The sequence below is a fragment of the Camarhynchus parvulus genome, chromosome 25 (assembly GCF_901933205.1).
Source record: "Camarhynchus parvulus chromosome 25, STF_HiC, whole genome shotgun sequence".
NCBI classification, from domain to species: Eukaryota; Metazoa; Chordata; class Aves; order Passeriformes; family Thraupidae; genus Camarhynchus; species Camarhynchus parvulus.
Genome location: NC_044595.1, coordinates 489,470 through 549,577, shown reverse-complemented (window position 1 = coordinate 549,577; position 60,108 = coordinate 489,470). Strand labels below are relative to the sequence as shown.

The 60,108-nt window shown below is 50.0% G+C and overlaps 6 protein-coding genes across 6 annotated transcripts; 1 reads left to right on the top strand and 5 right to left on the bottom strand.

The window, feature by feature from the left end:
* Nucleotides 1-11,614: 11,614 nt before the first annotated feature.
* Nucleotides 11,615-14,496, bottom strand: LOC115913184 (keratinocyte proline-rich protein-like). Its single transcript, XM_030965111.1, has 2 exons — nucleotides 14,468-14,496; nucleotides 11,615-12,515 (listed from the first exon to the last, which is right to left on the bottom strand). The coding sequence occupies exon 2, from the start codon at nucleotides 12,494-12,496 to the stop codon at nucleotides 11,615-11,617; it is 882 nt and encodes a 293-aa protein (XP_030820971.1). The 5' UTR covers nucleotides 12,497-12,515; nucleotides 14,468-14,496.
* Nucleotides 14,497-18,424: 3,928 nt separating this feature from the next.
* Nucleotides 18,425-34,144, bottom strand: LOC115913417. The gene is made up of 4 exons (XM_030965438.1): nucleotides 33,879-34,144; nucleotides 22,771-22,921; nucleotides 22,216-22,358; nucleotides 18,425-20,648 (listed from the first exon to the last, which is right to left on the bottom strand). The coding sequence occupies exon 4, from the start codon at nucleotides 20,629-20,631 to the stop codon at nucleotides 18,667-18,669; it is 1,965 nt and encodes a 654-aa protein (XP_030821298.1). The 5' UTR covers nucleotides 20,632-20,648; nucleotides 22,216-22,358; nucleotides 22,771-22,921; nucleotides 33,879-34,144; the 3' UTR covers nucleotides 18,425-18,666.
* LOC115913418 (protein TsetseEP-like) lies at nucleotides 32,789-36,390 on the top strand. The gene is made up of 2 exons (XM_030965439.1): nucleotides 32,789-32,904; nucleotides 34,486-36,390. Exon 2 carries the CDS (start codon nucleotides 34,508-34,510, stop codon nucleotides 35,498-35,500), a length of 993 nt encoding a protein of 330 aa, XP_030821299.1. The 5' UTR covers nucleotides 32,789-32,904; nucleotides 34,486-34,507; the 3' UTR covers nucleotides 35,501-36,390.
* A 4,304-nt stretch (nucleotides 36,391-40,694) lies between these two features.
* Nucleotides 40,695-41,264, bottom strand: LOC115913419 (proline-rich protein 9-like). Its single transcript, XM_030965440.1, has one exon. It carries the CDS (start codon nucleotides 41,262-41,264, stop codon nucleotides 40,695-40,697), a length of 570 nt encoding a protein of 189 aa, XP_030821300.1.
* Nucleotides 41,265-47,058: 5,794 nt separating this feature from the next.
* Nucleotides 47,059-51,908, bottom strand: LOC115913416 (zonadhesin-like). The gene has a single exon (XM_030965437.1). The coding sequence runs from the start codon at nucleotides 50,361-50,363 to the stop codon at nucleotides 47,157-47,159; it is 3,207 nt and encodes a 1,068-aa protein (XP_030821297.1). The 5' UTR covers nucleotides 50,364-51,908; the 3' UTR covers nucleotides 47,059-47,156.
* A 289-nt stretch (nucleotides 51,909-52,197) lies between these two features.
* Nucleotides 52,198-55,019, bottom strand: LOC115913369. The gene is made up of 2 exons (XM_030965362.1): nucleotides 54,308-55,019; nucleotides 52,198-52,538 (listed from the first exon to the last, which is right to left on the bottom strand). The coding sequence occupies exons 1-2, from the start codon at nucleotides 54,872-54,874 to the stop codon at nucleotides 52,269-52,271; spliced, it is 837 nt and encodes a 278-aa protein (XP_030821222.1). The 5' UTR covers nucleotides 54,875-55,019; the 3' UTR covers nucleotides 52,198-52,268.
* Between the last annotated feature and the right edge of the window lie 5,089 nt (nucleotides 55,020-60,108).

The window sequence follows — 60,108 nt, the reverse complement described above, 5'->3', positions numbered from 1 at the left end:
GAAGCTGCTGCAGCTGCTTTGCTCTTCCCTATAATTTTCCAAATTGGGCTCCGAGGCCGCTTGGCAGAGAGGAAATCATCGGTGTCATCATCCCAGATGGGGGCAGAGCACCGTGCTCAACCCTCATTTTCCCCCAGATTTTATCGGAAGGGAAGGGAGCAGCCAACAACACCCAGCAGGAAAACAAACAGGCTGAAATTTGGGAATTACTGGGTGAAGCTGCATCCTGGAATCTCAGTTTTGGAGCAGTTTCTGGGCTCCCACCTGGAATGCAACTTCCAATTAAAAGGATGATGTTTGGGGGTGTTTTTTTCATGGGATAACTGTGAGATTGAAGGGGAAATATGGGATTAAATGAAATCACCACTGACTGCTAATTAATTATTTGTTTTATTGCTCAGACCAGAGCAGGATCTCAGTTCTGTTAATTTCTGTCCATTTCTGGTAATTTCTGGTAATTTCTGTCCATTTCTGTCCATTTCTGTCCATTTCTGTCCATTTCTGGTAATTTCTGTCCATTTTTGTTAATTTCTGTTAATTTCTGTCCATTTATATACATTTCTGATAATTTATGTCCATTTATGTTAATTTCTGTCCATTTATGCACATTTCTGGTAATTTCTGTTAATTTATGTCCATTTCTGTTAATTTCTGTCCATTTATGTACATTTCTGATAATTTATGTCCATTTCTGTCCATTTATGTCTAATTTCTGTCCATTTCTGTTAATTTCTGTCCATTTATGTATATTTCTGATAATTTCTGTCCATTTCTGTCCATTTATGTCAAATTTCTGTCCATTTCTGCCAATTTCTGATGTGATTCCCCCCAATGTGATTATTGATCCTATTAAAAAATCAATTTTTTGGCAGCCTCCCACTTCCTTCTGGACATCTCAGCCTCATCCCTAAGATTTAAAGGACAAAACACATTTCCACTTGGATTTCCTCTCTCGTGGAGAGGTCTGGGGACATTTTTTACCTCCAGCACCACCGAAGGTGGTGATTAAAGAATTAAACACACAAATAACCCCGGAACTGCGGAATTCTTCCCCACCACCCAACGAGATTTTGCTGGGAGCTCAGGAACAATGACGGCACCCCAATTTCCCGGGAATCTTTCATCTTGGGAACAAAACCTAGCTGAATGCTCTGTAATTCCCCGGATAAAACTCGAGGCAAGGTGGATTTGCAGCCCCGGGGGGGAAGCCTGGAGCGCTTGGGTGTGATTTGGGTCTGTCTAAAAGCTGGGCCAGGTGTCCCTCTGGGGCCACCACCCAAACACCTTCTCCAAGTCAGGGTCACCTCCAGCACATCCCAGGATCTTGGAATATCCTGAGGTGGAAGGGAACCCCAAGGATCAGGCACAGAACCATCCCCAAGAGTCCCCAGAGTCTCACCTGGGGTTTTTTTTTGAGGTCCTGGAGCCCCCAGGATTGGGTGAAGGAGCTCTGATATGGCTCAGCTCAACTCCAAACCCCAGAAGACTGAGGAGAAGGAGATTTTGACCTTCCCTGAGGAGCTGGAGCGTGGCCAGGGATGGGAATGGGGCTGGAAGAGCTGGAGAAGGGAATGGAAAATCCTGAGGGAGCTGGGGCAGCTCAGCCTGGAGAAAAGGGGGATCCAGGGGGGAATTTGGGATCTGCCGGGGGGGGGATTTGGGATCTGATCCCAGAGAAAAGGGGGATCCAGGGGGAATTTGGGATCTGCCAGGGGGGATTTGGGATCTGATCCCAGGGAACGGGGGCAGGACAAGAGGGAACGGCCTCCAGCTCTGCCAGGGGAGGCTCAGGCTGGGAAATTTGGGAAAATCCCTCCTGGAAAATGGAAAAGGGCTTGGAAGGGGCTGCCCAGGGAGGTTTGGAGTTCTGGAGGTGTCCAAGGAATTTCTGGACACTGGTCTGGGATCAGGCACAGCTTGGACACAACTTTGGAGATCTTTTCCAACCTCAACAGCTCTGGGATGTTCCTTTAAGGGAAAAAAAAAAAACCAACCAAAAAACTAAAAAAGGAATGGAAATTCTGAGTGTCCAGGTGGGATCAGACACAGCTTGGACTCAACTACCTTGGAGTTCTTTCCCGGCCTCTGGGATCCTGGGATTCTAAAGAGCTGCAGGATCTGCTCCTCAGGAGGGTGGCTGCTCATGGGAGAAGTTTGGGGTTATTTGGGGCATCTTAGAAGTCCCCCCCTTGCAAATAATTAATTTTACTATTTCATTAGCGCCTGTGGAATGAGCCAACGCCACGGAGCGAATTCCCATTCCTGTATCGCCCCATGGCTCACCCAGGCGTGGCGCTAAGATCCAGTTTAATCATCCATTAATGAGAAAGATATTAATTAAATCTTCATTTGCCTTCATTGCCTCATTAAAGCTGCTCGTCTCAGCAAGAAAATCTGGCAGCTTCCTCCGAGTTCCTTCAAGGATTAAACCCGGAGCTGGCGGCACAAAATGTTGTAAAATGAATTTATAGTTGGATTTGAGGAAGGAAAAGGAAATTTTCCCGGGGAAAAAAGTGCAGAGTTTTGTTATCCAGAGGAAACACTGGAATTTTTTCCAGCTGCATTTATTTGCACAGCGCCAATTAGTCCAGCTAAACAAGGCCGAATGTTCAGCTTGAATAAAAATCTGTCAGGAATTCCAGGGCTCTCCTTGCTCCTGGAATTCACCAGGAATTGTGGTTATGGGAAAAGGGGGGGTGGGTTCAAGCTGAAAAAGGGGAAATTTAGGTTGGGTTTGGGGAAGAAATGGTTCCCTGTGAGGGTGGGGAGGCCCTGGAATGGATTTCCCAGAGGAGGTTGGAGCATCCTGGGAAAATGGAAAGGAATTAGAATAAAATGATGTTTAATTCATTCCCAAACCAAACCATTCCATGGTTTTATATTCTTGGGCCTGAAAAGGGATTTAAGGAGGAAAAGCAGCCCCAAGGACCTTCCCAACCCAAAGCATTCCAGGTTTTTACAATTCTTGGGCCTGAAAAGTAATTTAAAGGGGAAAAGCATCCCTAAGGACTTTCCCAACCCAAACCACTCCAGGTTTTTACAATTCTTGGGCCTGAAAAGGGATTTAAGGAGGAAAAGCATCCCTAAGGACTTTCTTAACCCAAACCATTCCATGGTTTTACAATTCTTGGGCCTGAAAAGGGATTTAAGGAGGAAAAGCATCCCTGTCCCTTCCCCTGGGCCAAGCCTTGCTCTCCCTGACCTCATCCCAGATTTTGCTGCCGTGCAATATTGGGAATATAATGACAGGTTATCAGGAATAACCCCATTAATAGCGGGGTGTGCCCCAGCCTCAGATCCACCCTCGGCACGGAGAATCCTTGGGCAGGTTGGGTCACATTTGGGCATCAGATTGCCCCCAATAAATGAGTGTTTCACTGGGCCAGGAGAGGGGAAAGGGAAAGGCCTGAGAGGAGGAGTTGTGGGATGGGATATCGGAAAGGGAATGAGGGATCTGGATCGTCCCGAAAGTCCTTTCCATCCCCAGACCATCCCGGGATTCTGTGAAGGTCAGAAGAGGAGGGACAGCCGAGCTCCCCGTGCAAGGCCATGAAAAATATGGGAGCGCTGGGGGAGAAACAGGTGGGATGGGTTTGTGGGAGGTGGAAAAAGGCGGGGAAAAAGCCAAATTGGCAGAAAAATCCACGGTTTCCTGATGCTGATGCACCCTTGGTTTCCTGGGCTGCAAATCAATAATAATAATAATAATAATAATAATAATAATAATAATAATAATAATAATAATAATAATAATAATAATAGTGGAAAATGCTGAAGGCTTTTGAAATACTGATGGGGAAAAAAACCAACATGGAATGGACTCAAACAAAAAATTCAGATCAATTGGATCCAAAATGGATCAGATTGATCCAAAGGGGATGATATTGACCCAAAAAGGATCAGATTGATCCAAAGGGGATCAGCTTGATCCAAATGGGATCAGATTGATACAAAGAGGATCCAGCTTGATCCCAAAGGGATCCAGCTCTGAGTTCTCGGTGGAAAAGCTGGTGGTTTTCCCCCAAAATTCCTCAGTCAGGAGACTCCAGGAGGGAATTTTGGGCTCTTCCAGGGGGAATTTGGGATCTTTTCCCAGGGAACAGGGACAGGACAAGAGGGAACGGCCTCGAGCTGTGCCAGGGGAGGCTCAGGCTGGGAAATTTGGGAAAATCCCTCCTGGAAAAGGGAAAAGGCCTTGGAAGGACCTGCCCAGGGAGGTTTGGAGTGGCCACCCCTGGAGGTGTCCAAGGAATTCCTGGACACTGGTCTGGGATCGGCCACAGCTCGGACTCAACCTTGGAGATCTTTTCCAACCTCAACAACTCTGGGATGCTCCTTTAAGGAAAAAAAAACCAACCCAAAAACGTATAAAAGGAATAATTCCCATTCCTCTTCTTCCCGAGCCCCGCGTGGAACTGGAGATTGTCCAACCCCTGGAGCTGGATGGGGTGGAGCCGCTGGGGTGGATGAGTCAACGCCGAGGTCTTGGGGTCCGCCACGCCCGTGACCTCATTGCCGGAGTTTTCCCAACCTTTTCCCCAAGAGCCAAACAAGAAATGTGGGATCTGTGGGCTGCCCATGGCTCACGGGCTGATCCTCCCAGATATCGGGATGGTTACATCAGCGTTGGGATCGGGAACGGGAGCGGGACGGGGAAAGTGGGGCACACACAAATGGGGTAAACACGGGGATTTATGGGAGCTCCCGAAGTGGGAATTCCTATAAATAAAGGGAAAATAAAGGGAAAAATTCATATTTTAAATGTGGATGGGCGGGGAATATTCAAGGGGATTGTTTCAGCAGGAATAGGTTTGTGGGGATTTGGGAGCATGGAAAAAAATCCTGTTTCCCACGTGGATGCCCAGGTGAGAAGGGTGGGCACAGAAATCCAGAAAAACACGGAAAAAGCCTCCTCAGGGGTTGGGATTCTTCCTTCTGCCTGTTTAGCTGTTTAAATGAACCTGACAAATTTTCCACAATCCCTTTTTCCCTCTGAAGGGAACTCCCCCAGAAGGAGGAGCCCACCCTGAGGCTGGTGAGGAATTCCAAAATTCCAATCATTCAAGAACAGCTCTCAAACCACCCCAGTCTCCAAAAAACCTCAGGGATTTGGAATTTATCCAAATTTCCCAATTAGGAGAATTTCCCTGGAAAAGAAAACCAGGAAACAACTGTGATAGTGCAGAATAATTTTAATGGTAAGGGAACAAACAAGAATAAAATAAAAAATAAAATAAAATAAAATAAATAAAATAACATAAAACAAATGGGGTAAAGGTACAGGTCCAGGTGAGGATTCTTTACTTTTATCATGGAATTTTGGAATGGTTTGGGTGGGACCATCTAGATCCATAGGCAAGGGAAACTCCCACTATCCCAGGTTATTCCAAGCCCATCCAACCTGGCTTTGGACACTTCCAAGGTGGAAAATCCACATTTTTGTGGCCAAACATTCCCACTGGGTCAATTTTTATATTAAAAAATTAATTTCCACAAATATTTTTTCCTTTTTATTAAAATTAAATATAAGGAGATTGGTTTATTCCCTTTCCTGACTTTCCTGTGGTGAAAGTGAAAGCCGGGAAGTGGTCACGGGATCGTGCTCGTATTTATCCCAATTAAAGGGAATTTCCTGGTGAGTAATTCCCATGAAAGCTAAGCCAGGCTCAATTAGGCCTGGCAGGCAAAGGCTTTGTCAGATCTGACCACATTTGGGGTGTTCCCCAATCTTGATTTCTCTGGAAAACCACAGAAGAGCAACGAATCGCTCCCCCAAACCAGATTCCGAGTGTCGGGTTATCCCAAAATTTGAAATTGTTATTTAATGGCTTTATTCCACTGCTTGGGAAAGTCTGAAGGGAAAAAAAATCCAATTAAAAAAAAAAAAAAACAACCTTAGAAACAAAACCCCAACTTAAGCTGAACTCAAATTCCCAAATCTGCTTCGGAGGAGCCTCCAGAGCCTTTGGATCGGGGTCGGATCCGCGTCACACTTCCAAGACCTCTTCCTCCTCCTTTGCTGCCTCCTCGCTTTCCGTTCCCGGCTTTTCCGGATCTGGAATTTGCTCCTGGCTCCCATTCCCGGCCGGCTGCTGGCTCCCGCTGGAGCTGCTCCTGCGGCAGGGATGGATCCAACGTGAAGTGAAAATGTAGGAGCAGCGTGACCCTCGCCGGGAGCCCAACTTCGGGACGAAACCCCCGGAACGCGGGATTCCCGCTCCGTGGGACCTCAGGGAGTTTCGGGATGTCCCTGCTCCCCCCTCCAGCACTCCCGAGGATCCCAGCAGGGTCTCATCCATGCCAAGGATGGGCCTGGAGGTGAATTTTGGGATGAAAGCCCTGGAACGCGGGGCTGGCGCTCCGTGGGAGCTCAGGGAGGTTCCCGAGGATCCCAGCGCCGTTCCCGATGACCCCAACGCCGTTCCCGATGACCCTAACGCCATTCCCAATGATCCCTCTGGGATTCCCGAGGATCCCAGCACGGTCTCCTGCGGGCAGGTGCTGAGGATGGGCCCCGGGAATGTCACGAGCACGGGAGGAGGGAAGATGATGACGCGGGAAGCGCCGCAGGAAACCACGCAGGGCTGGCTGGAGCCCGAGGCCGCGGGGCCCGGACACGGCCCCTGGAATTCCGAGCACATCTGGGAGGAAGCAGGGAGAACCTGCAGCCAGAACAGCGAAAATATCCAGGAATTAGAACATTTATTCCTCTTTATTTGAAAATCCCGGTGGGAAAAACCCTTGCCCTACTTAATGTTCATTTTAATTTTATTTTACTTGATTTAATCCGATTTTTGATTGTATTTTTAATTAAATATTAATTTTTTTATTTCATTCTTTAATTTTATTTTTCAAATTCTATTTAATTTCCACTGCATTTTAAAAATTTATTTCCTAATCTTCTTTAATGATATTTAATTTTCATCGTTATTTTTAACTTTCATTCAGTTTGTTTAATCTCAGTTTTTAAAACCCTTTTAAATTTTCGCCGTATTTTAAAAATTCAGGTTTTTTTTAATTGTAGTTTAAAAAAAAAAATCATGGAGCTTTTCAAATGTTGCTTTGAAAACTGAACTCCCGGCTCCGTTTCCCTTTTTCCACACCCACCTCAACCTCCCCCAAAATCCCCACCCTGGCTTTTTCCAGGCCCTGATTCCAGGATTTTCCATTCTTCCCGGGTGATTTGTTTATCTCAGCCTGCCCAGCCCTCCCTGGGATAATTACCCAGAGCAGATTCCAGAGCCTGGGATCGCTCCCAGATCCGCGTCCGGAGCGCTGACGCCTCCAAAACCCCTGGAATTCCGGATAAATCCTTCCTCCACACGAATTCCAGAGGGCCCTGAACTCCGCAGGGAATTTTGGTGCCCAAATTTATTTTTTTTTTCCCTCCCCCCAGACGCTGAATCCACATTCTCGTGGAATTAATTCCAGAATTTCTCCTGGGATTTACCTGGCAGGGTTCAAAGCTGTGGGATGCAGATGATTCCCAAAAAAAAAAAAAAAATCCCTGGAATTTTTGTCCCTGGAGGAATCCGGGCTCTTCCAGAGGCTCCTTCAGAGGTAGGTGTTGGTTTTAACTCCTCAAATTCATCAAATTCCTGTTTTTTTCTCCAAAGATTCTTCTGGAAAAGTCCAGAGGATTCCCATAATTTATCTGATGGGGATTTCCATGGAGATCAAATGGTTTTTTTCAGAAAATTCCCAAAGTTTTTGGATGGATTTGGAGTTTCTTCTTCCCAAAAGTGCTACAAAAATGGGGGTTTTGCTCCAAAGAAATTCCTTGGCTGGTTGGAAATCATTTGGAAACAACTTTTTAGGGAAAATGGGCTTGGCTTGGATCATTCTGGCAGGAAAATAAGGAGGAAAAAAGATTTTCCTCCCTTTCTATAAAATTGATTTGTGAATAATAAAATTTTGGGGGAAAAAAAAGAGAAAATCCCAGGTTCTCTCTGATTTTTAATGGAAGAATACGGATAAAATATTGCTGAGCATCCTGAGCTTTAAAATCCCTTCTATCCCAAAATATTCCACAATTTTATGACAAATCCCACCAGAATTAAAATTAAAGTGACTTTCATTGTTATTGACAGTTAAGTGATAATAACAACATCCCAGCAGATTTTTTTTTTTTAATTTAACAAGAATTTTTAATCCTTGACTCACCCCAAACACCCAACAAAATCATTCCCACCATGGAATCTCCCTTTGGAGTTTTTGGAACCACAGAATCCCCCGTGAAACCCCTATCATTTATTCCGTTTTCCCATTATTTACTTAATTTTCCCAAATATTTATTTTGATTTCCCCATTTTCCCCAAATTGTGGGATGGAAGAGAGAGGGACCTACCAATATTCCAGGAGAGAACCACCAGGAATGTCCGGGGGAGCCCCAAATCCTTGGAGTTTTATAAGAACTCCGGAACTTCCAGGAAGCTGAGGCAGCCTTTGGGCGCGAGGCTTTAATTGCCCTCCCCTCATGTGTAATAATCTTAATTACTGGTAATTATTTCGGGGTTGTTTACCCGCATGATTCCCTTTTCCATGGGAATTTTTGGAGTGGAACGGGAATGGGATTTTTTTGTTGCATCCCCCATATTCCCGTTGGGTTTTTTTTTTTTGCAGGAAAAGTGAATTTTGGAGGGGATTTTAACATTTCTGCCTGGATTTCCAGCCCTGGGATGGTTTGGGTGGGAAGGGGATTAAATCTCATCCCATTCCAGCATTTTTCCAGGGACAGGGATGCTTCCTCACTCAAAGCCCCATCCCAATTTTTCCTTGGGCTAAAAATGCCTCAAGGCATTAAATATGAAACATTTTAAGAACTTTTTTTTTAATTTAAAAAAAATTAAGTTTAAAAATTAATTTTAAAAAATTTAAAAGTTTCATTTAAAAGTTTAAAAACTTTATGGTAAATAAAAAAGTTCAGTTAAAAACAAATTGAACATTAAAAACTTAAATATGAGGGAAAAATTGATCCTGTGGAAGCTGGAAAAAACTTGATGAATTTCGTGGAGTTTTGTTGATTTTCTGAGGATCTGGGTGGATCCTTGGAGCCGAGAGAATCCTAGAATTCCAGAATTGGCGTTTTATCCCCCAGTTGGAACTAATTGGGGATTTTATGGAATTCATTGGGTAATTTGGGGATTTTTCAGGCGGGAAGGGATTTTCAGGAATATCCCCACTGAGGGAGATCCCAACACCCCCCGGACAATTCATTCCAGTGGAAATTCCCAGGAATCCATTCCTGCCCTTGGAAATTCCCCCAGGCTGGGCTGGAGTCAATTTTGGGGTGATTTTCGAGGAGAAATCGATCGTTTTGCTTCATGAATATGCAAAACACCCGGAGTTAGGCGGGAGAACAGCATCCTGTTTGTTTGTGGGGTTTATTCCATGCAGGGGGGAATATCCCAGAGCTGCTCCGAGCCCCGAGGGGTTTTCCTGGGATCATTTGTTATTTATATCACAAGGAGAAAACACTTTGCATGCATAAATCACTCGCGAACTTCCCGAGGTGTTTTGTTGTGTGGGAACCTCGTTGTCGGGATCATTTCCCTCATCCCGTCCCAAAAGACAGCCCCAGCTTCTCACAGAGTTTTTAAAAAAAATAAAAAATTCAGGGTTTGAATCCCTCCTCCCAAATCGAGGCTGATCCCATCGAGGTTTGTTATCAGGATTATGATTTCAGATTGGGATAGGATTATTTGTTATTATAATTTGCAGATCATTGGGAATATATGATTCCAGTTTGCCTCCTGCAAACTGAGATCAGGAACCTGGGGTGGGAGCTTTGGTTCCCTTTGATTTCTGGAAGTAGGAACTCCTCTGGGAATCGGGAATGGGATTTTTTTGGAATTAAGGAATGGGGTTTTTTGGGATGAGGATGGGATTTTTTGGGATTTGGGAATGGGATTTTTTAGGATTCAGGAATAGGATTTTTTGGGATTTGGGAATAGGATTTTGGGGGATTTGGGAATAGGATTTTTGGGGGTGAGGGTGGCATTTTTTGGGGCGAGGATGGGATTTTTTGGGATTCGCGAATGGGATTTTTTAGGATTCAGGAATAGGATTTTTTGGGGATTTAGGAATGGCATTTTTGGGATTCGGGAATGGGATTTTTCGGGGTGAGGATAGGATTTTTCGGGATTCAGATGGGATTTTTGGGGATTCGGGATGGGATTCCCGGCGCAGTTCGCCCCTGTGGCCACCAGGCGGCAGCACCGCCCCACGGCGCCGTTGGGTTCCAGTCGCCTTTTCCCGATCTCGGGACTTTTCCAAGGGAAATCCCACCCGGAAAACCTCGGGATGAGGGAGGGACAGGGGGGCAGGAGACCCCGAGCATCCTCCTCGTGTGGAGGCGCCGGAATTATGGCAAAATTTCGCTGCTTTGAGACACCGGGTTTTTATTTTGTCCTCCCAACACAGCTCCGTTATCAACAGCAAGCCCACGGGATCAGGAGCTCAGATTTTTACAATTTAATTTTCCTGTTGATCCATCCCCTCTTCCCCATTTTTTTTTTTTCCTCCTGAGGAGAGGAAACTCTGAGGGAATTGGGAATATTCAGCCTGGAGAAGCTTTGGGGTGACCCCACTATGGCCTTGAAGGGGCTGCAGGGAAATTGGGGAGAGATTTTATTTTTTTTTCCCCAAGGGCCTGGAGTGCCAGGAAAAGGGGAATGGGTTCAGCTCAATGGGAGGAAGATGAGGTTGGATACTGGGAAGGAATTCCTGAGGAACATCATCTCTTCCCCCCAGTAAATCCCGAGGTAGAGAACCCAGGCCTAAAATTCTGATTATTTCCCTTATTTTACACAAAAGGACCAGGGTTACAACAGGGAAAGGGTGGTTTTTTTTTTTCCCCCAGCAGTAGGAATTAGGAACTGTTTTAAAAGATGGAAAATAATTCAGGCAGAGAGCAGGAATCAGCTGTAACCTGAGTTTAATGTGAGTGGTACAACCAGAGCGGAACTGATCCCACGACATAAAAACAGGGTGCAGACGTTGTCACGAAGGTGCTGGGGTCAGGCTCCAAGTGGCTCAGAGCCCTCAATCTCTCCCCAGCACCTTCCTGGTGCTGGAAAATCAGAAATTGGGGTCGAATAAAATGGGGGATTTGCTCTGTGAGCTGAACACGGGCACGATACGGGGGAAAACCAGGCTTGGGGGGCAGGACTGGGAATGGAGGGGAAATCACCCCAAACCTGGGACCAAGGAGGAGAAATCACCCCAAATCTGGGCTCCATGGAGGGAGGAATTACCCCAAACCAAACTTGGGCTCCAATGAGGGGAAATCACCCCAAACCGGGGCTCTAAGAGGGGGGAATCACCCCAAACCAAATCTGGGCTCCAAGGAGGGGATTACCCCAAACCTGAGCTCCATGGAGAGGGGAAATCACCCCAAAACTGGGCTCCAACAAGGGGGGATTACCCCAAACCTGGGCTCCACGGAGGGAGGATCACCCCAAACCAAATTTGGGCTCCAAGGAGGGGAAATCACCCCAACCCTGGGCCCAAGGGGGGGATCACCCCATGGGAATCACCCCAAACCTGCACCCCAAGGAAGGGGGATCACCCAGGCTCCATCCCTGCGGCATTCCCGACTTTGCCCACCCCTCCCTCACCAGAGCCACTTGGAAGCGCTGCGGCTTTTCTTGGCGTGCCCAGAGCGCTTGGCGCCGGCCGGGGCCAGCCGGGAGGGCCTCGGGGTGCCCCGGGCGTGGTGGTGGTGGTGGTGACCACAGCGGGACTTGCTCAGGTGCTGCGCCGAGCAGCTCCTGCCCTTGCTCCCCTCAAGCTGCGGCCAGCCCTTGGCCACGGCCCGCAGCGGGGGACACTCCTTGGTGACCTTGGTGACGCTCAGCTGCTGCTCCGAATAGCAGCCCGCGCCGAATTCCTGCGTGGGGTACCCCTTGGAGCAGCGGTGCGGGGCCACGCCGGCCAGCTGCTCCCGCAGCACGGAGCGGGTGACGCTCTGCTGCGGGGGACACTCGGTGACGCCGCGGAGGGGCAGCGAGTAGCAGCCGCCGCCGCTCAGCTCGGCGCAGCGCGGGGGACACGCGGCCGCCCTGCGCGGGCGGCGCTCGGCCCGGCAGGACGCGGAGGAGCCGCGGATGCCGCACGGGGGGAAGCGCAGCCGGCCGGGCTCGGGGCAGCGCGGGGCGCACGGCGGGAGGCTCCGCGCCGCGCGTCTCTCGTCGCTCCGCGGGGCCGGAGGGCTCCGGGGGACAGCGGAGCCCCTGGGGCTGGGCAGCAGCCGCGTGGTCTCGCAGGGCTCGGGGTAGAGCAGGAGGCACCGCTGCACCAGCGGCTGGCACGGCAGCAGCGACACGGCGGCGGGGGCGGCCTGGGGACAGCTCTGCCCCCAGCGCGGCGCGGGGCCCTTGGTGATGCTCAGGGGGTGGCAGGTGTTGGCGAAGGGCTCGGGGTGAGCCTGGCACGGAGGGAGAAACTCGGGGAGGAATTTGGGGCCCGGCAGGCAGCGCTCGCCGGGGTAGTGCATGGCGGAGCGGGGCTCAGAGCTGCGGGAGAGAGAGAAAACAGCGAATTTTTAAAAAATGTTTGGGTGATGAGACAGAGTAGAAATTCTCCAAAGTAGAAATCCTCCAGAGCAGAAATGCATTTTGATTTAAGTGAAATGTACATTTTTTGAGTTGAGTCTGTGGTTAGAAAATGTAGCTGTTTAACCTGACTGCAAAGCCTGGGCTCAGAGAAACTGCTGCAGTGAAGGACAGAGATAAGCAGGGGAGAGACAGAGGGTGATAAAGAGACAGAGAGATTGCTGTGAGAACAGCTCAACCTGACCTAGGAACTCTTTCTGAGAAAGAAGAACTTGCGGCAAATTTTACGCAAAATCCGTAAAAATGAATCTGTGTGAACCTATTGTGAAATTGTATATGTATTTGGGAAAAAAATATTAAAAAAGACCTGAAGTACCCAGAAGTATGCATGTCATTTAAGGAGAGTAATCTCTACATGCTGAAATAAACACACCGGCTTTACAACTTTCACAAAGCTGTAGAGGTTTTGGTTATCTCCCCAAAACAATGATTCAGCACCAAAACCTCGCCCCGCTCTCCTCGCGGCCCGTGACTCAAAGCGGGGCGTGTTTGGGAGGGGAGAGAAAAAAAAAAAATCCCTTCCTCGGTTCGGCTCTCTCGAAAGCCTGAAAAAATCCGGATTTTCAGCCCGGCCAGTTCGTGCCACCCTCCAAACCCGCGGGCGCTTCCCCTCCCGAGCTTTTTTGGGCGACTCCCGATCACCTCGGGGCCCTCCCTGGGTCGCCCTTTCAAGTTGAGATGAAAGAGGAGCCAAAATTCCGGGTGTGGCCGCTCGGTAATAACCGGGTGCGACCGCGAAGCCACGCCGAGGCTCGGGAGAGGTTTGGGGCTCTCTGGAGCTCCGGTCCCACGGGGATTTGGGGTCTGGGACGGGGCAGGGGCAGCCCTGGCTCGCTCTCAGGGCAAATCCTGATTTTTTAGGAAATACAGCAAAATATTCGGTGGAGGGAAGGGAAAAATCAAGGCAAAATTCCAGATGGATAAAAGGATTAAATATCCCAGCTTTGGGGTTGGAAGGGACACGGAGCAGGACACAGGGCTGGGAATGGCTCCAGCTTCGCTGATTTTGGGAGAATTACACCCAATAAATCAGCCCCTGGTGCCGCACCACTTTTCTCCTCTGAAAAGTTTCCCTTTTCCTTGGAAATCGCAGGAAAAAATATTCGACTCCAGAGAAACTCCAGTTTTAGGGAGTTTTCCCAGGTTTAAACAGGATTATTCTGACCAAAAATGGTCAATGTTCCAATATTTTTTGAGAGAGTAAAGCATCAAAAAAAATCTACACTGTAAATTGTAAAAAAAAAAAAAAAAGTAAATAAAATTCTACATTTTCTGAGCACCCCAAATTCTGATCATTCCAGGATTTAAGGTTTCATCTTCCCAAATCCTAAAGCAGGACGGAGTCACGCGCCCGGCTCATTAGGAAAACTCGTTATCATCACAATCAAAACAATCATTGTCCAATAAAAAACAACGCCTGGAAAACAAAGGCAGCAATTACGGCAACCATAGAACAAAACGCCTCTTAATTTGCACCTCCCACTCGTTTTTAGGGGGGTTCAGCCGGGAATTTTTAGGAATTCGGGATTTTTCCCGTCTGGAATTCCGTCAGTTCCTTGTGCTGGTCGGGGAAAAAAAAAAAAAAAATTCATTTGTTTAAAATTCCATAAAAGCAGCAGGGAATTCCTCTGGTTCATTTGGAGGAGCTGCCTCGGCTCTTCCCATCCCACACCCGATTCCTGCTGGGATCCAGATTTATGGAGCCAAATCCTACCGGGAAAAAAAAGCAGGAAACCCCCAAAAAAAATCACATTCCCTATGGAATTTCTTCCCCGTTTTTCCTCGGCGCGTCCCAAAAAGGCGGAGGAGAATTGGGGGATAAAAAGGAGAATTTTGGGAGTCCCAGGACTTACCCAGCTCATGAGGGGGAAGAGCCGGAGAGAAGCGCCCGGGAAAGGCCGGGGCTGGCCGGGTTTTTATGGAGCCCGGGAATGCCCCAGGGAATTTTGGGTTTGGCTTTAATTGCACCCCAAACCCGGCCACGTGCAGCTCCGGCTCCCAGAGATGTCCTGGATCGCGGGGAGCCGAGAGGCTGGGCCAGCAAAAAACCAAAAAAAAACACCTGGAAAATCAGAGATCCTCAGGGATGCCAGGTTTTCCTGAAATTCCAGCCAAAACAGCCCTTTCCACCCCCCCAAAAAAACCCTAAAAACCCCAAGAAACAAACAAAAAATCTGAAGAACCGAGGGTGCTCAGGGGTGCCAAATTTTCCTGGAATTCTAGCCGAAACAGCCCTTTCCATCCCACAAAAAAACCTGGAAAATCAGAGATCCTCAGGGACGCCAGATTTTTCCAAAATTCCAGCCGAAACAGCACTTTCCACCCCCCAGAAGAAACCCTAAAAATTTTTTAAAAAACAGGGAAAACCAAGGACTCTCAGGGGTGCCAAATTTTCCCTTAATTCCATCTGAAACAGCCCTTTCTATTCCCCCCCCAAAAAAAACCCAGAAAAACCCCCAAAACCTCGGAAAACCGAGGATTCTCAGGGTTGTCAAATCTTCCCAAAATTCCAGCCAAAATAGCCTTATACCACCCCCAAAATAAAACCAAAAAAAAAAAACCCAAACGAACAAACAAAAAACCCTGGAAAATCGAGGATTCTCTGGGATGCCAAATTTTCCCGAAATTCCAGCTGAAACAGCCCTTTTTACTCCCCGAAAAAAAAATAAAATTAAAAAGTCCCAGTGGAGGCCAGCCAAGGGAAAAGAAGGAATTCCTCATTCCCAGGGGAGCTGCGGGCAGGAATCTCTTTGAAAATCCATCCAGGAAGGACTCGGGGCATCCCATAATTAGTGGGACACGCGGATTCCTTCCCGGGGATCCAGGAGGGATCATTGGGATGGCCCCCAAAAATTCCCGGTGACAAAGAGGGGAAGGGAGAGGAATCATCCCAAAAAAAACCCCAAAATTCCCATTTCCTGCTCCTTTGTTCCCTGTTTGTCCCACAAAAATAAAAGGGAAAATGAGCAGGACTTTGGGAGTCACTTCTGCACTAGGGAAGGGCCTGGAATTTGGGTTTTTGGGGGTTTTTTGGTCCCTTTTTATTCGAATCTGACACTGAATTGATTCAGGTGAGATGCCTGAAAAAAAACGGAATTATCATGGAAACGCCTCCTTGGAAAGGATCAAATCCAACTCCGGGCCCTGCTCAGAATTCCCAAAATTTTCAAAACTGGGAAAATGCTCCAGGAGCCTTGGGAATGTGACCATGACTGGAATATTGGAATATTTAAATATTGGGATATTTGGAGTATTTGAATATTGGAATATATGGATATTGCAATATTGGGATATTGGGATATTTGGATATTGGGATATTTGGATATTGGAATATTGGCATTTTGGAATATTGGGATACTTGGATATTGGAATATTTGGATATTTGAATACTGGAATTTTGGAATATTGGGATATCGGATTATTTGAATATTGGAATAATTGAATATTGGAGTTTTGAAATGTTAGGGTATCGGAATATTGGAATATTTGAATATTTGAATATTGGAGTTTTTTAATATTAGATTATTCGGATATTGGAGTATTTGAGTATTAGATTATTTGAATGTTGGAATATTTGAACATTGGAATATTGGAATATTTGGAATATCGGAATATTTGGAATATTGGAATATTTGGAATATCAAGCTCCAAATGATGACCCACGACCCAAATCTCCGTTTTATTTCCTGCTTTCCCAGGAGCCTGGGGGCAGCCCAGTGATTTCCCTTTAATTTCCCGGCTGCACAGGAAATCCCAGGGGCGCTGGCGCCGCTTTTCCAGGCGGATCCCAACATTCCGAGGGCTCCAGGGAGGAACCTGAAGGCAAATCCCGGATTCCTCTCACTTTTGTGGATTCTCCCTGCCCTGAACAACAACAGCAGCAACAGCAACACTGAACTTTTTAATGCTGAATTCCCTGACCTGGAATTCCGGGAACAAACAGGCGTCGGAGCGCGGCTTGGGCCGGGTTTTATGGGAATTCCTCGGGAAGCTCGGGATCAAGGAGAGCTCCTAATTCCTGGTTGTGTGTGCCCAGCGCAGGGAGCAGGGCATTAACGTGGTGACCTGGCATTAAAAACGTCCTTAATTAACACCCCGATGTCCTTAATTAACATTTGCGAGGCCCTTTCATCTCCCAGAGGCTCCTGGGAAATTGGGGGGGGGGGTCATTATTCCAAATTAAACGCCGGGGAAACTGAGGCACGGCTGAGTCAGGGCCAACCCCGTCCAAAACATCCCCAAATCCCGGTGACCCCAAAATCTGGGATCCACTCACCAAAGGGGGGTTTTCTGGAAGGTTCCGTGGGAAAAGCCACAAGGCCACCGCAAGATGGGAATGTTGGGAATGTTGGGAATTTTGGGAATTTTGGGAATGTTGGGAATTTTGGGGATGTGGAGACCCCCAGAGCCCCTCCAGGATCGGCCGGGACAGGACACAGGGAATGGGGTCGGGGGGAACAGAGGGGGAATTTGGGGGGGATTTTGGGGAGGAATTGCTCCCTGTGAGGGTCCCAGGTTATTCCATGGATTTCCCATCCCTGGAACCACCTGGGATAGGGGAAGGTCCCTGCCCATGGAACTGGGGTGGGATTTTTTGGGATTTAAGGTTCCTTTCCATCCCAAACCATTCCAGAATTCCCTGGGCTGGTTTGGATGGGATTTTAGGGAATCAATCCTTCCCTGGCCCAGGTGATTCCATGGATTCCCCATCCCTGGGAATGTCCAGGGCCAGATTGGAGCCATCTGGGATAGGGGAATGCCCCTGCCCGTGGAATGGGACAATTTTGACGTCCCTGAAACGCAAAACATTCCAGGATTTTATCCCAATTTTAAGTGGATCCAACAGGTCCCTAAAACCCAAATAATTCCAGGATTTTATCCCTATATTAATCCCTGAAACCCAAACCATTCCAGGATTTTATCCCGATTTTAATTGGATCCAACAGGTCCCTAAAACCCAAATCATTCCCGGATTGTATTCTGATTTTAAGTGGATCCAACAGGTCCCTGAAACCCAAACCATTCCAGGATTTTATCCTGATTTTAAGCGGATCAAACAGGTCCCTAAAACCCAAAGCATTCCAGTATTTTCCCCCTCAGTTTTCGGGGGATCCGGAGGGTTGGACTGTGGGTCCAAGCAGATTTTCCACATTCCCCGCTGGAAAAAAAAAACCAAAACTCCGAGGAAAAGGAGGCACCGGGAGCTCCCGACACTCCCAGGAGCTCCCGGACAACTCCGGGTGGCACCAGGAGGTCACCGAGGCAGGGAGGGGCAGGACAAGATGCGGGACAGCGTCCCCAGCCCGGCCACACCCTCCCGTCCCCTCCGGTCACCTCGTGAGCTCCTGCTCATTCTCCTGATGATGGGGCTCAGCCGCGGCTTCATCCAGCCTGGATCTTGCTGGATTTTTAATAAATAAATATTTAATATTAAATAAAAATTTAATATTTAATAATTATTTAATATTAAACAAATATTTGATATTAAATATTTAATATTAAACAAATATTTAATATCAAATAAATATTTCCATTAAATATTTTTCTATTGAATAATATTTCTATTAAATAAATATTTCACATTAAATAAAGACGTCATGTTAAATAAATTTAATAATATTAAATATTTCTAATGTTATTAAAATTATCATAATAAGATTAACTAAATATTTCTTTCATTAAATAAAAAAACACCAAGAGGCAGAAACCCAAGATTTTAATCTGAGGTCAGGCAAGAATGTTTATTTAAGTTTATAGATATATATGTAAATATTATTATATTTCTGTAAATAAAGTTTCTTTTCAGTGCACATCTCCAGCATAAAGAATTTAATTAATTACCTTTTAAATGAAACATTTATAAAATAACCCTGCTATAACTTTCATTATTTTGAAGAGTTTTCATTTCAAGTTGTGGTTTTTCTCTTAATCAAAGAATAAAAACTTCAGGAGGGACATTTTGGGGAATTGCTGTTTGGGGACTCTGCGGGTTTAAAAAAAATGGGAATTGTGGCCACATTCCAGGAATTGTCCTCATCACACACCCTGGGGGTCACCAGGGCCACTTGGGGGCCGAGCAGTATTTCTTGGAGTGGCTGGAGATCTTCACTCCACCGGACTGCTGGGGGACACACTTGGTGGCACTTTGCTGGGGGACACACTTGGTGGCACTTTGCTGGGGGACACACTTGGTCACACACTGCTGGGGGGCACAAACTGTCCCATATTGCTGGGGGACACACTTGGTGGCACTTTGCTGGGGGACACACTTGGTGGCACTTTGCTGGGGGGCACAAACTGTCCCATATTGCTGGGGGACACACTTGGTGGCACTTTGCTGGGGGACACACTTGGTCACACACTGCTGGGGGGCACCAATTGTCCCATACTGCTGGGGGACACACTTGACACTTTGCTGGGGGACACACTTGGTGGCACTTTGCTGGGGGACACACTTGGTCACACACTGCTGGGGGGCACCAATTGTCCCATACTGCTGGGGGACACATTTGGTGGCACTTTGCTGGGGGACACAGATTGTCCCATATTGCTGGGGGACACACTTGGTTACACTCTGCTGAGGGACACAAATTGTGCCACACTGCTGAGGGACACACTTGACACTTTGCTGGGGGACACACTTGGTGGCACTTTGCTGGGGGACACAAACTGTCCCATACTTCTGGGTGACACCTTTGGTGGTGCTTTGCTGGGGGACGCACTTGGCCATGCCTTGCTGGGGGACACATTTGGTCACGCTCTGCTGGGGGACACACTTGGTGGCACTCTGTTGGGTGACACTCTTGCTCACACACTGCTGGGGGACACACTTGGTGGCATTTTGCTGGGGGACACACTTGGTGGCACTTTGCTGGGGGACACAGATTGTCCCATATTGCTGTTGGACACATTTGGTGGCACTTTGTTGGGGGACACCCTTGGTGACACTTTGCTGGGGGACACAGATTGTCCCATATTGCTGTGGGACACACTTGGTGGCACTTTGCTGGGGGACACCGATTGTCCCATATTGCTGTTGGACACATTTGCTGGCACTTTGTTGGGTGACACTCTTGCTCACACACTGCTGGGGGACACACTTGGTGGCACTTTGTTGGGGGACACCCTTGGTGGCACTTTGCTGCGGGACACAAATGCTGGCCCCGCCGGTGTCACACTGCTGCGGGACACACTTGGTGACACACCTGCTGTGCCACTGCTGGGGGACACCGGCAGTGACACTCTGCCACTGCTGGGGGACGGGCGCTGTCACCCACTGGTAGGAGACGCCCCTGGCCGCGCGCTGCTGGGGGACACAGGTGGTGACACACGTGGGGACACCCTGCTGGGGACAGACGCTGGTCACACACTGCTGGGGGACACACCTGGTGGCGCTCTGCTGCTGCGGGACGCCCTTGGTGACAAACGGCGGCCGCGGCACGCAGGTGGTGACGCACCTGGGGACAATCTTCTGCTGCTGGGGGACGCACTGGGGCGGTGGCACCTGCAGCTGCTGCGGCACGCACTGGGTGACGCCAGTGACACCCGCGCCGCCCTCCAGGCGCTGCTGCGGCACGCAGGTGGTGACACACCTGGGGACAGTCTTCTGCTGCTGGGGGACGGGCGGGCAGCGCTGTGGCACCTGCAGCTGCTGTGGCACGCACTGGGTCACCCCCACCTGCTGTGGCACGCACTGGGTGACGCCCGCGCCGCCGGCCACGCGCTGCTGCGGTGGCACGCACGTTGTCACCCTCCTGGGGACAATCTGCTGCTGCAGGAGGCGCTGGGGCACGCAGGGGGATCCGTGGAGCTGGCGGGGCGGCACGGCCGGGGTGACGCTCTCCTGGTGGCACACGCTGCAGGACGTGGCCCGCTGCAGGGGCGCCTGGCCGGGCGCGGCCTGGGGGATGCAGGCGGTGGAGTGCCACCGCTGAGGCGGGAAGGGGACGCCGGGGGACAGCGCCACGGGGTCCTGGTAGAGCGGAGGGAGGTGCTGGTGCAGGTGGCAGGACATCATGGGGACACGTGGCAGGACTGCAAGGACACGGACGGGGTTGGAGTCAGGTGAGGTTTGAGGTCCCAGCCCAAGCCAACCCTTTTGGTGGCACCTGAGGGAGCCTCTGGTCCCCAAACCTCGGGGATGTGTCCCAGCTGTGTCATGGCCCCAGCTGCTTGAGGTCTCGGGGACATCTTGGGGACACTTGAAGGACACGATGGGGTTGGAATGAGGTGAATTTTAGGGTCCCTCCCCACCCATTTGGTGACACCCATGGACACCTGGACAGGTGAGGTCCCCACACCTTGGGGACACGTCCCAGCTGTGCCACTGTCCCAGCAGCACCTGAGGGACCCAGGCGACCCCTCGTTTTTAACTCTGAACCACGTCCTGAAGCCAGGCTGGGGACATTTGGGGACATTCAGCACTGAATGTCATGCAAAAAAACCCCAATTAATTGAATTAATTAATTAATTAATTAACTAAAACTTCCCTCGCTTCCAAACTCCCCCTTTTCAGGAGCAAATCTGGGATTCAGGCACTCTGCAGTGAACCCCAAAAATCCTCTCCCACTCCAGCACAGAAATTCCGGCCAATCCGTTTTAAAAACCTCTCCCAAATTGCATTTTTCACATGGGAAAATCAGGAATAAATCTTAATTTCGTAATCCCAGAACCCCAGAGTGCTTTGGGTTGGAAAAGACAACAAATATCAACTCAAGCCCTGCCATGGGACACCTTCCATTATCTCAGGTCACTCCAACCTGGCCTGGGACACTTCCAGGGATGGGCAATCCATGGAACATCCTATTCCAGGCTCTCCTCGCTCTCACAGGGAACAATTCCTCCCCAAACCCAACCTAAATTCCTTCACTTTCACTTTTACCCCATTCCCCCTTTTCCTGTTGCTCCAGCTCCTGATGGGAAGTCCCTCCCATCACCTTTTCTTGCAGGGAATATTCTCCACGGAATCCGCCAATCCCACCCCAAAATGAGCTGGTATTTTTCCTAAAACCACCTCAGATCTTCCCCTGGAAAACACCAATCTCACCCCAAAACAAGAGGGTATTTTCTTCAAAGCCACCCCAAATCCCTGCTTGGAATCCACCAATCCCATCCCAAAACGAGCTGGTATTTTTCCTAAAATCACCCCAGATCTCTCCCTGAAAAACACCAATCCCACCCTGAACTGAGGTTTTATTTTTCCTAAAACCACCCCACATCTCTGCTTGGAATCCACCAATCCCACCTCAAATTGAAGTGTTATTTTTCCTAAAACAAACCCAGATTTCTCCCTGGAATCTGCCAATCCCACCCCAAAACCAGCCGGTATTTCCCCAAACCCACCCCAGATCTCCCCAAACCCAATCCCCAATCCCAAACCCCGCCCCAACCTGACCTTGGACCCCTCTTGTGATGGGGAATCCTCTCCGAGCCAGCCCACCCGGCCCATCCCCGCTCTGGGAATCGGGAAAATTCCCCCCCTGGAATTTGGGAATGGGGTGGGGGATCCTCTCCGAGCCAGCCCACCCGGCCCATCCCCGCTCTGGCAATCGGGAAAATTCCCCCCCTGGAATTTCTCCAGAGGTTCGGGAACGGGACTCACCCAACTCCCGGGGGCGGGAAGAGCTTCCAGAGGCGACCGGAGCGTCCCGGCTCCGCTGGAGCTTTTATGGGGCCGCCGGAGGAGCCGCCGGCTCCCGCCAGCCCCGTGGCTCTCCCGGAGTGACTCGGAGCCGCCGACTCATCCTGGACAATGAGTGGTTCCATGTCAGCTTCCCAGAGTAATTACCTCGGGATAATTAATCCTCCCGTGGCATTCGGAGCGGGCGGCCCCAGCCCCGGGGCTGTTTGTGGGGATGGGAGCGCTGGATGTGTACGGATGGGTGTTCCAGGGGGGTTTTCCCATCCCTGGGGGGCTCACAGGGGTGGGATGGTCCCAATTATTGGATTTGGGACAGGTTTTCCATGGGTTTCTCCAGCCCTGGGGTTTCATCTCATCCACCCCGCAACGCCCGGATTTTGGGGTTGTTTGGCCAAAGTTTGGGTGTGGGTTTCGATCCGCTGAGGGAAAACAGGAAAACAAATCCCTCCTTGTGGTGGGTGCAGCTCATTATCCATAAAAATCATAATTTTTTTAATTAAAAACTCCGGTTCTCACCGCGCCCTGTGGTCCTGGCTCGGTGCTGGTGTCACCAGGGCTGGGCATGGCTTTGTGTCCTGGTCCCTCTCAGCTCTCCTTGGGATCACCAGGGAGAAATTGTCCCTCAGCTCCGAGCAGGAAGGGCCTGGATTCATTCCTGGATTCGTTCCTGGTGGAGAATTCCATCATTAAAGGAGGATTTCGCCCCCTCTGCTTCCTCCCCCATGTGGGGCACAATTACCCAAGAGCTCCCAAACTTCCTGATTCATTTTCCTGTCCGAAATATTCGGGGCCCTTTCTCCTGACCACAAAAACCGCCTGGGTGCGGCTGTTTCTCCGAGTTCACAAGAAACCACAATTTTTAATTAAAAAAAATTAAAATATTCAGGCCCTGACCCCTCCCTGTGGGTTTGGGCTCTGTGTTGGTGTCACCAGGGCTGGGCTTTATTGTGTCCTGGTCCCTCTGAGTTCTGCTGGAGCCAGCAGGACCAAATTGGGCTTTTTGGGGTTTTTTTTGTGTCATTATGAACCCATAAAAGAGCTGAGCAGATTTTTAATGACTTAAGAAATCCATCTTCTGTTTTTTGGGGTATTTTGTGTCACTGTGAAACCATAAAAGCACTGAGCAGATCTTTAATCACTTAAAGAATATTCTTCTGGTTTTGGGGGGTTTTTGTATCACAATGAACCCCTAAAAGTGCTAAGCAGATCTTTAATGACTTTAAAAATTCATCTTCTGTTTTTTGGGGTTTTTTGTATCACTATGAACCCATGAAGGTGCTGAGCAGATCTTTAATGACTTTAAAAATCCATATTCTGTTTTTTTGGGTTTTTTTGTGTCACTATGAACCCCTAAAAGCACTGAGCAGATTTTTAATGACTTTTAAAATCTATCTCTGTTTTTTGGGTTTTTTTTTGTGTCACTATGAACCCATGAAGGTGCTGAGCAGATTTTTAATGACTTTAAAAATCCATATTCTGTTTTTTGGGATTTTTTGTGTCACTATGAACCCCTAAAAGCGCTGAGCAGATCTTTAGCGACCTAAAAAAAAGGGAATTCCTGGTTTTAGGAGTTTTTTAACCTCTGGGAGACGAGGAGATGAATTCTTGGGGAAGTCACGCGGTGCTGGAGGAAGTTCATCAGCTCCCGGAGCTTTTTGTCACCTCTGGCTCCGGGTGTCCCCACGCGGGTCCCGGGGCTGTCACCTGTCCCCAGAGCAGCGGGAATGTGGCCCTGGTGACTCTCAGGTGACCGGGACAGGTGAGGCACAGCCCTTGCACAACCAGCCGGGCTGCCACCCAAAAATAAACTTCCTCCAAAAATCACGTGCGACTTTCTCGCTGGTTCAACTCCTTATCTCACACAGACCGAAAATAATCCTCATAAAACCAGGGGATGGAGTTTTTAAAGTCATTAAAAATCTGCTCAGCACTTTCAGAGGTTTGTTGTGATGCAAAATAACCCCAAAAAGCCAGAAGATTAATTTTTTAAATCATTAAAAATCTGCTCAGTGCTTTTAGGGTTTCATTGTGACACAAAATAACCCCAAAAACCAAAAGATGGATTTTTTTAAAGTCATTAAAATCTGCTCAGTGCTTTTAGGGTTTCATTGTGATACAAAAACCCCCCAAAACCAGAAGATGGATTTCTTAAGTCACTAAAAATCTGCTCAGTGATTTTATGGGTTCAAAGAGACACCAAAAAAAACCCAAAAAATAAAAGATGGCTTTTTTAAGTAATTAAAAATCTTCTCAGCTCTTTTATGGGTTCATAATGACACAAAAAAAAAACCCAAAAAGGCCAATTTGGTCCTGCTGGCTCCAGCAGAGCTCAGAGGGACCAGGACACAATAAAGCCCAGCCCTGGTGACACCAACATGGAGCCCAAACCCACAGGGAGGGGTCAGGGCCTGAATATTTTAATTTTTTTTAATTAAAAATTGTGGTTTCTTGTGAACTCAGAGAAACAGCCGCACCCAGGCGGTTTTTGTGGTCAGGAGAAAGGGCCCCGAATATTTCGGACAGGAAAATGAATCAGGAAGTTTGGGAGCTCTTGGGTAATTGTGCCCCACATGGAGGAAGGAGCAGAGAGGATGGAACCTTCCCTTTTTCCGGGAATTCTCCATCAGGAGCCAATCCAGATTTTCCTGGTCAGCTCTGAGTGTCCGGCTCCACCTGGACCATGGGGACGTGGCTTTGTTGTGGCTTCTGTCCTGCAGGAATCCTTTCTTTGATCTGAAGCCACAACTCCTCCGTGGTTTTCAGCTCCCGTTTTTGGAGGCTGGGACCTCGCCTGGACCAAAACGAGCAGTTCACATCCATATAAATATAAACCATAAACAGATCCCATCTATATAAATTCATATCGATTTATCCAGGTCTGGACGGCGGCAGGTGGGACACCAGCAGGAATTTCCACCTGGAAAAGGTGGTCGGGCATTGGAAGGCGTTTCCCAGGTGGGAATTCCTGGAGCAGGTCTGATTTTCCATCTCCCGAGTTTTCAACCCAACGCCTCGGATCGCGCATTGAAAATTCACCTTTTGTTTTTGGTTTTTTTTCTCCCTTCTGTCTCCTTTTGTTCCGCTGCCAGAGTTTCTATTTTCGGAGCAGGGAGGGAGCTCTGCATTCCTGGCGCCTCACCCTCCAAATCCGCGTTCCTGACTTATTGAAGGCGGGGTGGAGAACCCCCGAGGTGCCACCGCGCTCCTCCTCCCGGCGCTTTTTGGGACCTCCCTCCTCCAACCCCTGCCTGCTCTCACTCCTTTCCTCCACCTTCGCCTGGTGGGGTGAAAAGGGCGGAATTCCAAAATCCCTGAAAAGAATTCCAAGATTGTAGAGTCCAAGCTCGATCCCCACCTGGCCACCCAGAACTCCAGGAATTCCTTGGACACTTCCAGGGGTGGCCACTCCAACCCTCCCTGAGCCCTTTCCAAAGCCTTTTCCCTTTTCCAGGAGGAATTTTCCCAAATTTCCCGCCCTGGCACAGCTTGAGGCCGTTCCCTCTTGTCCTGCCCCATTCCCTGGGATCAGATCCCAAATTCCCCCTGGATCCCCCTTTTCTCCAGGCTGAGCCCTCCCCTAGATCCCTCAGGATTTTCCAGATCCTTCTCCAGCTGCTCCAGCCCCTCCATGTCCCTTTTCCGCCAGGGGACAGAGGACCGAGTGTCACCCGAGTGTCACCCGAGTGTCCCCAACCACCAGAGCGCAGCATTGGCCCGCGCAGGCGGCTCCTGGAAAATCCCTTGGGATCCTCCCCTCTTTTTCTCTCTGTGTCTCCAGGAAAAGTTTTAATTTCGGGTTTGGCTCAGCCCAGCCCCTTCTCGCCGCTGGATCTGGGAGGCCGTGAAGTGGATCCAGGCTGGGAATGTTGGGAATTTTGGGAATGTTGGGGCCCCCAGAGCCCCTCCAGGATCTGCAGGGGCTCTGGGGAAGCTGGAGAGGGACTTTTCCTCGGGAACTGCAGGAATGGGGTCAGGGGGGACAGAGGGGGAATTTGGGTGGGATTTTGGGTTGGAGTTGTTCCCTGTGAGGGCCTGGCCCAGGGAATTCCATGGATTTCCCAGCCCTGGACGTGTCCAAGGCCAGGCTGGGCAGGGCTTGGAGCAACCTGGGATCATGGAAGGTGTCCCTGCCCCTGGGTTGGAACTGGATGAGACCTAAGGTCCCTTCCCACCCAAACCATTCCAGGGTTCCAAACCATTCCAAACCATTCCAAAACCATTCCACGGTTCCAAACCATTCCACTGTTCCAAACCCTTCCACCATTCCAAACCATTCCAAACCATTCCATGATTCCAAACCATTCCAAACCATTCCAAACCATTCCAGGGTTCCAAACCATTCCAAACCATTCCATGATTCCAAACCATTCCAAACCATTTGAGGGTTCCAAACCATTCCGAAACTATTCCAAAACAATTCCAAACCATTCCACCATTCCAAAACCATTTCACGATTCCAAATGATTCCAAAACCATTACATTATTCCAAACCATTCTGCCACTCCAAAATCATTCCAAAACCATTCCACTATTCCAAACCATTCCAAACCATTCCAAACCATTCCAAACAATTCCATGGTTCCAAACCATTCCAAACCATTCCAAACCATTCCAGGCACAGGGAAGGGAGGGAAGGGCAGGGGCCAAAGGGAACGTGAGGGGACGAGCAGGGACCATGCTCAGAGTAATTAATTAATTTAATTAATTTGTAATTAAAGAGCTGCACAAGAGCTGCAGACAAGAAAACCTCTCTCGTTATGAGTAAATTCCCAATTTGGGCGATTTAACAGCACTCAGGGCAAAATGAGAATGAAACTCCTCAGCTGGGTCCCTCTTGCTTCACCATAAAAGGGTGAAATAAAGGGTGAATAAATTATTACTTAATTAACTCTTGGTTTCTCTAATTAGGAGCTCTTTGTTCTGGGGAGGTTAAGCCTGGCTTTAGGGTCAGAATAACCCGGGTGACTTCTCAAAGCTCAGCTTTTTTGGGGTTTCAGCACCAATTTTTCTTGCCTCAGCGCCTCCATCCATCGGCTCCATCCCTGTGCGGGGATTCCACGGGGAATCAAACCCTGGGATTTGGGATTGGCCTCGCGCAGGTGCTGGGATGGAGCAAATGGCAAGCCCAGGGTTGTAATTTTAATTATTTTAGTGATTAACTCAGCCCAGCTCATGGAACCCATGGAAAGGACGAAATCCAAGATAAATCCTTTTGGCTTTTTTGGCTCAAAGACCAATAATCGCCTTTCCCAGTGGCACCAGGAGCACCACAGAGCTGATATTCCAGAAAAAATAAAAAAAACAAAAGGGATTTTATCTTTTCCAAGAGGTCGGGGAGGCTGAAACCCAGCTCTGCATCCCAATTCTCCCTTGGGTGACCCTAAGGCTTCTCAGCTTTCCAGCAGGTCCTGGAAAAAGCTGGGAAAGGCTGAACCCCAGCGAGTTCACCCCCAGTGAGCTCCGGAGGGGGAATGAAGCAATCGGGAATTGGGTTCTTTGATGGGGTGGCTGCTGGAGGAGTTGTGGGGTTTCAGTGAGGCAATCAGAGCCCTGCGGGGGAAATTAGGGATTAATTTAGGCTGGGAATTAGCAGGAGGTTTTCAGGGAGCAGAGAAGAAATTAGGGATTAATTTAGGCTGGGAATTAGCAGGAGGTTTTCAAGGAGCAGAGAAGAAATTAGGGATTAATTTAGGCTGGGAATTAGCAGGAGGTTTTCAAGGAGCAGAGAAGAAATTAGGGATTAATTTAGGCTGGGAATTAGCAGGAGGTTTTCAAGGAGCAGAGAAGAAATTAGGGATTAATTTAGGCTGGGAATTAGCAGGAGGTTTTCAGGGAGCAGCCCAGGAGGACTCAGGAGCAGGCTGGGAAATCCAAAAACGGGACTCAAAACAAGAACCAAGCTTTGGGCTGGAGTTTGGGGGGGATTTATGGGGAGGTTTTACAGGAGAGTCCCAGACTTGGAAACTCAGCTGGGAAACTCAGAGTTTTATAGGAATTGTCTGGATCCTGGGAAGATCAGGAATCACTGAATTATGGAATAGTTTGGGTTTGGAAGGGATCTTAAACATCATTTCATTCCAGCCTCTGCCTTGGGACACCTTCTGCTGTCCCTGGTGGCTCCAGGCTGGAATTGGGCCCTTCCAGGGATGGGAAATCCATGGAATTCCCTGGGACCCTCACAGGGAACAATTCCTCCCCAAAATCCCACCCAAATTCCCCCTGACCACATTCCCTGTGTCCTGTCCCTGCGGTTCCTGAGGAAAAGTCCCTCTCCAGCTTCCCTGCAGATCCTGGAGTTCTCCACAGGCTCAACATTCCCAACCTGTCAAAAAAAAACCAAAAAAAACCAGCCAGGAAAAGACCGTGGATGCTCCAGATCCAGTCCTTGGGTCCTGCAGCACTTGGGGGTGTCCAGGTTTTTTGGGACCTTAAATCCCACCCTGCGCCACGGGCAGGGACAATTCCCACCCTGCCAGCCTGGCCTTGGACACTTCCAGGGAAGCCACAAAAGGTCCCTGGAGTCTGGGGCAGGAGCTGCTCCAGGCTCCAGACCGATACCGGGAGATGTTGCAGGTGTTAATTAAGCCATCCAGCAGGCGCTAATTAAGCCTTTGTTTGATGAGTTCACGGCCATGTCCAGCCCGGAGCTGGACACAACAACGGGATGGGAGGAGCCGAACCCTCCGGGAGCGCCGGGCCAGGCTGGGCCGGTTCGGCGGCTCCTGAGTCACGGCTGAAATCCGGCAGGGCAAAAGTTCCCGAGGATCCTCCCCTCCGTGCACAAAGGTCCTGAATCCTGGGGGAAAAAAATCAGGCAGAACCCATGAAATCATGAGAGAAGGATCCTCGCTTCCCAAAAAAAAAAATCTGAACAAAAGCCCCCAAATCCTGCGTGGCAAAAATCAGGGGGTCTGTGGAGTCTTGAGGGAGAGCTCCTCACTTCCCAAAAACTCTGATGCTTTCCCCAAATCCTGGGTGGAAAAAAGGTGAGGGAGCATCCTTAGGGTCCTGAGGGAGGGGTCCTCACTTCCCCAAAAAAATCTGATCCCTGCATAAAACCCCCAAAATTCTGGGTGGCAAAAAGCCAGGGATCATCTATGAGGAGCCCAAGCCCAGATTCTCTGCAGGGCTCTCCATTTCCAAAAAATCCGATGCCTGCACAAAAATCCCAAAATTCTGGGTGGCAAAAAGGTCAGGGAGCCTCCAAAGAGTCCTGAGGGAGGGGTCCTCACTTCCCAAAATTATCTGATCCTTCCCCCAAATCCTGGATGGAAAAAAAGGTCAAGGATCATCCACAGAGTCCTGACTGAGGGGTTCTCACTTCCCCAAAAAAATCTGGGAATTGCATGAAAATCCCCAAATCTGAGGTGGCAAAAAAGGTCAAGGGAGCATCCATGGGATCCTCACTTCCCAAAATTTGGATCCATTTTTTTGGCAGAGTGAAGGGAAGGAGCTCCGGGACCCTTGGGGACACCGAGACGCCTCTGGGACATCCCTGATGGAGCCTCCAGCTCCCGTTTGGATCTCCTGGAATAACTCCTGGGAATCACCTGGGAGATCCCTGATAAATTCGGGATCTGTTGGGTCTGGGGCAGCAAATCCCACCGGGGAATGCCGGGCTGGGAATTTCCTTCCCCGCGGTGTCGCGATCCCCGGAATTTGTGGAATATTGGGATGGACCGGGAGCCTCACGTTCCCTCCATTCCCTCACATTTCTCCCGTCGTTTTCCCAAAGGTTTGGCTAAAAATAGATTTTTGTGCAATTCCCGGGGCTGGGAAAAGCAATTCCATCTCTCCTCAGGGAAAAGCATTCCCTCCCTTTCCAGGGGCTGACTCCGGAGCCTCTTTGGGCAATATCCACGAAGTTTTGTGCTGAGGTTGCTGCCCGGTGACCTCCACAGCATTTCCAGACTGGATCCAAACCAGTTTGAGGTCAGGCCACATCTCCTGATCTCCAGACAGGGTTTAGGATTGGGTTTAGGATTAGGTTTGGGTTTAGGTTTGGGTTTAGGTCTCTCCCTCCCAGCCATGGGAAGTGTTTGACTTTAACCCCTGGGCGTTGCACGTTCTGGATTTAAATTTGGCACTGAATTTTTCCAGAAATCTTTTATTTGTTGCTTAAATAAAAATGCCCTGAGCAGGTGGAGGTGTCCGGTCCCTCGCTGGGCTCTGAGGGATGGACAGCACCGGCCTGAGGAGGAGAATTCCCTCGGGAATATTGCACAAAAATTCGGGTGGAAGGTTGGAGGTGGTGAAATTCCCTGTCCGCTCTCAAACTCGGCTGCTCCGGCAAAAACCAGGATCGGGGAATGATGAAATCGTGGGATAATAGAATCAGGGAATCATGGAGTGCCAGAGGATCATAAAATCATGGAGTTAGGGAATCGTAGAATCAGAATTCCAATTATCATGGAATAATAGAATCAGAGAATCATGGAACCATAAAGTCACAAAATTATGGAATTAGAGGATCACAGAATCACAAAATCATGGAATAACAGAGTCAGAGGATCATAAAATCATGGAGTTAGGGAATTGTGGAATCAGAGAATCGTGGAATAATAGAATCAGAGAATTAAGGGATCAGAAGATCATGGAGTCATAAAGTCACAAAATGATGGAATTAGAGGATCACAAAATCATGGAATAATAGAGTCAGAGGATCAGAAAATCATGGAGTTAGGGAATTGTGGAATCAGAGAATCATGGAATAAGAGAATCAGAGAATCACGGAATAACAGAAGCATAAAATCATGGAATAATAAAATCAGAGAATCCGAGAAAATCAGAGGATCATGGAATGGTTTGGGTTGGGAAGGACCTTCAGGATCATCCCGTTCCAAGCCCCTGCCACGACCAGGGACAATTGCAACTGTCCCAGGTCCCTCCGAGCCCCATCCAACCTTTCCTCGGACACCTCCAGGAACGGGGCAGTGCCGAACCCCAAGGTTTTGAGGACTCTGATCTCCTTCCCTGCATCTCCCCGCAGGAAGGGCACAATTCCAGGAGCTTATCTCGGTTCCGAGCCCTGCCAGCCACCGGGCTGCCTCGAAAGCAGCCGGGCAGGTCTGGGAAGCGCCCTAATTCCAGCCTGGAATCGGCACCAGCGGAGCACCAGCAAGGCCTGAGTCAGGCTTTGGGCTTGGGCTGGGGTATCCCCCAAGCTGGAGACTAAAACCGAGCTTATCCCAGTGGGAACAGCAAGGCAGGACCCAGGGGGAAATGGGAATTGTATGGATGGGAGAAAATTCCGGAATTTTCCAGCCTTGTGCTGCTGAAGGGTTGTTGAGGGAGGAAGTTGCAGCCGCTTCCAGGTGTTGCCCAGGAATTCCGGGAGGTGACGCGGGACCAGCTCAGCCTGTTGGAAGTGATCGTGTCGGGATCTTGATCCGATAAAAACTCCGGAAAAGCCGCGGGGATGAGCCCAGGATGACCAAAGGTGACGAAATTCCCGTCTGGGTGGGACACGGCGTCTCCAGGAGCTGTGTCCCAATGCATCCCGGAGATTTGGGGGCTTGGGATTGGATTTCAGAGGGTTTTCCCGTTCCATAAATGTCTGGTTTTCATTCCACCTGGGCTGATCCTCAGGGAACGCGCTGCATACACAGAGCTCCCATTATTTCACATCTAGGCTGAAACAGCTTTTTAAATTCCCTTCTGGAATTCCGTGGGGCCCGTTCCCCAAATTCCACTTGGATGGGGAAAATCTTGGATATTGTTAAAAAAAAATGCTGGAGATGACCTCAGCTCCCTGCTCCATCACATTTGGATGGGTGGGAGCTGCATCTCAGTGGAAAATGAGATTTATCCAGGGAATTCCAGGATCACTGAGGATGGAAAAGCCCTCCAAGATCATCGAGCCCATCTTTAGATGTATCAACCCCTTTCCAGGAATTCCTCAGACACCTCCAGGGGTGGCAACTCCAAACCTCTCTAGGAACCCCTGACCACCCTCTCCAGGAGGAAATTCCTGGAATTTCCAGGAAATCAATCCTGGTGATTCCAAACAGATATGAAAGTTGAGGGAAATCCGTGAAGTTCTTCCCAAGGAAAACTCAGGAGAGGTTTAGCTGTGGGATGACCTCTGGATGGGTTGAGGAGGGAATTCCCAATAAATCCCAGAAATTTCAGATATTGGGGGTGTTTTAGCTATGGAATGACCCCCGGATGGGTTGAGGTGGGAATTCCCAATAAATCCCAGGAATTTCAGACATCGGGGGGTGGTTTAGCTATGGAATGACCCCCGGATGGGTTGAGGTGGGAATTCCCAATAAATCCCAGGAATTTCAGACATCGGGGGGTGTTTTAGCTATGGAATGACCCCTGGATGGGTTGAGGTGGCACCAAACCCCACCAAGCCCCCAAACCTCAACGGGGTTCCCCACAACTCCACGATCCCAAGGCTCTGACCTTTGTCCAGGGAGAAATCCCACGGTTCAGCGGGATTAGTCAGGGGAACGGACTCAGAACCCTCTCTGGAAAGTGCCTACGTGTAAAACCCGGCCGGGCAAGGTTCTTGTGAAAGAATGAGCTCATCAGCCAGGAGGACTCATTCCCAGAAGGCAGGGCTTCCAAACCCTATAAAAGATCCCAAATCTCCCCTCTCCAGCATCCACTCTCCGCTCCCGTTGCTCCCTCGGCATCAGCTGGGTGAGTCCTGGAATCCCGAGGTTCCTCAGGGAGGTTTGGGATTGAGAATATCGAGATTTTTGGGGAGGTTTGGGATTGAGATAATCGAGATTTTTGGGGAGGTTTGGGATTGAGAATATCGAGATTTTGGGGAGGTTTGGGATTGAGATAATCGAGATTTTTGGGGAGGTTTGGGATTGAGAATATCGAGATTTTTGGGGGATATTTGGGACTGAGAGTCCTGGGATTTTTGGGGAGGTTTGGGTTTCAGAATGCAGAATTTTGGAGGGGATATTTGGGATTGAGAATCCCGGTACTTTTGGGGGATATTTGGGATTGAGAATCCCGATATTTTTGGAGTATGTTTGGGATTGAGGATTGTGATTTTGGGGGGGATATTTGGGGTTCTGCCTTTCAGGAAAGGTTGGATTTGGTGCCTTGGGATACACGGAGGGTTCCTGGAAAGGAGGGAATTTGTGGGCGTTGGGGCGGGCTGGAAACGGTACTGGAAGGCAAATTAAGACCGAGCCTAAATCGGAGGGTAATTAAGCCCTAAATTAGACCCTTCCTGAGGCACGGATCAGAGGGAATTCCGTTGGTTCAAGGGCGAATCTCCTCCCTCCAGGCAAGGACACCAAATCCTCTCCTGCCAAATTGATTTTCCTGTGATTTTATAACCAAAATATTTTTTAAACTTCCGTTTCACCCAGGAATTCCTTGGAAAGAGGCAAATTTGGGAGCAAGAGGGCGCTGCAGGGAGACAAGGAGTGAAAATATTCCCCAAGCGCCGCCTCATCTGTGTCAGGAACAAGATCTTAATTAATTAATTAATTAATCGAGGTCTTATCAGATGTAAAAAAATATATATATAAATAAATAAAAGGGAGGAGAGGAGGGGATTGGCTGTGAGAGGAGCTGGGAACCCCCCGGGAAAGGGAGGAGGAATTTCCCCTCTCTCTGCCTTGGGGAGTTCAAATCCCTTTTGGAATTCTCACCTTTCACTCCTCGGATTTTGAAAAGCGGCAGCGCAGGAATTCCCGAGGTCCGTGCGAGCCTTCAGCGGCCGCAAAATTGTCCCCAAATTCTCTCCGAATTGTCCCCGAATTGTCCACGAGGAGAAACCGGCGCTGCCCGCTCTGACTGGGGAGGGGACGGCGGTGACAATCCCGGACCTCGGGGACGCTTTATCCCAGGGAATTCCCTTCCCAGGACCCTTCCAGGGTCACCCAAACCCTCGGCATTGTCACCGCAGCCGGGTGAGGCCGGAGCGAGAGGAGGAGCTCTCTCCTGGGAATTTAACCCTCAGCTCGCCGGAGCCTCCAGGAGAAACCTCCCCCGGCGTTCCAAATTCCAGGGAAAAGCTGAAAATCGAGTGGGAAAAAGCAGGAATTATTTCGGGTTTACCAGTACAAAACACTCCCTTGGCCCCACATTTATATTTTTCTTTTTTTCTGGCACGACAAACGTGTAATGTTTGGTTTTAGCCTCGGGAAGCCAAGGGCAGAGGAGGAAAAGTCGGCTTTTTAAAATTTTAACACGTTTTTCAGAATTGTGTCACCCTCGTCCCGGTAACAGAAGAAATTCCCACTTTTTTTTTTTCAGGTGATCCCGTTTTCCCGCAGAGATGTCTCTGAACCAGATGCAAATCAAACAGGAGCTGCAGCTCCCCCCCGGTTTGGGTAAAACCACCCCAAAACAGAGCCCGGAGCATCCCCAGATCCCGGTGCCCGAGCCGCTCCCGGCAGCGGCGAAATTCCCGGAAAAGGCGATCCCAGAACCGGGAAAAGGGGAAACTGCGGGGGCTGCGGGGCCCCAGGAGCAGCAAACTCAAATCCCTGCGGCATTCCCGCACCCCGAACCTGCTCCGCGCCTGGAAGAGAAATCCTGCCAGGAACCGACGCTGGAGAAGCAGGAGGTCAAGGAGATCCCGGTTCCCGTTCCCGTTCCCTGCGCCCAGGAGAAGCAGCAGCGCCAGGAAATCCCGGTGTCCATCCCAGAAAAACAGGAATGCAAGGAAATCCCGGTGTCCGTCCCTGACCCTGTCCCGTGTTCCCAGGAGAAGCAGAAATGCAAGGAAATCCCGGTGTCAATCCCAGAAAAGCAGGAAAAGCAGGAATGCAAGGAAATCCCAGTGTCCATCCCAGAAAAGCAGGAATGCAAGGACACCCCTGTCCCCATCCCAGTTCCAACCCCTGAACCCACCCCGTGTTCCCAGGAAAAACAGGAATGCAAGGAAATCCCTGTTTCCATCCCAGAAAAGCAGGAATGCAAGGAAATCCCGGTGTTCATCCCGGAAAAACAGGAAAAGCAGGAATGCAAGGAAATCCCCGTTTCCATCCCAGAAAAGCAGGAATCCAAGGACACCCCTGTCCCCATCCCAGTCCCAGACCCCATCCCCTTTTCCCAGCAAAAGCAGGAATTCCAGGAGATCCCGGTGCCCACACCGTGTCCCCAGGAAAAGCAGGAATTCCAGGAGATCTCAGACCCCATCCCCTCTTCCCAGCAAAAGCAGGAATTCCAGGAGATCCCGGTGCCCACCCCGGAGCAGCGCTCCCTTCCCGAGAAATTCCCTCCGCTGGAGCAGCAGCTGGAGCAGCCGGGCCCGTGGCAGAAATAGAGGGAAAATCCCGATCCCGGGGGTTTTCTCCCCGAATCCAGAGGTTTTTCCAAGCTTTTTTTTTTGTTGTTGTTGATTTTTTTTTTTAACCCCTTAAGCAGAGCTTTTGTCAGGAATTCCTTCCAGCCGCCCCTCCCGCTAACGCCTTGTCCTTTACTAACAGCAGGGAATTCTTTTCCAGCAGGGAATGCTTTTCCAGCAGGGCTGTAGCTCCCCTTCCCAAATTCCTGCCCTTTTTTTTCCCCAATCCCGAGGCTTTGGAATGCCCAAAAAGCCCCCCCAAAAAATTCATGGAGCAAGGCGGGGTTCGCGAAGTTAAAACCCCAAAATCCTGGGAAGAGCTCGTCTCCTTTTTCCTGCCTTTCTCCCCTGGATTCCAGCTCCCACCTGGAATTTGGGAAGTTTTTCCCTATAAATAACCAGATTTTTGTGCGGGATCTGCCGCCAAAAAGCTCAAAACTTCCCAAATCGGGAATCAGTGCTGAATAAAAAATAATCCTTGGGGACTGAGGGAGAAAAATGAAGATTTTTAGGATAGATCAGACTTTGGTGGAATTTAAAATAATTCTTTGGTATTGAGGGGGGAAAAGGAAGAATTTTAGGTTAAATCCGAGCTCGCTCTCATCTTGAATTTCCTCGGAGGTGTCAAAGAACAGGTCAGGCCGTGAATATTCCGCAATTACCCAAATTGATGGATAATTAACTCCACTCCAGACATGTTTGGGAAGGGATTAACCCCGGGCGTGGCGCAGACGGGATCAAGGAGGAATTCCAGCCGGGAATGTTTCGCCACCCGTCGGTGTTTGGGACTTTGTCTCGTGGTTGTTTTCGGCTGCTGTTGGATCCAGGATTTATTTCACTGTGAAAATTCCGCAATAAAAGCGACTTTCAGTGCCGATTTTTGGGAATTTTTGTTCTTGGTCTTGTGGGGGGGGCGGTGTTTATATCAGGTTGTGGGGGGTTTTGCACCAAATTTTGGGGATTTTTGTACCAAGTTTTGGGTGTTTTTGTACCAAGTTTTGGGGTTTTTTAAATCAAATTTAGGACATTTTAAAATCAAATTTAGGGAAGTTTTTTATACTGAGTTTTGGGGGGTTTTATATCAAGCTTTGGGGATTTGTTTATCAAATTGTGGGGATTTTTATACCAAGTTTTGGGAAATTTTGTACCAAATTGCTGGGATTTTTAAAATCGAGTTTTGGGGGATCTTTAAAATCAAGTTTTGGAGAATTTTTAAATCAAGTTTTGGAGAATTTTTAAATCAAGTTTTGGGGATTTTTAAATCAAGTTTTGGGGATTTTCAATGGCTTCTCCTGAAAAAGGTGGAGAGGAGGCTCAGCTTGCAAAAACCAGGGGTTTTGTGGGCTTAAAGTTGATATTTTAGGGTAAAATAAAAGAGAAAGAAAAGGGGGAAAGGGAGAAAAGCACGAACAAAAACACCAGCAAGCAACCACGAGGTCATTCCACCATTTTATTGCACCACATCCCAAATTAAACTCGGAATTAAAACCATCCCCCGCCGCTCATTTATCATTTTTTTTTTAAGCCCTATTAAGCGCATCTCGTTGTGAGGTAATTCCTGGCAAGCGAAGCGGGTGGCTGCAGGTCTGGACGCATTCCCGGGAGCCAGGAGAGGTGGGAAAAGCAGGATTTGGGAATTTTCCTACTTCTGCTTGGAGCACTGCTGGTGCTGTTGCTGCTGGGGGACGCTCTTGGCGGCCGCCTGGGCCTGGCCTTTGGGGGCCTGGCTTTGCTGGACGCCCTTGGGAAGGGCCCCACATTTCTGCTGGCACTGGGCCGGGATCTGCTGTGGCTGCTTCTGCTGCTGGGACATCCTGGAATTCAAAACCACCGAGAGAACCGAGCAAATTTCAGCCTTGAATTCGCCTTTTTTGGGGTGTTGAGGTTCCGGGCACTGCCTCAGCTTTGAGATCGACCCCGGCTGATTTAAACTCAATCCCAGTCCCGAAGCGGGGTTAAATCCCTGAATTTTGGGGAGTTGTTTCCCGCCCTTTATTGGGGCCTTTGGTTGTCCACGGGATTCTTACCAATCCCAGAAAAATTATCACAAAGTTCTGACCCAAAGAGTCCCGAACCGCCAGATGGGACTATAATTCTAAAATTCTGTAATATGGCTTTCCATCTGTTGCAGGCAGAATTTTTGAGGGTGGTAACCCCAGTTTGGGGAATAAAACGGTGAAAAATCCCATTTTTTGGGGAGACAACCCCAGTTTGGAGAAGAAAATGGTGAAAAATCCAATTTTGTGGGGAGACAACCCCAGTTTGGAGAAGAAAACAGTGAAAAATCCCATTTTTGGGGAGACAGCCCCAGTTTGGGGAATAAAATGGCGAAAAATCCCATTTTTCCCCCAAACCCCTGGTCTGGGCAGCGAGAGGGGCAGGGAAGGACTCACCTGGCGCGTCCTGCTGGAGGAGGGAGCTCAGGAGGAGCCGCTGCGGGTGTGGAGCTTCCCCGAGGAGCAGCTTTTATATCCCTCGGGATGACTCCGGGTTAAACTCGGTGACCAGAATCTTTCACAACCGGAACCGGCTCCGCTCCCACCTCCTGGACCTCGGTCAAAGCCCGGCAGAGATTCCCTCCTCTCCCAGCTGCTGCGGGGGACTGGGTGTTCTTCACCCAGGGCACACCCAGGGCTGCTCATCGCCGGGGTGATTTGTTAATAATTCGTTAATAGTTTCTTAATAATTCGTGCCGTCCCTGTCCCCGGCCAAGAACCAGCAGCTGGGACAACCCGCATCTACTCGGGAATGAGTTTTAGGGATAATTTTGGCTGGGGAGCACCTGGAAAAGTGTGAGTGGGGTTGGAATCTGTTCTGTCTCCTGGGAAAGGCACCAGATCCCAGTTTGGAACCTGGAAAAGCCCCAAATCCCAGTTTGGAACCTGGGAAAGCACCAGATCCCAGTTTGAAACCTGGAAAGGCACCAGATCCCAGTTTGGAACCTGGAAAAGGCACCAGATCCCAGTTTGGAACCTGGAAAAGCCCCAGATCCCAATTTGGAACGTGGAAAAGCCCCAGATCCCAGTTTGGAACCTGGGAAAAGCACCAGATCCCAGTTTGGAACCTGGAAAAGGCACCAGATCCCAGTTTGGTTCTGGATTTTGCTGTTTCCTTCCTCTAATTCCTACCCCCAAAAAACAGGAGTGAAACTTTTTTTATTTTTCCCCCTCAATAAATCAGGAAGATTTTCCAGGCTCCTCCATCTGATGAAATATCCCTGATTTATTGCAAATATCCCAGGAATTCCAGCAATTCCCAGCGCTGACCACAGCTGGTGCGTCAGGGCTTGGCCACAGGAAACATTGGGAGCACAGCAGGTCCCTCCAGGATTTTCCAGGCGCTCCCCGTTCCCAGATAAAATGGAAAAATTCCATTTCCAGGCGCGGGCGATGGGTTGGGATGGAGATGGTCCAAAATCAGGTGATTCACAGGGTTGGAGCTCCACGTGATTCCTGATTTAAACCTTTTTCATGATTCATGGTTTAAACCTTTTCCAGGCCTCCGAGAGCTTGGACCCCCCGAAATTTGGAGGAATTTGAGGTGCAAATTCCTCATTTCCCCATCATTTTTCCTGGGAACACCCAGCCCAGGTGTGTTCAGGTGCAGGGGTTGTTTTTTTTTTTCCACGATTCCTGACTAAAACCTTTTCCATGCCCCCAAGACGTCACAAAAGCGGCACCTCCAGGGCAGAGTTGGATCCTCAGAGATTTGGGTTCCTCGGGAGGAATTTGAGGCGCAGATTCCTCATTCCCCCGCCCATTTTCCTGGGATTTTCCAGCCCAGGTGTGGGGTTGCTCGCCCTCATTCCCAAAACCTTCTCCATGCCCCCAAGATGCCACAAAAGCGTCGCCTCCAAGTTGCTCCGGAGGCAGATCCTCAAATTCCACAAAGGAATTCCAGGCCCCGATTCCTCACCTCCCCACCCTTTTTTTTTGGGAATTTTTGCTCCCGCTTTTCCTCCCAGGTGTGCTCAGGTGTTTGTTTTCCCCCCGCTGTGGTTTTTTTTTTTGCCTCCTGCGATCCCCACCTGAGGGTGTCACCTCCTGGTGTCACCTCCCGGTGTCACCTCCCGGTGTCGACAGCGAGGGACACAAAGAGGAACCTGCTCCTCGCCTCCCCGCCTGCCCATTAAAAAGGAGATTTGGAAACAGCAGTCGGCACGCCCCCGAATATGAATATCTCTCTTTTCTTCTCCAGATTAGGTGTTCCCCACCCTTCCCGTAATGAGGGGGTAGGTGGGGAGCGATTTCAGCATTGCCCAGACGGAGCCAGAGGTGAGGAAAGCCACAGGCACAGCCTGGGACACAGTGGGAGCTTTATCTCTGAAATTTGGGGGTTTTTTTAAATGGGTTTAACTCCCTCCAGACCACGGGGTCACCTTCAGCTTCAAACTTATCCAGAATAAAGGTGGAGGGGCCTTTATTAAAATAATTTGAAATGTATTCACTTATTAAAATATTTATTTAATTAATTATTAAAATTCAATTATTTAAATTTGTTTAAAACTGTGCCTTCAAGGTGTTCAATTCCTTTATTAATTTAAGGCTTTCTTCCACTTAAATTCTCCTTTTAACGGTTTCTAGGATTTACTTCCAAAATCCCAAGTTGCGAAGACCAAAACTCTGCCTGAAAATCAAATTCCTATCAATAATTTCAGAAAAAAACTGACCAGATGATGATTTCCTTGCCAAATTAGTAGGAATCTCTCCATATTTAAACCTTTTTTTACTTCAGGCATAAAACCCTTCCCAACCACTTTTGAAAACTGAAATTAGGGAGGGTATTTTGGGGCCTGAAGTCGCGGAAAAAAGACAAAAGACAGCTGGTGCCATCAATGGTCATTTTTTTTATTGCTGCACAAAGAATTCACAAGACTGGGAAGAGACAAGAGGAGAAGGGAAGGGGAAAAGCGTCGACGTCTTCTACCACCAGCTGCTGGCAGTGCTTCCCGGGATTCCCAACGCTAAAATATCGGGAATACCCACGGAAAAATGGCAGGAGCAGAAGGGAAACCACAGGGAACACTCAACGGAAACGTTTTCCAAGACAAAGACAACGTGGGACAATCAGGGGATGCCGATGGGTCTGCGCCGTGTTTTCCATCCAAAACCCGCGGTTTTGGCTCCTCACCGGCCACCGGAGCCTCCCCGCGGGGCCAGCCCCGCGTCAGGGATCAGCAGGGGCGGGAGCACGGCTCCAGGCACACGGCCTCGCACGACTCCACGCACTTGGTGCTGCAAACCTCGGCCTGGCACTGCTCCACGCACTTGGTGACACAGGGCTCGGGGCACTGGGTGGCACACTGGGCGGGACAGACATCCACGCACTGCGGGGCACAGCTGGTGGCACACTGGGTGGCACAGACGTCCACGCACTGCGGGGCACAGCTGGTGGCACATTGGGTGGGACAGACGTCCACGCACTGCGGGGCACAGCTGGTGGCACATTGGGTGGCACAGACGTCCACGCACTGCGGGGCACAGCTGGTGGCACAGACATCCACACACTGCGGGGCACAGCTGGTGGCACATTGGGTGGCACAAACATCCACGCACTGCGGGGCACAGCTGGTGGCACACTGGGTGGCACAGGGCTCCACGCACTGGGTGACGCAGCTGGTGGCACAGGGGGCCTGGCAGACCTCGACGCACTGGGTGGCGCAGGGCTCCGGGCACTTGGCGCACTTCCGCAGGCACGGAGGGGGCAGGCAGGGCTGCTTGCACTGCTCGTAGTAGTAGGACATCTTGGGGAGGTGCTGGGGCAGCGGGAAAGAGCTGGGAAAGAGCTGGGAAAAAGCTGGGAAAGAGACAAAAAAATAATGATCAGGATATCGGTGCGTGATGATCGAGGCGCGATTGGCGGTGTGAGATCCCGGTGGGTTTCTGTTCGGCTGAGGAAAGCAGTGTTAGGAAAAGATCCTGTGTCCAGGGTTCCTGGGCTCTGGAGTTGGAAGGGACCCACAAGGATCTCATCAAGTCCAGCTTTTCAGGGAATGGCCTCTGCAGGGATCAAATCCGTGGGTTTGGCACTGTGGGCCAATCCCAGGGTTTTTATGGAATTAACGCTGCCAGAGAACCCCTTCCTTCATTGGGAACCTGTTAGGAAGCCTCGACCCACAAATCCTGAATTTTATGGGACTGCCAACCTTGTAGAAGCCATAACACAAAAATACTCCAGCTCCTGCTCTTCCCGGTTCCATCAGCAGATGTCCCAGGGCTCGTCGCTTCCTTATCAGATCCTCACGCCCACCTGGGCACGTCCCCCGGGCTGGGAATTCCCAGCCACAAAGCCCAGAGGCCACAAATCCCCACCATTATCCCATGGAATCATGGGGCGGTTTGGGTTGGGAGGGATCTCAAAGATCATCTCAGTCCAGCCCAGACCAAGTTGCTGCAAGACCTGTCCAACCTGGCCTTGGACACTTCCAGGGATGAGGAATCCATGGGATAACCTGGGCCAGGGCCTCACCGCCCTCACAGTTTCTTCCCAATATCCTAAATTTCCCATATTTCAGCATAAACCCATTCCGTGTCCTGTCCCTGCAGTTCCTGAGGAAAAGTTCCTCTCCAGCTTCCCTGGAGCCCCTGCAGATCCTGGACCAGAGGTCTCCAGAGGCTGAACATTCCCAGCTCTCCCATCCTGATGATCCTCCAGGTCCTGGGACGTCACTGGAATTTTTTGGGGGATAATTGGGGCTCATCCTTCCACGAGGGAGGGGTTGGCCCAGAGGCTGCAGCTCCCATTTCCAGCTCATTTCCTCCTCTTGGCTTCTCCCGGAGATCTCCCCCGGCTTTGCCTGCAGGAATCCTGCAGCTCCCTCCTTCCGCAGACAGCCTCTTCCCACCCATCCCGTTTGAAGTCCCAGGAGCTGCTCCACGGCATCCATTAATTTATTTAATTCCCAGCCTCAACGAGGCAGGAGCAAATTAACCAGGATGGAACAGGAGGCAGGAGGAGAAGCAGCCACAGCTCTGGACGAGGTGACTTCTCCAAGCTCCTCCAGGTAGAGCAAACCCTAAATGAAATCCCCAATTCCGGGACAAATTCCGGAAGAGAAGCACAGGAGCGAAGCTCTCCCAGAACCAGGAGCGAACTCTCTTTTCCACGAGATATCCTGATAAAAACTCCCTGATAAAGCCCAGGAGGACTTACCGGGTCACCGGTCCTGGCGAGCGACGGAGAAGCCAAAGGAACTGGCGGGAGCCTCGGAACCCGAACCTTTTATACGGCCGGAGTGGCGTCAGCTCCGGAAACGCGGGAGCCCAGGGGGATGGACAGCTGACCACAAACTGCCCCGGTAGGCTCCTCCTCCACGTGCTTTGCATGTTTGTTTGCATATTAATTTTTGGTGGAAGGCCTCTTGCAGGAAAGCAGGTGATGCTGAGGCAGCCGCGCTCCCATCCTGGTCATGCGGTTCCCAACGGGAATGGCGGAGTCATTAAAAAAAATACAAACCAGCGGGCGCTGAATTAATTGGTTTTCAGAAAGGGGTTTAATGCGCTGGGATGTTTCCATGGCCTTATTTCCATAAATGTTGGGTTTTGATACCTGGAGTTTTTCCAAAGTTGGATGGCTGTTATTAGGGAAGATGGATAATTAATTGGATTTACTATGAGAAATAGCCTGTCCTAATTCTCATGGCAAGGCACAGCCAATCCTCCAGCGCTCCCACAAAACCTTGAGGACCCTGTTTTCCTGATAAATTAAATTATTTCATTCATCCAACCCATTTCTCTCCACAGATTAACACCATGTGTTCTTGGAAATTCCAGTGGGGACGCAACTCCAGGTTTTTTGAGGAACACTTCAAGACATTCAAGGCAGAATAATCTTTATTTTAAAGATGTTTTTCCCTCACAGAAAAGTACAAAAGGCTCCAGTTTAAGCGGGATTTAGGCCCAGGATGATACTAATACTAATAATAATTTTTATTAAAGTTTTGCTGATTATGGAAAATCCACATTTCTCCCAGATATTCCAGTCATGGAGATGGGAACGCGACCATCATGAAAATGCTAAATAGGGGGAAAAAACCCACCCCAAAACGAACGAACCCAGCATGAGCAGCGCGTCCTGCTTGCGCCCCAAACCCGGAGTCTCCCGGAGAATTCCAGGCATCAGCGCCGGTTCCTTCCCAGTGCTTGTGCTGGAATTCCACCCGGAGCTGGCGGATCTCTGCTGGGCTTTTTGACACCTCAGCTTTTCCACAGACTCAGCTCCACACGTGCAGCTTCTCCCCCTTCCCCGGAGGCTCCGCTGCCCCCGAGGTTTTCCGGGGATAAACTGGGACTGGCGGAGCGTGGTTTGCTCATCTTAAACACCTCCTTGGCCACGGGAGGAGAAACTGCACCCAGCAGAGCTCGGATTTGTGAGATGAATTTTTAGGCAGATGAATCCCTCCTCATTTTCTCCTCCTCGAGCTGCCGGGTGTGGAAATTTTCCACCAGAGCAGCTTCCAACTCTTATCTTCCCGGGGAATATCCCATATTCTGGTTGGAACAGCTCCTCATTATCTCCTCAGGCTCCAGGCTCACCTCAAAACCATCTCTGAGGACCGGTCCTGCACCTCCCTTTCTACCCCGAGTTGTTTTACACCCTGTAGTTAACTCTGATTAGCCAGAAATTGGGGCCTTCCAAAAGTGGATTGTTTCGGGGAGGCGTAAAGGGACCCGCGCTCCGACACGTGGGAACGTCACGGGGCCGGGTCGTTATCCCTAATTGGCACTCATTTGGGAATCTCCATTACGTCCATGGGCAATTGGAGTTGTCACGTTGGTGTCGGTGAGTCAGGACCCCGCAGCGACGTCCTCCGGGAAAATGGGAATGTTTGGATGGATCCGGTGACTCCTCTGCGGCAGGTCGGCGTTCCGGAGGGAATTCCGTGAGGGAATTCCACAAGGGCAGCACCCCCGGCTCCAAGGGTCTTGTGCTGAAGGGCCAAAGATCTTCCAGGGTCCCAAAATCCCTGAGATTGGGAAAGATCTCCCAGAACATCGAGTCCAAGATGTGTCCGAGCCCACCTTGTTCATCCAGGAGTTCCTCGGACACCTCCAGGGGTGGCCACTCCAAACCTCCCCGAGCCCCTTCCAAGGCCTGCCCACCCTTTCCAGGAAGAATTTTCCCAAATTTGCTCCCCTGGCACAGCTCAAGGTCGTTCCTTCTTGTCCTGTCCCATTCTCTGGGATCAGATCCCAAATCCCCCCTGGAAGAGCCCAAAATTCCTTCTGGATCCCCCTTTTCTCCAGGCTGAGCCCCCCCAGATCCCTCAGGATTTTCCAGACCTTTCCCCAGCCCCGTTCCCACCCCTGGACAGGCTCCAGCCCCTCCCCATCCCTCTTTCCATGATTCTCCAGACCTGGACACAGCGTCGAGGTCCAACCCCTCCAACCCAAAATTCCCATTTTCCCGAGCAAGAAAAGGAATTTTTTTCTGCGTGTTTCGATGGATTCTCATGGAAATCAGGGATTCTCCCCATTTTCCTGCCCAAACCCTCCACGCCCAATTGCAATTAACCCTCCCGGGCCTTCATCAGAGCCAACTTTCCCCTCTCCTCATTCCCACACGGAGCTGGGCGAGGCGGGAGGGTCTGACCCAGCTCCGGGGCAGTGTCCAGGTGGCTCCGGGAACGCCGGAATTTTTGGGATGCCAGGAGGATGAGCGGAGAGGACATTAAGCCTCACATGGGCGTGAGTGGCTCCTCCAGTCCGTGCCCGAGGGACAATTTGGACCCAGCCATGACAGGAACCCAAATCCCACCATTCCGGCCTCTTTTCCTGTTTACTTCGGAAGGTGAGCGCTCAGGGAAGAATGACAATTAGCGCCTGAGTAATTAAATCTGGGAAGGAGGAACTGGTTGTGGTTACGAAAAAAAATATAATTCCTCACATCTTTTATCTCTTTGCCTCTCTTTGCTTTGATTTTCTCAATTTTTTTTTTCAGGAAAAATCTCCGGATTTCCCTCCAGTTTTTTTTTTTACTTTTGTGGATAAAATTGCTTTGATCTCCATGGAAATTTTAGAGCTCACCTGATAGAGGAACCAGGGGGATTCTACAACATTTCCTTGTAGTGAGCAGCAGTTTTCTGCCTGTTTTAATTCCACAGGTGTGAAATAAACATCCAGGTGGTCATGCAGGAAGAATTCCTGTTTGTTTGTTTGTTTGTTTCTGGAAATGGGGGCTCCGAGATGATTCAAATCTGAATTTTATGGACACTCCTGCCAGCACCACGCCAGAAGGGAAAAATTAATCCAAAAGCCATTTTTTTTTCCCCCCACCTACATTTTATTTCCCAGGAAACCGAGGGATTTGGGAGCAGGAGAGAAGGACATCATTGCTCGCACAGGATTTTGAGGAATTTTAGGGGCGTTTTGGAGCCCAGTGGAACCCCACGGGGATCGGAGGAGTTCCGAGGGAGGAGCTCGCAGGTTGTCACCAACCCCGGGCCTTGGGGCATCTCCGGCGGCTCCCAGACGGTCGCGCCCCGTCTGCCGCCGCCCCCGCTCCTCCCGCCCGCATTCCGAGCGGGATTTGCTCCGCCAAACCCTCCCCGGGCCCGGCTCCCAGCCGAGCTCAGCCTCGGGAGCCTCCCGGGATGGTCCCGACCCCCGTTTGGGGGTTTGGGATCGAGTGATGGAGGAGGGCTTGGAAACTTCACCTTTTTTGCGGGGTTTTCAGGTGTTTTTCCAGGCTGGAAATCTCACCTGAGCTGAGATATCAGGCATTGATCTGGGATATCACACGTTGATCTGGGATATCAATATTGATCTCGGATTTCACACATTGATTTAGGATTTCACAAATTGATCTGGGATTTCAGGCATTGATCTGGGATATCAGATATTGATCTGGGATTTCAGGCATTGATCTGGGATTTCAGGCATTGATCTTGGATTTCAGGCATTGATCTCGGATTTCACACATTGATTTGGGATTTCACACATTGATTTGGGATTTCACGGATTGATCTGGGATTTCAGGCATTGATCTGGGATTTCAGGCATTGATCTGGGATATCACACATTGATCTGGGATATCAGGGATGTCAGGACTGAGGGAAGGGCTGGAGATGTGCCGGGGGGTGGGAATTGGGGTGGATTTTGGGAAAAGGATCTTCCCACCAGAATGTGGGAGCTCCCGCCAGGGTCCCCAAGGAATGGTCACCGTCCCAAACCCACCAGAGCTCCAGGACAACGCTCCCAGGGACATGGAGGGATTTTGGGATGTCCTGAATGGGGCCGGGAGTTGGATTTGATGATCCCCGTGTGCCCCTTCCATCTCAGGGCATTCCACAATCCCAGTGAGAACTTCCCAAGCATTTTTTATTACAAAAAAAATCAGGATTTTAGGAAAGGAATTAAAAGGAAGTGAAGGAAATGTGTGAGACCAATGCCAAGATCGTTTCTTTTATTGCTTCAAGGAAAAAGATCAGGAGGAAGAACAGAACAAAGAGGGGAATTCCTCCCTCACACTCCCGGTGCGAGGGGGAATTTCGGATTCTTTCTCCCGGGGAACAATCCCGGGGGCACAAAATCGCTCGGTGACGTCCTGTGAGGAACGGCGCTTTCTTGAGGTGAAAAACAGCAGGAACAGGGCAGAACGTGAGGGAAATGAGGATTTACTCTTCCTCCGGAGCCCCTCAGCGAGCCCGGAATGTCGGGCAGCCGGAGACGGAGCAGCGCTGGCCGCACACGGGGCAGGTCTGGGTGACGCAGGTGGTGGGACAGGAGTCAGCGCACCTGGTGACAACCTGGACACCTCCGCGGCATTGCGAGGTGGCACGGCTGGGGACACAGCACGGGGCTGGGCACGAGGTGGGCACTCCCTGGCCACAGGGGTCCTGGCACGAGGTCACTCCCTGGCAGCTGGTGGTGCAGGTGGTCACTCCCTGGCCGCAGGGGTCTTGGCAGCTGGTGGTGCAGGTGGTCACTCCTTGGCAGCAGGAGCCTTGGCAGGTGGTCACTCCCTGGCAGCAGGAACCTTGGCAGGTGGTCACTCCCTGGCAGCAGGGGTCCTGGCAGGAGGTCACTCCCTGGCAGCACGGGTCCTGGCAGGTCGTGGTGCAGGTGGTCACTCCCTGGCCGCAGGGGTCTTGGCACGAGGTCAGTCCCTGGCAGCACGGGTCCTGGCAGGTGGTGGTGCAGGTGGTCACTCCCTGGCCACAGGGGTCTTGGCAGCTGGTAGTGCAGGTGGTCACTCCTTGGCAGCAGGAGCCTTGGCAGGTGGTCACTCCCTGGCAGCAGGAACCTTGGCAGGTGGTCACTCCCTGGCAGCAGGGGTCCTGGCAGGAGGTCACTCCCTGGCAGGTCGTGGTGCAGGTGGTCACTCCCTGGCAGCAGGAATTTTGGCAGGTGGTCACTCCCTGGCAGCAGGAATTTTGGCAAGCGGTCACTCCCTGGCAGCAGGAATTTTGGCAAGTGGTCACTCCCTGGCAGCATGGGTCTTGGCAGGTCGTGGTGCAGGTGGTCACTCCTTGGCAGCAGGAACCTTGGCAGGCGGTCACTCCTTGGCAGCAGGAGTCCACACACCTGGTGGCACATCTGGTGGCACAGCAGGGATCTTGGCACCTGGCCACTCCCTGGCAGCAGGGATCAACACATCTGGTGGCACATCTGGTGGCACAGCAGGGATCTTGGCACGCGGCGAAGCGCTTGGTCACCTCCTGGCAGCAGGGATCGACACACCTGGTGGTGCATGTGGTCACCTCCTGGCAGCAGGGATCCTGGCACGTGGTGACACATTTGGTGACCTCCTTGCAACATGGATCCACACACCTGGTGACACAGCAGGGATCTTGGCATGTGGTGATACACTTGGTGACCTCCTTACAACAGGGATCCACACACCTGGTGGCGCATCTGGTGACACAGCAGGGATCTTGGCATGTGGTGACACACTTGGTGACCTCCTGGCAGCAGGGATCAACACACCTGGTGGTGCACTTGGTGACCTCCTTACAACACGGATCCACACACCTGGTGACACATTTGGTGACCTCCTTACAACATGGATCAACACATCTGGTTCTGCACTTGGTGATCTCCTGGCAGCATGGATCCACACATCTGGTGACGCACTTGGTGACCTCCTTGCCACAGGGATCTTGGCATGTGGTGACACACTTGGTGACCTCCTGGCAGCATGGATCCACATATCTGGTTCTGCACTTGGTGACCTCCTGGCAACACGTGTCCACACACCTGGGGTCACACCTGGTCACACAGCACGGATCTTGGCACGGGTTGGAGCACTTGGACACCTTCTTGTAGCACGGATCCACACATCTGGAGCTGCCCTTGCTCCCCTTCTTGGAGCAGGGATCTCCACATCTGGTGCTGGACTTGGCACCTTTCCTGCACCACGGAATCACCCACGGGCTGCTCCACTTGGTCACCTTCTTGCAGCAGGGCTCGTAACACGGCGTGAGGCCCCTGGGGGCTTTCTTGCCACACGGGTCCACAAAGGTGGTGACACACCTGGTGACCTCCTGACAGCACGGGTCCACATACGTGGTCACTTCCTTGCAACATGGATCTTGGCACGTGGTGACACACTTGGTGACCTCCTTGCAACATGGATCCACACACGTGGTGGTGCATGTGGTCACCTCCTTGCTGCAGGGGTCCTGGCATGTGGTGACACACTTGGTGACCTCCTGGCAGCAGGGGTCCACACACGTGGTGGCGCACTTGGTGACCTCCTTACACGTTGTGGTGCATGTGGTGACCTCCTTGCAACAGGGATCTTGGCACGTGGTGACACACTTGGTGACCTCTTGACAACATGGATCCACACACCTGGTGGCACACTTGGTGACCTCCTTGCAACAGGGATCTTGGCACGTTGTGACACACTTGGTGACCTCCTGGCAGCAGGGATCCACACACGTGGTGGTGCACCTGGTCACCTCTTTGCAACACGGATCTTGGCACGTGGTTGTGCACTTGGACACCTCCTGGCAGCAGGGATCCTGGCACGTGGTGACACACCTGGTGACCTCCTTATAACACGGATCCCGACACGTGGTTGTGCACTTGGTGACCTCCTGGCAGCAGGGATCCTGGCATGTTGTGGTGCATGTGGTGACCTCTTGACAACACGGGTCCTGGCGTGTGGTGACACACTTGGTGACCTCCTTACAACACGGATCCTGGCGTGTGGTGACACACCTGGTGACCTCCTTGCAGCAGGGATCCTGGCACGTGGTGGTGCATGTGGTGACCTCTTGGCAGCACGGATCTTGACACGTGGTTGTGCACTTGGTGACCTCCTTACAACAGGGATCCTGACACGTGGTGACACACTTGGTGACCTCTTGACAACACGGATCCTGACACGTGGTGACACACTTGGTGACCTCCTGACAGCACGGATCCTGACACGTGGTGGTGCACGTGGTGACCTCCTTATAACACGGATCCTGACACGTGGTTTCACACTTGGTGACCTCCTGGCAGCAGAGATCCTGGCACACGCCTGTGGAGCACTTGGCCACCTCCTGGAAGCAGTCCCGGCTCCTGCTGCAGCTCTCGGTCACCCGGCAGCAGCAGCAGGGGTTCCTGCACCTCGTGGAGCACCCGGCCACGTCCTGGCAGCTCGGGGGGCCACAGATGGTGGCCACGAGGCCGCAGGGCTTGGCGGCCTGGGCCAGGCTGCCCAGGCTGCCCAGGCTGACGTAGGTGGTGGTGCCGGGGTAGCAGCAGGGGCTGCGGCGGGGAGGGAGGCACGGGAAGGAGCCGGTGGCGCCGCAGGGATCCGGGCTGGACCTCACCGGGAAGCTCCTCACCAGCACGGCCGGAGGGGGGATGCAGATCTGGCTCAGCGGGCAACCGGTGGCGCGGCGCATTCTTGGGGGGAAGGGGGGAGGCTGGAAAAAGGAAAGGGATAAAATTTAATTTTAAAAAAGAGGTGTGAAAACATTCCAGGCTGTTCTATACACTGAATTTAATTCGTCCTTTTTCCACCAAATCCTGAACTGGAAAACAGCCGTGAGGTGAGGAAGTGACTCCACGTGAAAGCGTTTCAGGCAAATTTGTTGCTGTTTTCAAGCAGCTTCCTCTCAAAACAGGAAGCAAAAAATTGTTTGGGCTCCTTTAGGTTTCCAGCAAGGTCTGAAGCCTCCACCTGCCCACACCTCCCCTTGGTTTGCGATGAATCTTTCCCATTCCTTCCCTAATTTCACCCAAAAAGGCTTCGGAACACCCTGCCCTCATCCAGAGGACGCCAGTGGCGGCTCCGTGCTGGAAAACCTCCCCAAGGAAAGGCTCTGCCGCGGCTGCTTTTCCCACAAAATCTGCCTGGCTCTTCCCAGCCCGGGTTTTCCTCCCAGGCACCCTGGCCTTCCCTGGCAGCCGGGGAGTCTCCACTCCTTATCACCCCTCCCACTCCTCCCCTTTGAAGTCCCAGCTCGGCCTTTTGATCTCTGCCAACGCCAGCAATTCCCCGGGTGAAACACGGCAGCAAAGTCGGTGAGGACACAGAGAGAATTTCATCCTCCTCGATGGAGAAAGAGCAAAACCCGCAGCAAATAAACCCCGGAGAAGACGGAATTAAAATCTGGGGGAATCCCAACCCCAATATCCCCAAGCAGAAACGCTTTTAAGTCTTTTAATTTGCTTCTGCACGGCTCCAAAATGAAAACAAACAAAACGCCAACCACGAGGTGACTTCCAAGGAAACCGAGCTGGACTTACCCAATTGTCCACCAGCGAGCACCAAATGAAACCAAAAATGGCTTGAGGAACAGGACAATAGGAATCCTTTTATAGGATTTTGGTGTCCGTGGCTCCGGAAGTGAGACACCTCAGGGGTATGGAAATCAAATATTTAATAATCCAGACCTGCTCTGCTCCAATCCTTCAATTACTTCACTCGACATTATAATTTTTAATGTCGCCGGGCTGGGATGTGAGACTCTCATGACTGCCAGGAATTCCCCATCCACGTATTTCCTACGGACTGGGAAATGCAGATGAGACAGCCTGGAAACAATCCCCCTCGGGATTAAACAATGAAAAAAAAAATCTGTTTTGGAGCATTTGGGGAATGGAGTTGGGATGGGACTCTGGATGGGACTCGGTTCTCTCACAATACTCCTTCTGCTGGGAATTTTATTCCTGATAATCTGCTCAGTTTCCCCTCAATGCCTCAGTTGGAAGAGCCTCTCCATGAGTATTTTGGACCCCGCAAAGAGGCCCCAGGATCATCCCCAAATCCTTCAGCATCTCCCAATCCACCTTTCCCTCAAGGTCCCTGGAACACCTGGGTGCCTTCGGTTGGTCTTGAGCTGCGGGACCCAAATCAGACACAGCTCCAGATGTGGCCCAAGAATTCCCCGGACACCTCCAGGCGTGGCCGCTCCAACCCTCCCTGAGCCCCTTCCAAGGCCTTTTCCCTTTTCCAGGAGGAATTTCCCCAAATTTCCCACCCTGAGCCTCCTCTGGCACAGCTCGAGGCCGTTCCCTCTTGTCCTGTCCCTGTTCCTTGGGATCAGATCCCAAATCATCCCTGGAAGAGCCCAAAATTCCCCCTGGATCCCCCTTTTCTCCAGGCTGAGCCCCCTCAGCTCCCTCAGGATTTTCCAGCCCCATTCCCATCCCCGGCCCTGCTCCAGCCCCTCCCTGTCCCTCTTTCCATGATTTTCCAGAACTGGACATGGCTCTGGACATTCCCCTCCCCAGGGGACAATCCCTGCCTTGCTCATTTTTGCCACAATTCTTTGATTTTTCATTTTACTGCAAATTTGATTTCTTCAATTTGCCAGGGATTTTGGCCGCTGGCCTCCAGGGAAATCTTCACATTTCCAGGATCTCCGTGACCTTCCAGGACCTCTCCCGCGTGTCCCAGCTCCACCCAGGGCCACGAGGGGTGAACTCTCTGATCTCAGTGGCCCTTGGGCCGATTTTTGTGCCCGTTTTCGGCGCCAGGAGGTCACACCCAGCCCGAGAATGTGACAAACTTCACGCAGCCGTCGCAGAGCTCGGAGCCGCCGCTTTCTCCCCCGCGGAAAAGCCGTCCCTGCCTGGAAAAGAAGGAAGAGAGACCCAACCAGTTCCCCTGAGACATCACAGGCTCTGGAATTCTCCTCTGCTCACCGCCACCCAGCCCGAAGTCACCCGGTGACACAGCCGGGGACAGGAGTGACTCGCACCAGAGGCGAGGCCGTTTTCTACCAGGACACCAAAGGGGGGGGGTTTGCCTCTTCTCCCTCCAAATTTTGCTGTCCAGCGTGAGATTTTTGTTTATTTCCTGGAAATAAATAAATCTGGAATTCATGACCCCTTGCGTTGGGAGTTTGCTGCTGACTGCAGGAAAAATTTCCTCCTTTTTTTGGTTTTTCTGTTCAAACTCTCCCTTTGAGATTTCCTTGCTCAAATCTGTTCTCAGCCGAACAATTCCAGTGATTTTCCAATGTTTTTTTTAGTGGGGAGGAAGGGAACAGATTTGATTTACATTTTTGGGTTTCTGGATTTCCAGCTGGGTGGAATTCAGCAGGTTTGGGGTAAAATGAAGGGAGAAGGGTGGTGGTCACTCCTCCGGTCACCTGCCTGCTCGTGCCACACGAGGACAACGCCACCGTCACGACAACGGGGACGATTTGAGTCAGAACTTCGGGAGCGGATGGAAAACATCACGAGACGAGCGGTGAGCGAAGAGCTTCCAGCAGCTCCGTGGAAAAACAGGACAGAAAAAGGTCAGGAGACGTGGCTAAAAATTAAAGAATCCCCCAAATCCCACATCCCATCCTGTCCCTAATGGTCCTCACGAGGTGCTGGGCTGGAGGCTGTTGGAGCATCCCAAACACCTGCCCCGTCACCGGGCTGGGAATCCACTCATTTCCCAAATTCCTCCCTGGCGTCTGCGGGGCCACGTGAATTCCCGAGCTCCAGGTCCGGCTGCAGCCACGGAAACAGGCGTTTTCCATTAAAAATAATTAGGCAAATCATCCCTGGCGGGGCAGAGGCGGAGCGAGGCCGTGGGGAGCTCCGGAGGCCGGGAACACACCAGGAACATCCCGGGATAACGCGGCCGCCTCTGCCCTGCCGATCCCGACCCGGTGAGTCTCCTGGGGACCCTGCAGATCCCGGGGTCGTTTTCCAGAATAGATTCCCTGGAAAGCTGAAAAAGGGGGATTTGTGGTGCTCAGTTTCCTCGGGGATAAAGGTTTCGGAGGGTAAAATCCTTCCCTGGGCTGTAATTCTGGAATTCTCAGGGATGTTCTGGAAAATTCCTGTTGTTCCAGCACTGGATTTAGTGGGATTAAAGCCCGTCCTGCCAGGAGATCTGGGATCCATTCCAAACAACTGGAGAAGGGAGAAACCACTGGAGAAAGGAAAAAACAACTGGGGAAGGGAAAAACAACTGGGGATGGGAAGGGAGAAATTTGAAATTTATAAACCTGAAAATGTGAATCAAATCCATTGTTATCCCACAAGAAAAGCTGGCAAATTGTTGGAATTGTTTGTCTGTGAGCAGATTTTAATGAGAAAAGCTGAATTTGGGAGTCTGAAGAGAAAAGCAGAAAAAATTAGGAATTTCCGCCTGATTTTTCGTGGGATTGGGTGTGAAATTGCTCCTTTTTCTTGCAGGTCTCCATCGCAGGGAGATGAATTCCCAGTGCCCGCCCTGTTCCTGCCTGGAAGAGGCTGCCCAGAGCCAGGAGCAGAATTCCCCGGCGGATCCCTGCCCGTGCCAGGACGTTTGTCCCTCCTGTCCCTGTGACCCTCCCCAGGTCCCCCTCGGGGGCTCCGATCCCGTGAAAACCCCGAGCTCTGGAGAGGAGCCCTTCACCTTCGAGAGCCCCGGGATGTGCGTGATGAGGTTCCCGCTGCAGAAATCCATCCTGACCGTGGAGCTCTGTCCCCCTGACTCCGACGGGACCTTCCCGCTGCCCCACGAGGAGCTCGGGGTCTCCAAAACCGCCGGGACCTGCCTGGACAACCTGGAAAATCTGCGCCTGGATCTCCCGGCCATGGAGCCCTGCACCCTCGAGGTGGTGGAGCTGGGCACGGATGAGCCGTGCCAGGCCCAGGGCTCGATCCTGGGGGATCCCTGCGCATCCCAAAGTGGGATTTCCGTGGATCCCTGCACATCCCAAAGTGGGATTTCCGTGGATCCCTGCGCATCCCAAAGTGGGATTTCCGTGGATCCCTGTGCATCCCAAAGTGGGATTTCCGTGGATCCCTGCACATCCCAAAGTGGGATTTCCATGGATCCCTGCGCATCCCAAAGTGGGATTTCTGTGGATCCCTGCGCATCCCAATCCCAGGGACTCGGGGACGCCGGAGATGCCAAGGACAGCAAATCCCAAACGTCCCCACGGAGCCCGTTCCGCCTCAACTCCTGCACTTCCAGCATCGTGGAGCGCTGCCTCTCCCGCTGCCAGAGCTGGTTCCGGGGCAAGAAATAGGATTGGGGTCAGTGGGATGAAGGAAAGGGGGTCCCTGCCCGGCTCGGGTGAGTCTGAGCTTCCCACGAGTCACAGAAAGAGAGGAAATTGCCTCACGTGAGATAAAAAAAAAAAAAAAGCTGCTTTTCAATCATCTCTTAATTACTGTGTCGGTTTGATTGCACAACGAAAAGCGCAATAAATAATGGGGAAAATGATCCAAGTGGGAATTGCAGCCGGGGTCCTGTTTCGTCACCCGCCGCCTTTTCGCTGCCCACGGATGGATGAGGAGGTTCAGAGCCCGCCTTAATTCATTCATGGTTTTGCATTTGCATTTTTAATCCTCATTTTCCCCATTAAAATTGTGGGAATATTGAGGAAAGCAAGCTTTCCTCGGAAATAAAACCCGAGGAGCTCCTTCCCCCACGGATGAGATTTTTTTTTTTTTAGGGAATTCTGGGCTGGATCTGAGTTTGGGGACCACCAGCAGCCCCTCCAGGGCTGGGGCTGCTCCCGAATTTATTTTTGGGGAGCTGGAATCCAGCCTGGAATCCACATTTTCCTGGGATGAGTCCCCACCCCCGGAGGCTCTTCCAGGCACGGAGAATCCCAGTTAAACCAGCAGCTCCCAGTTTGCCGGAGGCTTGGAACCCCTCAGGACCCCCAGCGAGGTGGATTTTGCCCGCAGGCTTCGTTTGGGAGCCCCAAAAAATCCAGAAGGGACGGGGAAGGAGCTCCTGGGGATGTTTGGGAAGCGCCAGAGCCTGTCCCAGCTCCCGTCCCAGTGCCACCAGCCAGAAATGGCGCTGGAAATGCGGGCAGGCCACTGGGAGAACTGGTCTGGCCGGGATTCCCGGCGTCCGGCAGCGGGGAGCCGCTGCCTCCTCCCTGCCCCAGCAGCTTCATCCAGGCCCATCCCCAATTTTCATGGAATTGGGAGAGATTCCAGCTTTTCCCGAAGCGCCGCGACACATTCGCTGCCAAATTTAAAAAATAATCACCAGGATTTAATAGCAAGAGAGCGGGGTCCTTGATTTTTGGGAAATCCAGGTTAAAAAAAGGAAGGAATTCCAGCTGGGGAATTGGGTGAAAGCATCGTGAGGAATTGGGTGAAAACATCTTGGGAAATAGGTTGAAGCATCCCAAGGAAAGGGATGAAAATATCCTGAAAAATGAGATTAAATCATCCCGAGGAATTGGGTGAAAAAATGCCAAAAATGGAATTAAAACATCCCAAGGGATGGGATGAAAATATCCTGAGGAATTGTATGAAAACACCCCAAGGAATTGGATTAAAACATTCCAAGGAACTGGGTGATAATATCCTGAAAAATGGGATTAAAACATCCCAAGGAATGGGATGAAAATGGCCTGAAAAATGAGATTAAAACATCCCGAGGAATTGGGTGAAAAAATGCCAAAAATGGAATTAAAACATCCCAAGGGATGGGATGAAAATATCCTGAGGAATTGTATGAAAACACCCCAAGGAATTGGATTAAAACATTCCAAGGAACTGGGTGATAATATCCTGAAAAATGGGATTAAAACATCCCAAGGAATGGGATGAAAATGGCCTGAAAAATGAGATTAAAACATCCCGAGGAATTGGGTGAAAACATCTTGAAAAATAGATTAAAACATCCCAAGGAATGGGATGAAAATAACCCAAGGAATTGGGTGAAATCATCCCAAGGAATTGGGTGAAAACATCCCAAAAATGGAATTAAAATATCTCAAGTAATGGGATGAAAATATCCTGAAAAATGAGATTAAAACATCCCGAGGAATTGGGTGAAAACATCCCAAGGATTTGGATTAAAAAGTTCCAAGGAATTGGGTGAAAATATCCCAAAAAAATGAGATTTAAACATCCCAAGGAATGAGATGAAAATAACCCAAGGAATTGGGTGAAATCATCCCAAAAAATGGGATTAAAACATCCCAAGGAATGGGATGAAAATATCCTGAAAATGAGATTAAAACACCCCGAGGAATTGGGTGAAAACATCTTGAAAAAATGGGATTTAAACATCCCAAGGAATGGGAAAAAGAGCAAAAGGGAGAGCGGAAAAATCCCTCCCTCCCCAGGAAGATCAAGAAAGGGAACAGGAAAATCCAAAATATTTGTGAGTTTGGGGCTCGGAAGGCACAGAAAGGGTTTAATTAATTCCTCCTTCATTATCATTAACGATGGTTGGATTTATTAAAAGCGTCTCAAAGCAAGGGAAGGAGCTGGGATGTGAATCCCTGATTTGAACCGTGGGATTATGCAAATCCGGAGAATTCGAGGGGAGCCCTGGAATCCAATTATTGAAATATCCTCATTAACATGGAAAAAAAAAAAAGCGGGATTAGGGGAATTTCTGACACTTTTTAACGTCAGAGGGGATTAGGGACGGCGGGGGGGAAAAAAAGGAGGGAATTGATTCCAATTATTTAATCACAGGATTTGATTGCAATTATTTAATCACGGAGATGTGGGGATGGAAATGCCTGCGGAATGGGAAGAGGCAAAAAGAGGGAGAAAAAGGCGGAATTTGGGGAGAATCCCGCAGCTCTCAGCAGGGGAGGAGGGAAGGAAATGGGGAAAAACGGCAAAGGAATGTTGGGAAGGGGGTAATGTGGAAAAAAGCTGGAAAAAGATGGATAAAAACAGTAATAAGATGGATAAAACCTTCAAAAAGAGGGGTAAAAGCTGGAATAATAAATGAAAAATTAAATTTTTTTAATATATATAAAAATATATAAAATATTAAAAATATATATAATTTAAAAATATATAATATATTTATATCTAAAATATATATTATACTATATATATTTTTATATATTATATAAGCATATATTTATATATAGAAATATATAAAATATAAAAATCTATAATATAAATTATATTATATGTTTATATATAATATATAATATACATAAAATATATAGTATATTTATATATAATATATAAATATATTTTTATATAGAGAGAAATATATCAAATATAAAAATATATAAAAATTATATTATATATTTTTATATAATATATTATATATAGAAATATATATAATATAAAAATCTATAATATAAATTATATTATATGTTTATATATAATATATAATATACATAAAATATATAGTATATTTATATATAATATATAAATATATTCTATATTTTATATATAGAAATATATAAAATATAGAAATATATAAAATATAGAAATATATAAAATATAAAAATATATAAAATGGACCTTCCTGAGCCATTCAGGGCACCCCCAGTCCTCCCAGCGGCTCCCAGCCGGGCCCTGGGAGCAGCGCGAGGAGTTCCAGCCCTTTTCCCGCCGCGTGCCTCAGTTTCCCCGCGTGTCCCCGTCCCAGTTCCAGGGATCCCAGTCCCGCTCCCGGCGCCGCTCGTCGGCGCTGTGGGAGAAGATTTCGCCGCTCGCCGCCGGATCCAGGAGAATTCCAGGATCATCCTGGAACATCCCGGGAAAGCGCGCCAGGATCAGCGAGTCCGAGCTGGGATCGATCCCCCCTCGGTCATCCCGAGGAATCTCCAGGAATTCCTCGGACACCGCCGGGGCGGGGGCACTCCAACCTTCCCTGAGCCCCTTCCGAGGGAAATAAAATTAAAATAAAGTAAAATAAATAAAATAATAAAATAAAATAAAATAAAATAAAATAAAATAAAATAAAATAAAATAAAATAAAATAAAATAAAATATAAAATAAAATCTAATTTAATTTTAAAAATAAATTAATAAAATTAAATAATAATATTTTAAAAAAATAAAATAAAATATGAAATAAAATAGATTATTAAATTAAATTAAATTAAATATAAAAAATAAAATAATAAAATTTTAAAATAGTATAAAATAAAAATAAAATAAAAATTAAAATAAAATAAAATAAAATAAAATAAAATAAAATAAAATAAAATAAAATAAAATAAAATAAAATAAAAAAAAAATAAAAAAATAAAATAAAATAAAATAAAATAAAATAATTTTCCATTAATTTTCCCAAATTTTCCACCCTGAGCCTCCCCTGGCACAGCTCGAGGCCGTTCCCTCTTGTCCTGGCCCCGTTCCTTGGGATCAGATCCCAAATTCCCCCTGGCAGATCCCAAATCCTCCCTGGCAGATCCCAAATTCCCCCGGCTCCCCCTTTTCTCCGGGATCACCCCCTCAGCTCTCTCAGGTTCCTCCGTTCCCTTTCCCAGCCCCGTTCCCAGCCCTGGCCCCGCTCCAGCCCCCGGCCCAGCCCCGGTTCCCACCCCAACATCCTCATTCCTCTCCCTTTGCGTCCCCTCCCTCCCCACCCCTCTCACCGAACCCGTTCCGAGCCCCGGGCGCGGCTCCGGCCCCGCCTGAGCCCCAACCCCGGCGGGGTAAAAATAACCAAAAGCACCAAATTAACCAAAATAACCTTTCCTGCCCCATTCCTGACCAGTTCCTGTCCCATTCGTGCCCAATTTCTGCTCAATTTCTGCCCAATTTCTGCCCAATTTCTGCCCAATTCCTGTCCCATTCCTGCCCAATTCCTGCCCAGTTCCTGCTGGGGATGTCCGTGGGAGAGGCCAGGAATTAATCCCGGAGAAAATCCTCATTAATGAGCAAAAAGCAAATAAAGATGGGCGAATTGGGTGAGGGGCGTTTCAGGGGTGTCTGCCCTGGAATTCCCAGGCCGGAATCCCGATCCTATAAAAGATGGATTTGGGTGGGATATCCGGAATTCTCAATTTCCCCCTGAGCTGGTTTGGGTGGGATATTTGGAATTCCCAACACTTCCTGTGCTCCTCTGGGTGGGATATTTGGAATTCCCAACCCTCCCTTGGAGTGTCCGCAGCTGAGACCCACCCCCCACCCAGGACTCACCCCAAAATTCCACAAATCCGGTCCCGATCCGGGGGACTCCGATGGAATTTTGGAATCCCAGATCCCCGTGGATGGGCCCGGGGTGGTTTCTGGTTTGGGGTTTCTGATTCAGAGCTGAGGCCGCTGTGGGGTTCGGGGCTGTCTCGGGGGTGACGTCGGAGGTGGCACCCAGGGCTCCGTGTCCTGCGTGTCACCGACCTCAGGCGAGGCGTGGGGACCTCGGCCGGGCCCCGATGGCGCTGATTGGGGACAGGTGACAGGCGGGGACAAACAGGATGAGTGGGGTGAGGAGTCCTGGTGCCCCAGCCCGGAATGAGCCCCGCTGACCTC

Coding starts and splice junctions, on each gene's coding strand:
- LOC115913184 (XM_030965111.1), bottom strand. CDS start 12,496: ATGCACTACCCCGGCGAGCGCTGCCTGCCGGGCCCCAAATTCCTCCCC.
- LOC115913417 (XM_030965438.1), bottom strand. CDS start 20,631: ATGATGTCCTGCCACCTGCACCAGCACCTCCCTCCGCTCTACCAGGAC.
- LOC115913418 (XM_030965439.1), top strand. CDS start 34,508: ATGTCTCTGAACCAGATGCAAATCAAACAGGAGCTGCAGCTCCCCCCC.
- LOC115913419 (XM_030965440.1), bottom strand. CDS start 41,264: ATGTCCTACTACTACGAGCAGTGCAAGCAGCCCTGCCTGCCCCCTCCG.
- LOC115913416 (XM_030965437.1), bottom strand. CDS start 50,363: ATGCGCCGCGCCACCGGTTGCCCGCTGAGCCAGATCTGCATCCCCCCT.
- LOC115913369 (XM_030965362.1), bottom strand. CDS start 54,874: ATGCTGGAAGTGCAGGAGTTGAGGCGGAACGGGCTCCGTGGGGACGTT. Junction 52,539..54,307: donor ACATCCCGGGGCTCTCGAAG/GTGAAGGGCTCC, acceptor CTTCTTTTCCAG/GCAGGGACGGCTTTTCCGCG.